Below are 60,948 nucleotides of genomic sequence, written 5' to 3' on the forward strand. Positions count from 1 at the left end.
CGGCGTTGCTTCGTAGCCGCGGCCAAAACCGCTGTCAAAGCTCAATGCTGCGGTGGTCTCAAAGCTGCGGTGGTCTCAAAGCTGCGGTGGTCTCAAAGCTCATGTGTGTTTCATCTCCCGCATCTGACTCCGCAGTCCTTCCCGCATCTCCTTTTATGAGGCGTGTCGCGATCCAACTGCCGGCCTGTTGGAAACGCCCATCGGTGAGCTCGCCTCGGCCTTGATTGGTCGCGAGGGCTCACCGATCCCGCCCCTTGAGAGGAGGCATTGGCAAAGCCACGCCTTGTTCCTGGCGCTTTTCTGACTCCTCCCACCTTCTGCTCCGAGATGACCTCGTGTGCAATGGAGTCTTGGGGTCAAGGTGATGCCAATAATCCCACCCAAAGTTACTGGCACTTTGAAGAGGCCATGGGGGCGTCAGAGGGATCTATCTTATGTCATTTGGTGCAATGCAGGGTCAACTAGTGGGAAACAGAGCCTTAAACTAAATAGAATAAGAAATAACTATTTAGAAGGGTATATGGTGGCCTACGTGTTTGTACATGGACTAGCTACGGTGCACTCATTTCAATTAACAGCCAATTAAAGGGGAAATGTACAAAGGAAATTTTAATACTAAATTTACAAAGTGAAAGTTCTAAAAACCGTAACAATATATATATATACATATATATATATTTATACATATATACATATATATATATATATATATATATATATATATATATATATATATATATATATATATATATATATATATATATTGTTGCGGTTTTTAGAACCTTCACATGTAAATTTAGTAGTAAATTCCCTTATAAATAACCCCTGTGTGCATTTCCCCTTAATTGGCTGTTAATTGAAATAATTGCACCCTAGTTAGTCCACATTGCAACACGTAGCGAATCATAGGCCCTTTTCATAGTTATATCATTATTATGTGTTTCAGGTAAGGCTGTGTTTCCAATAGTGACTCTACGTTGCATCAATCAAATGAGATAGATCCCTTTCAATATCCCCAATGGCCTCCTAAAAGTGCCAGTAATGCGGCGTTCGCCGCCATTGCATGGGGCTGTGTTTACTGGCTGCACATCGCCCCAAACTCAATTGCCCACGAGGCCAGGATTGGAGAAGAAGGGCGTGGCCCCACCTCGTCATCAAAGGTGGAGCAAGAGAGCCCCTGGCGACCAACCAGGAATCGGTGGGCATGGCTTGGTAGGGCGTGGCAAGGAAGATCTGGCAAGTTCGAGAAAGTTCCACGGGGGTGGTTATAAAACCCTTGGCGCGAGGTCCCCCCAGATGATGAGCGAGGAGAGGCGGCAGATGAGCTTCAGAGGCGGATGACCAAGGAGCACCGAAAGACGCATAAGAAGGCAGGAGAGACAAAGCTGTGAAAAGCCCCGAGACGCTGCTTCGAGCAGCCCTGCCGCGTGAGGCTCTGACGCGCTGCTGCGAGCAGCCCGGCCGTGAGAACCGGAGTGTGGGGAGTCGGCGGCCGCTCGCTTCCAGCCCTGCCGTTCTGCACGGACCCTTCTCATCTCTCCAGTCATTCCTGCCTGCAATTCCCTATTCATGTGAGTCTGTTTGTATTGTCCTGTTGGGCATAAGTAAGCCTGTTTAAGCATTGCACTGTGTCTTCTTTTCCTGTATATTACTTTTATTTCTGCTCTTCCTTTGGTTCTTGTATAGTTAATAATAAATACCTGTTCCTCCTTACTTTGGTTTCATTCTCGTCTGATCGCTTTCGTGATTTCTTTCAATTGAGTACCTGTGGCACAATTTTGGCCGAACCGCTTTATAATCGGGTTTAGTCCATTGCTGACGGCTCGGATTCCGGATTGCTAAACCGCTCGGCAAATACCATCTTGTCCGGGATTTGAGCGGGGCCATCCACCTGCTTTGTGGAGAGATTGGCAGAGTTGTCCGGGAATCCCTTGACCAATCACCTTGGCCAATCCTATCCCACGAAGTAGCGGGGTGGGTCCAGGAACGGAGACGGCCAGCTTAACCAGACAAGGGGGATTAACCCCCCCCCCCCTCCCCCCTTGCTAAGGGGAGTGCCGTACTCCGGTTCCGTAACAATTGGTGTCGGGGAGTGGGATTTGGACCCGAACCAAATTTTTTAATCCACCTTGAAATATTTGGTCAAAATTACGAGCGGCCGAAATTTTGTCTAACATCTAAATTAAATCGTGCCATGGATGATCAAGGCGGTCGGATGCCGGTGGGGGTAGAAGAAGAGGGTTTGGAGGTAACCCAGGACCCCAGGGAGAAATTGGGAGAGAGAGAGGAGGAGGGCAATACAAATGCGGTAGCGGAGATCTCAGGCGCACAAGGTGGCGGCGAGAGCCGCGCCCTTTGTACCAACGGTGGCAGACATGCAATCATTTATGGCTGAAATAAGGGCCCTTATGGTCGAGGCGGGGGACAAATCAAGGGCAGAAATGAGGGCCGATAGGGAGCAATTGGGAAATGAATTGAGGAATGATATGGGAAGTAAATTTGGAGGATTGGAAAACAGAATGGGGGAGCGATTGGGAAATCAAATCGGGGGGCTAGAAGCCAAATGTGAGATTAAACAGCAAATTGGGAGGAGTAGGAAACAAGTTAGGAAGCAAATTGGAGGGATTCGGAAGCAGATTAGGGGACAAACTGGGGGGCATAATCGGCCAAGCCAAATAAATTAATGAGGGGTTGGCGAGGGGGCAAGCCGCATATGAGGTAAGGGAAGCCGAGAGGGAGGTTGACCGCAGGTTGAGCGAAGAGGTTGCGGGGGTACGCGATGAGGTAACGCGAATCAAGGAGCGCGGATTGAGCGAGTTGGAGCAAAGCAGAGCCGGGTGGACCGGGATAGAAATCGCGACCCGGGGTGTGGGGAAGCCGGCGACCGCTGAGGTGGAAGAGGGAATTTTAATAAAGCCAGCGGTCGTCGAGGTGAATAAAGAAAAAGGAATAGTTGAAATTGGGATTGGAGAGACGGACTTGGTAGAGCAACAGCGGGAGGAAAAGATGGAAAATGTACAAAGTCAGAATTCACATCCTGATGCCGTACTTGCTAATCCTTATAAAGATTTGCAGGTGCGCGTGGAGAGGAGGATCCCAAAGGTGAGTAAGGTGGTATATGGTGCTAAGAGGTTTTGCAGGAGGATGTTTGGTGCGAAAAGTATTTTCGCACGCTTGGGATCCCAGCGTACCGCGGGCGTTTGTGGGAGGTCCGTTGGGCGCTGTGTGAGAGACAATGGCACGCGTGTGAGGAAAAAGTGTGCGTCGAAGAGTGAGTATGTTACAAAGTGTGGGAGTGATACCGAGTGCGAGCGAGAATGCACGTCGGAGTGTACGTGTGAGGGTGAGAGTGACCTGGAGAGTGAGTTGGTTCTGGAGCGCGTGATTGGGTGTGCGACGACGGACTGCACACCCATGGGTAGGTGTGCGCTGGACAGGGGTGCGAGAGAGCGCACACCCGTGAGTGTTACGGAGTACGTAACGGGGGTGAGTGCACGCAAGGAGTGCGTGGAAGGAAGGTGTGCCGCAGAGAGGTGTGTGATGGAGTGTGCGAACAGCGGGTGTGTGATGACAGAGTGTGCGAATGGTGGAATGGGTGCGCGAGTAGAATGCTTGGGATGTATGAGCGGCGTTGGAGCGCCGGGTTTGGTGAGTGTGAAAGGGGTCGCGTATGCGTGTGAGCATGTGAGCAAGGCATCGGCGTTAAACGGAGCAGCGGTTAGACCGACGTTTAGCCGACGCAAGCACTCAGTGCGCGGTGCGCTTTGTTTGCTGCGAGGACTGGCTGGGACCGTAAGCGCGTCGCTCCTGTTCGGGGCGTCGTGCACGATTCGGGCCGGGCCCCGCACTGAATGGTCGGTGCCGCGTCAGAGCGGCAATTCCGGGGGAGGGGGGCCGGGTCGGACCTTCGCCCCCTGGCGGGGATGGGGTTCCGACCAGGCGAGCTTCGGTCGTCGGGCCGGAGACCGCAAGGCTCCGCGCCGAGATGGTGCGTGGAATCCAGGCCCGAGCATGCCGCCTCCCCAGAATCGTGAATGCCGGACGGACCCAACCATCAGGAGTAGACCAAACCACCAGTATGCATTGCTCAGTTTTTCGAAACCGAGCTGTAAAAAAAATGTAACGACGTACCGAGAGGCTCAAGTTTAATGGACTGTGATGATGATAGTGTTTTGATTCGAAATTGGGAATAGGGAATATGATTGGCAGTAATGATTGGCAAATTTGATTGGCAGAAAAATTGGATTGGCAAAATTCATAATGGGAGATGCCCGATGTGGAGGAATGGCAACTCTGCCATCCCTCACATATCTGGGCACATGAGCTATAGATTATGGGGTTTGGCAGTGGAAGCTCGCCGAGGGAGGGTTTGGATAAATGTATAGGGACTTAGAAATGACCATAGGTGACATGAGAATTAAGTAGCGACATGTACCTGTAGAGGGGACGTAGAATAGATTCGGTGGATTATAACGAGGGAGCGCAATAGTATAAGGGGCGACTGGGAAGCGCGAGTTTCAGAAGGGAGTAGTTAGATCAGACGATGCTGTGTGTGTGTGTGTGTGTGTGTGTGTGTGTGTGTGTGTGTGTGTGTGTGTGTGTGTGTGTGTGTGTGTGTGTGTGTGTGTGTGTGTGTGTGTGTGTGTGTGTAGAAAGAGTATTGACCAGAGTATTGTGAGTGTGGCTGAATGGCATTGTAGTGAATGAAGAAGCCTGGGAGGAAAGGAGGGTGCAAGACTGCAAGAGCCACCAGGTGTGTGTGAGCACAGGTGTGCAAGTGACGAACAGGTGTATGGAGAATGGTTGTGTGAAATAGCTAATATGGAATGGAGTATGGAATGGATGGTGTGGAGTGAGTATGGTGGAAAACGTGGAGTGGAGTGGTTGGTGCGAAGGGAGTGGATGGGGAAGATGGACCCCCATCACGAATACCCGGGGAGGGTAGTTTAAGAGTAGGTAGAGGGTATAGGTAAATTGTGGTGGATATTGGCATCTGTGGTGCGTGTGGTAGAATGGTGTTGGATGGGTGCATTAGTGACGTGGAAATGGCTGGGCGTGTGGCCTGTTAGTGTGTATGGTTAAATGGACACTCCGCCACTGTGAGGATGTCGGCTAGGTGAGGCCGCAGGTGGGCTCTGGGAGCCGGTAGAGTTGTTCAGTGGGGCCCGAGGATCCGGAGGACGGGCCCGGGTAGCCCAGTGCCAGAGAGGGCACCAAGGGGGTAAGTGCCAGGGAGGGCCTTCCCCAGTTAGATAGGTTAGGGAAAGGAGCAGGTAAGCTCGGAGGCAACTGCAGTGGCGGAGGTGTGCAGGTGAGTAGACCTGCTAGGGGAGCCACACGACTCAGCCCCGAAATTGTGCGAAGGCACAGGGAGTTGAATCGGGGGAGTGAGACCCCAAATTGGTGAGCACCACAGTTTGGTCAATGGGAATTGGTTTTTATAACCGCATCGAGTAAGATGGCCAATGGTTTGGCAGGGAAAGACCCCGGGTAGAGTAAAAGTGTTAGTCATTTAGAGGGTAGTTAGGATTGAATTCGCCTCGCACCATCTGCATCCACTCACCTGAGGTGACGACAGTGCTCCACGCCATGCCATGGTATATTTTTGTGCAGATGTTTTTGGGAATGTGAGACGCATCATGACGTGGGTGAGACATTGTGCTGGGTATTCCATCTCTTCCTCCTTAAGAGGGATTGATGATGAATTGGGTGATGACAAATTTGGTTGGTTAGAGGGATTGTGAACCAATTTGGTATTAGGGGAGATATGGGGAGGACGAGACGTAGTGACGAATTTGTAAATTGTTGTGTAAATACGGGGTAAGGGGCGAGGGTAGAGTAGGTGACAGGGGGGGGTGACGTACGTTAGGGACGAGCTTTTTCCGCTCGATCTCCAGGCACACCTCACCTCTGCATTGCCTTTATTGATGTGTACCCTTGCGCCCTTGCCCTCGCTGACTCTGCTTTGTCTTCCTTCCCCACCCCCCACCCCCCCCCCCCCCTCCACTCCCCCCCCCCCCCCACCCCATGGACCGTGCTCTCTGGGCACTGAGGGAGAGCGTGCGGGAGCCGCATTTGTGTGCCCGAGCCGCCGCTACCAGCTGCCTGGATCGATGCACCACTTTATGGACCGCACGTCTTGCGGCCAAGCACCGCACTTATGGACCACGGTTCTGTGGCCGAGCACCACTGATGGACCCCACGTGTTGGGGCCTGGGCCCTCTGCTGGGACCGGCCACGATGGCCCAAGAAAGTTTGCTTGCAGACCACGGTGAGGTGGCCCCTTTTGCCCTACATGTGGACCACCCATAGTTGGCCCCTGTGGGCCATAAATAAAAATGGACACGTTTTGTGCTTTTTATTGTTATTATTGCAAATAGGCAGCAAACCACAAGAACGACAACATCTGGAAGAGACAACGGCCAGCAGAGGGAGCAGCAGAGAAAGAAGACCATCAGTTTGCTTTTACTGTGTGTGCAATGTAGCACTGGATGGTGCTTGACTGGTGCTTGCTTTTTGGTGCTCGCATGCTCGGGGATGCATTGCAATATCAATCCTGCATCCCCGGGCATGTAGAGGTGGTGTATCGATGCAGTGCATGCTTTTTCCTCCCTCCCACAGGGTTCTTTTTCTTTTGTCTCCCAAAACAAATGACAGGTCCTGGGTTGCGTTTTGTAAATAGTCAAAATAATGTCTTGTAAATAATGCTCCCCACCGTACATGTGTAGTTTGAAATTAATTCCGCAATTCGGTTAATTGTGGGTGCGAATCTGTTAGGCAGGATGCAACGTAGCAGGCGGGACATACTTAATTGTGTTTTAAAACTGTCGCACTCAAGGGCAAGGTTAATAGTGGAGGGGTATTACACCTGCGTGTCACACTAAGTTAAAGTTTTGTCAGCCCGAGGCGTGCCGTGTTGCGGTTTTTAGAACCTTCACCTGTAAATTTAGGAGAAAATTCCCTTATAAATAACCCCTGTGTACATTTCCCCTTAATTGGCTGTTAATTGAAATAATTGCACCCTAGTTAGTTCACATTGCAACACGTAGCGAATCATAGGCCCTTTTCGTAGTTATATCATTATTATGTGTTTCAGGTAAGGCTGTGTTTCCAATAGTGACTCTACGTTGCATCAATCAAATGAGATAGATCCCTTTCAATATCCCCAAAGGCCTCCTAAAAGTGCCAGTAATGCGGCGTTCGCTGCCATTGCATGGGGCTGTGTTTACTGGCTCCACATCTCCCCAAACTCCATTGCCCACGAGGCCAGGATCGGAGAAGAAGGGCGTGGCCCCACCTCGTCATCAAAGGTGGAGCAAGAGAGCCCCTGGCGACCAACCAGGAATCGGTGGGCATGGCTTGGTAAGGCGTGGCAAGGAAGATCTGGAAATTTCGAGAAAGTTCCATGGGGGTGCTTATAAAACCCTTGGCGCGAGGCCCTCCCAGATGATGAGCGAGGAGAGGCGGCAGATGAGCTTCAGAGGCGGATGACCAAGGAGCACCGAAAGACGCATAAGAAGGCAGGAGAGACCAAGCTGGGAAAAGCCCCGAGACGCTGCTTCGAGCAGCCCTGCCACGTGAGGCTCTGACGCGCTGCTGCGAGCAGCCCGGCCATGAGAACCCGAGTGCGGGGAGTCGGCGGCCGCTCGCTTCCAGCCCTGCCGTTCTGCATGGACCCTTCTCATCCCTCCAGTCATTCCTGCCTGCAATTCCCTATTCGTGTGAGTCTGTTTGTATTGTGCTGTGGGTATAAGTAAGCCTGTTTAAGCATTGCACTGTGTCTTCTTTTCCTGTATATTACTTTTATTTCTGCTCTTCCTTTGGTTCTTGTATAGTTAATAATAAATACCTGTTCCTCCTTACTTTGGTTTCATTCTCGTCCGATCGTCTTCGTGTGTTCCCTATTGAATATCTGTAGCACGATTTTGGCAGAACCGCTTACAATCGGGTTTAGTCAATTGCTAACGGCTCGGATTCCGGATTGCTAAACCGCTAGGCAAATACCATCTTGTCCGGGATTCGAGCGGTACTTGTCTCCCTGTTTTGCGGAGGGATTGATAAAGGTATTCGGGCTAATACCTGGACCAATAACCCTGATCAATCTCACCCCGCAAAAGAGCGTTACAAGTACCAGAACCGGTCGGACGGCCAGCTTAAAAAGACTAGGGGATTAAACCCTCCTCGGTAAGGGGAGTGCCGTCCCCCGGATCCGTAACAATATATATATATATATATATATATATATATATATATATATATATATATATATATATATATATCTGGGTTCAGATATGGTATCTGTGGGACTTGGTTCAGATATATATATATATATATTGTTGCGGATATGAGGATTGTATTTTTTTGATTGTGTGTATTGTATTGTGGTAAATTGTTGTGTAACATTGGTTGAATATGGCCCCTCCTGCCTCCAGAGTTGTGTAAAGGTAAAAAGGGCGTCCCAGTAGTTATTCCATGAAACACCACATTGCAGGACCCGATAAAACCCTTGTTCAGTAGCTTATATCTTATTATGTGTTTTAGAGTAAGGCCTTGTCTCCATTAGAATAATACTCCATTGCACTGAATCAATTAAGAATAGCTCCCCTTCAATACTTCCATTTCCCAGCCAAACTCTCCATCTGCGGGTAAAGCAGTTCACAAGCGTGGGGTGCACGCCCTCTCATTTCGCTGCTATAGTGAATATGTGCTCCGTGCTCTGTTTGAACAGGAGGGGCGGGGTCGCCCGGGAGAGGCAAGCCCAGGGCGCGCCACGAAGGGCGGGGCTGTTCAGCCCCATGCCCAAATAAGGAAACAAGCCCGTGGCTCGCCACGAGGGGCGTGCCGTCGGCGCCATGCCCAAATAAGGAGACAAGCCCGTGGGATTACCATACAAGGTCACGAAACAGAGCACGGGGGAGGAGGGCGGTACCGAAACCGAAGGGGGCGTGTCAGTCCCGCGCTAGAAAGAAGTGAGAGGAAGGGAATACGAGCTGAGCTGCGTGGAGAGGTACACGACAAAGAAAGGGTCCAAGAGAAAGCAGAGGAACTTTTACGAACGAGTTGCAAAGAGATACGGCAGATGAGTCCAGCCCCGTTTCAACCAGCCGCGTGAAGCCCTGACGGGGCAGCGAGTGACCCTGCCGGCATGCGCTGTAAAGCCGAATACCAGGAGCTGCCGGCGTGCGCTCTAAAGCGGATTACAAGGAGCTGCCGGCTCCCCGCTTCCCGCCCGGAGTGGACCTGCTCGCTGTGCCCTGTGATCCCACCTGCTCATCCTTTCCAGCCATTCCTGCCTGCAAGTTCCCCATTTGCGTACGTGAGTTTGTTTTGTTCGTGCTGTCCTGGGTAGTAACTAAGTCTGTATAAGCTAGTAATTTTCACTGTGTCACCTGCGTTTTCATGTCCGCTGTAAATACCCGTGACTGCTCTTTTTGCTTATGTGTGTGTAAATAATAATAAACCCCGTTACTCTTCTGTACGTCTTCTTCTTCTTCCTCTTTGCATTCGTCGTCTTAGTCTTTTCCACATTGAGTACCTGTGGCGCGATACGGCCAACGTTTGGGTGAATCGGGTTTAGTCCGGGAACAACTGTTCGGCCGCGGTGCCTTCGCTCGGCAAACAACATCCTTTTCCGCGGACCGTAACAATTGGTGTCAGGAGTGGGATTCGGACCTGAAGCGTTTAACGCGCTCAAAATTACAAAGTACCGAAATTGCTTTTGTTTTACAAAACCCGAATTTTGAAATCGCGCCATGGCTGGTCAAGGCGACAGGATGCCGGTGGGAGAGAAAATCGGGGTAGAATCGACCCAGGACCTCGGGGAAATGTATGTGGAGGAAAGGGAGGAGGAGAAAAATGGCAATGTGGTTGCGGAGGTTTCAGACGCGCAAAATGGCGCTCTCGCGCACGAGGTTACGGGCGCGCAAAATGGCGCCTTTGCGCACGCGGTTACAGCGGCACCAGATCTGGCGGCGCCCGTGACCGTAGCAGCACCGGTGAATTGGGACCTCTTTATGATACAAATAAAGGCGCTCATGGTCCAGACAAGTGATGACCTGAGGAATGAATTGGGGAACCGGATGGAGGCTCAGAATGAGCAATTGGGGGTAATGAGGGGCGAAGCGAAGGCTCAGAATGAGCAATTGGGGGTAATGAGGGGCGAAGCGAGGGCTCAGAGTGAGCAATTGGGGGTAATGAGGGACGAAGCGAGGGGTACCGGTGAGGGGTTAGACAACGGGATAAAAGAGGTAAAGAATGGGTTAACGGGGGTGGAAAATAGAATGGCTGCCCAGGAGAATCAGTTAGAGGGGGTGAAAAATGGGTTAGAGGGGCTAGAAAATAGGATGGAAGACAAATTGCGGGCAATAGGGGAGCAATCCGCCCGAGAAATTAAACAAATGGGAGAGCAGATAGAGGAGGTAAAAATCGGGGTAGAAACCAAATTGGATGCTCAGAGGGATGAATTGGGACAGATGAGGGCAGCATCTACAAAAGAGAGGGAGGAGATGAAAGAGGAGATACGACGAGGTGTAAGTGAGGAGGTCTCGGGGGTACGCGAGGAGGTAAAGCGAGGTGAAAAGCGTATGGAGAAAGAAGTGAGGAATAATACGGCGAGGTTACAAGGGGGAATAGAGGGTCTGACGAGGGGAGTAGAACAGCTGACAGTGGGACAAAAGGAACTAGTGGACCAAGTGGAAAAGAACACTGCAATAATCGGGGGGTTAAAAGCGACACAAAAAGACATTAAGAACGAATTAATAGCGACACAGAAGGAATGTCAGATGGTACATGAGGGGTTGACGAAGAAGTTGGAAGAGGTGACAGAAGTAATGGAGACGAAGGACCGAGAGGTGAGGACGCACATAGAAACGGTTAAAGTGGCGTTAGAGGAAGAGATAGAGGGGGCGCACCGGGAGATGAAGGAGGTAAAGGAAAAACTAGAGGAGGTGGAAGAAGGGGTGAGTGAAATTTAAAAGAGACGGACAGAAACTAAGAGAGAAATACAGGAGGAGGTGATGGAATATGTACAAGGTCGGTGCACAACTCATAATGGTGTGCTCACTAACCAAATAAAGAGTTTGCAGGTGGTGAAGGAGGTGCGGAGACGAGGTGCCAAGGTGAGTGGCGATATACGAGGAAAGGTATATGATGTGAGGGGAGCTTCAGTCGGCTTGGGGGTTGCTTTGGACCCGGGTGTTCGTGAGAGGCCGTTGGTGAAGTGTGCGACAGGTACGGTGTGCGAAAGAGGAGGTGTGCGAGAATGTCCGACTCTGGGGTGTGTGAGGAAAAAGTGCGCGCCGAGGAGTGAGTGTGCTGTCGAGAGTGAGTCGGTCGTAGCGCGTGTGCGAGGGAGCACATGGAAGCGCATAGTGAGGAGTGTTACAGAGGATGTAACGTAAGCATGCACGCCTGTGGTGAGTGTTACAGAGGAAGTAACGGGAGAGTGTGCGCAAGAGGGTGCGCGAGAAAGGTGTGTAACGGACAGGTGCATGGGGAAAGAGTGCGCTGTCAAGAGTGAGGGAGAATGCACACCTGTGGTGAGTGTTACAGAGGGTGTAACGGAAGAGTGTGCGCGAGAAAGGTGTGTAACGGACAGGTGCATGAGGAAAGAGTGCGCTGTCGAGAGTAAGGGTGAGTGCGTTGTCAAGAGTGGTGGTGAAAGTAGTGAGAGTGACACGGAGCGTGAGTTGGTTGTGACAGGTGAGAGAGGATGTACACCTGGAATGGAGGGATGCACACCTGGAATGGTAGAACGCGTATGGGAATGCATGCTGGAGTTGGTCGTGAGGCACGTGGTTGGGTGTGCGAGTGAGAGCACACCTGTGATTGTCACAGAGGAGGTGACCGAGGAGGGGGCGTGAAGAGGTGTGTTGGTGAGGTGTGCGAACGACGAGTGTGTGCCAAGGTGTTCGGTGGTCAGGTGTGTTACCAAGTCTGTGAGCGAAAGAACGAGTGCAATAACGAAGTATGCGGGGTGTACGGGCGGCGTTGGAGCATCGAGCTCAGTGAGGGTGAAAGGGGTAGCGTATGCGTGTAAGCATGCAGGTGAGGCATCGACGGTAACCGGGTTAGCGGTTAGAACGACATTTAGCCGAATCGGGCCCTCGGTGCGTGCCGGGTTTCGCGTGCCGCGAGGGCCAGCGGGGATCCGAACCACGGCGGGTTCGAAAGGACCGCCGTACGTGATCCATGCTGGGCCGCGCTTGGAACGGCCGCGTCCATGCTCCGCTAGGCGGAACGGGCAACCCGATAGGAAGGGTCGTCATGGCGACCCCTTTTGTTGAGGCGTTCCGGCAGGTCGAGATCGGGCAATTGGATGGCTCCGTGCCGAGGTGGTGCGTGGGATCTCGGCCCGGGTAAGCGTCCTTCCCAGCACCGAGTGCCGGACGCATCCAGCCGCCGGCACCAAACAACCCGCATTCATTGCTCGGCTTTACGAAGCCGGGCTGTAGAAGTGAATTGGCGCACCGAGAGGCATTAGTGAGAAGACTGATGACGAGAATAGTGTTTTGGCCCCGAAATTAGAAAAACAAAATTTGATGATTGGCAAAGGATTGGCAGAGTGATGATTGGTAATGGTACAGTGATTGGCAGATGATTGGCAAATTTTTGATTTGTGGAAATTTGACGAGCAAAATTTATAGTAAGAGATGCCCCATGTGATGGGATGGCCAATCCACCATCCCTCACAAAGGGGGGCAAGGGAGCACTAGATTTATGGGGTTGATGGCAGTGAAAACTAGCCCGGGAGGGTTTGGATAATTTGTAGGGCCCTAGAGATTGACATTAGGTAACGGTAAGGTTAGTTAGTGACAATGACACCTGTAGTGGGGACGCAGGTAGATTAGAGTGGATGATAATGACGTGGCATGTGCTTAGTTTAAAGGGAAGACGGGGAGCACTAAGTTAGCAGGGCAACAGGTAGTTTAGATGATGCCATGTGAGTGTTGGAGGTGTATTCGGAAGTGTATTGTGAAAAGTGTGTAAGGAACAGGTGTGATTGCACAGGTGTGCAACTGAACAGGTGTGTGGAGCAGTGTTTGAGTGAGTGATAGTGATGAGTTGTGCTGACCAAATGGTCCAGGGAGAAGGAGGGTGCAGGTAGCACCAGGTATGAGTGCACAGGTGTGCACCAACAGGTGTATGGAATAAATGGTTGTGTGGAAGACATGGAGTGTGGAATATATGGAGTATTGGAATGGATGGTCGTGGAGAGAGTAGGATGGAAACTGTGGAGTGGAGTGGATGGTGCGAAGGTGTGAATGGGGGAAGAGTGGACCCCCATCACAAATACCCGGGGAGGGTAGTGTAAGTGTTAGGTAGAGGGTATAGGTAAATTGTGGTTGGATATTGGCATCTGTGGTGCGGGTGAGAGAATGGTATTTGGATGGGTGCATTAGTGTTGTGGAAATGGCTGGGCGTGTAGCCTGTTAGTGTGTGTAGTTGGTTTGGGCACTCCACCACTGTGAGGATGTCGGCCAGGTGAGGCTGCAGGTGGGCTCTGGGAGCCGGTAGTTGTTGTGGATGGGGCCCGAGGATCCGGAGGACGGACCCGGGTAGCCCAGTGCCAGAGGGCACCGAGTGGGGTGACAGAGCCAGGAGGGGCCTTCCCCAGTTAGATAGGTTAGGGTGAGGAGCGAGGTAAGCTCGGGTGGCAACTACAGTGGTGGAGGTGTGCAGGTGGGTAGACCTGCTGGGAGAGCTACACGTCTCAGCCCAGAAATTGTGCAAGGGCACCGGGAGATGAATCGGGGGAGTGAGACCCCAAATTGAGAAGCACCACCGTTTGGTCAATGGGAATTGGTTTTTAGAACCCATAGTGTAAGTTGGCCAATGGATTGGCAGGGAAAGACCCCGGGTAGTGTAAAGTGTGTTAATGTCATTTAGAAAGTAGTTAGGTTGAAAATCTCCTCGCACCATCTACATCCACTCACCTGAGGTGACGTAACTCCGCACCATGCCATGTTTTATTATTTTTGTGATGCCAATGTTTGGATTGAGAGACGCATCATGACGTGGGTGTGACATTGTGCTTTGATGTTCCATCTCTTCCTCCTTATGAGGATTGATGATGAATTGGGTGATGGCAAATTTTGGCTAGAGGGATTGTGGAGACGAATTTGGTATAGGGGAAATATGGGGAAGAAGTGACAGTAGTGACGAATTTGTAAATGTGTAGATTTTGTACATATGGGGTAAGGGCAAGGGTAGTGTAGGTGACACGGGGGGTGACGTACGGTAGGGACGAGCTTTCTCACTTCGCTCTCCGTACGCATTTCGCCCTGAATTGCCTTATTGATGTGTACCCTTGTGACCTTACCCCTCGCTCATCTGTCTTCCCCCTTTTGTCTCCCACATGACCTGTGCGCCATTGGGCGCCGAGGGGAGCGTGCGTGAGTCCTCCATTGTGCGCCCGGAACTCCCAGAACCAGCTGTCTGCATCGATGCACCACATTATGGACCACATGTCTGTGGCTGAGCACCACTTATGGACCCCATGGGTTGGGGCATGGCCCCTCTGCTGGAACCGGCCATGAGGGCCCGAAATCTTGCTGGCGGACCTTGGCCACAGGGCACCGATGCCCCACAGGTGAATCACACTAGTCGGCCCTGTGGGCCATAAATAAAATAAATAAAAGGGACACGTTGGGTGCAAGTTTTAATACAAATAGGCCGCCAGCAAAGGAAAAAGACAACATCTGGAAGAAAATAATAATAACCAGCTGGGGGAGCCAAAGAGCAAGAGATCACCTGCAGGGTTAGGGGTTGTTGATTTATTTTTATTATTTGATTATTCATGAACACTGATGAACTGTGGTGACTGCACCGATTGGTGCTTGAGGGTGTTTTGGTGCATTTTGGGTGCTTTCATGGTGCATTGATGCAGAGCAGACTGTCTCCCCCCCAGAAAGAACGATCACAGGTCCTGCGTTAGTTTTGTAAATAAAAGTAGCGTCAATTATAAATAATGCTCCCCACCGTCAGTGTGTAGTTTGAAGACCATTCCGCAATTCGGTTAGCTGTGGGCGTGAGTCTGTTAGGCAGGGTGCAATGGAGCAGCGGGACATATTTATCTATGTTTTAAAACTGTCGCACTCAGGGTCAGGTTAAAAGTAGAGGGAACTACACCTACGTGTCACACTAAATTAAAGTTATAGGCCCGGGATGTGCCTAGGAGGAGGAGGGTGCAGTGTTGCGGATATGAGGATTGTATTTTTTTGATTGTGTGTATTGTATTGTGGTAAATTGTTGTGTAACATTGGTTGAATATGACCCCTCCTGCCTCCAGAGTTGTGAAAAGGTAAAAAGGGCGTCCCGGTAGTTATTCCATGAAACACCACATTGCAGGACCCGATAAAACCCTTGTTCAGTAGCTTATATCTTATTATGTGTTTTAGAGTAAGGCCTTGTCTTCCATTAGAATAATACTCCATTGCACCGAATAAATTAAGAATAGCTCCCCTTCAATACTTCCATTTCCCAGCCAAACTCTCCATCTGCGGGTAAAGCAGTTCACAAGCGTGGGGTGCACGCCCTCTCATTTCGCTGCTATAGTGAATATGTGCTCCGTGCTCTGTTTGAACAGGAGGGGCGGGGTCGCCCGGGAGAGGCAAGCCCAGGGCGCGCCACGAAGGGCGGGGCTGTTCAGCCCCATGCCCAAATAAGGAAACAAGCCCGTGGCTCGCCACGAGGGGCGTGCCGTCGGCGCCATGCCCAAATAAGGAGACAAGCCCGTGGGATTACCATACAAGGTCACGAAACAGAGCACGGGGGAGGAGGGCGGTACCGAAACCGAAGGGGGCGTGTCAGTCCCGCGCTAGAAAGAAGTGAGAGGAAGGAAATACGAGCTGAGCTGCGTGGAGAGGTACACGACAAAGAAAGGGTCCAAGAGAAAGCAGAGGAACTTTTACGAACGAGTTGCAAAGAGATACGGCAGATGAGTCCAGCCCCGTTTCAACCAGCCGCGTGAAGCCCTGACGGGGCAGCGAGTGACCCTGCCGGCGTGCGCTGTAAAGCCGAATACCAGGAGCTGCCGGCGTGCGCTCTAAAGCGGATTACAAGGAGCTGCCGGCTCCCCGCTTCCCGCCCGGAGTGGACCTGCTCGCTGTGCCCTGTTATCCCACCTGCTCATCCTTTCCAACCATTCCTGCCTGCAAGTTCCCCATTTGCGTACGTGAGTTTGTTTTGTTCGTGCTGTCCTGGGTAGTAACTAAGTCTGTATAAGCTAGTAATTTTCACTGTGTCACCTGCGTTTTCATGTCCGCTGTAAATACCCGTGACTGCTCTTTTTGCTTATGTGTGTGTAAATAATAATAAACCCCGTTACTCTTCTGTACGTCTTCTTCTTCCTCCTCTTTGCATTCGTCGTCTTAGTCTTTTCCACATTGAGTATCTGTGGCGCGATACGGCCAACGTTTGGGTGAATCGGGTTTAGTCGGGGAACAACTGTTCGGCCGTGGTGCCTTCGCTCGGCAAACAACATCCTTATCCGCGGACCGTAACAATATATTGTTACGGGACCGCGGCGAGGATGTTGTTTGCCGAGCGGATGGCCGCCGCACCCGAACAGTTGCCCCGACTAACCCGATTCCTGAACGTTGGCCGAATCGCACCACAGATATTCAATATTGGGAAAAGACAAAGACGAAGGGTGTGAAGAAGAAGAACACCAAAGCAAAAACGTTGGAAATGCCACTATATTTATTCCCACTATTTACACAATCAAAGAAACCAAGGAGAAGGAAGGATAATAAAATAAAAAAAGAAGAAGAAGAAGCGGACACAGTGAAACTTAGCTTATCTATGGCAGTCTTACTTAGAACCTTGGACAGAACAAATGAAAGACGGACTCACACGAATTGGGAATTTGCAGGCAGGAAGGATCGGAATGAGGAATGGCTTGGTGGGGGAGGAAGGTTCAGCGGGGATCGGTCGGGGCGGGAGCGGATAGCCGCTGTCAATACCCGAGCTGGGATCGCCAAACAGCCGCGGTTCCAAACTGTACGGCGAAGCCCCTCCGGTGCACCGTGCGCTCTCCAAAGCTGCTCCTTGGAACTCTCTTGCGCTTGGCACTGCACACTCGGCACTTGCCCTACTTGGCACTTCGCCGCTCTGACTCGCTTGCACTTGATCGTCGCACATATCTCTGCATGTATCTCTTTGGACGTATATCTTAGGACGTATCTCTCTTCCTCTCTTGCTTCGCCCTCGTGCGCACTTCTTGTCCACGGCTTCCGCGCGCGCTCTTTATAACGCCGTGGGCAAATCAAGGCGCCGGCCTCTAGAACACGCCCATCGGTGAGCTCGCCTCGGCCCTGATTGGTCGGCACGGCCCTCTGGCTCCGCCCTTGATGATGATGGGTGGGCACGCCCAGGATTCGGCAGCTCCTCCCCCTTCTCCGAGCCGACCTCGTGGCGAATGGAGTCGCGGAGGGAACAGTTGGCAATTGTTGGAAGGGGAATGTGAAGGGAGTCTACTCTTATTTCACTTGGTGCAATGGAGTATTTAAATTAATGGAAGACACAGCCTTACACTAATACACATAATAAGGATATAACTACCGAACATGGGTTATATGGTGTCCTTCGTGTATGTTTTATGGAATTAACTACGGGAACACCCTTTGACCTTTATACAACAACAAATGCAGGAAGGAGGGTGACATTTTACAACAATTCATTACACAACAATAATAAATAACAACATTCTCATATCCACAACACTGCACCCTCCTCCTCTTAGGCACGTCCCGGGCCTATTACTTTAGCTTTTAGTGTGGCACGTAGGTGTAGTTCCCTCTACATTTAACCTGACCCTGAGTGCGACAGTTTTAAAACATAAATAAATATGTCCCGCTGCTCCATTGCACCCTGCCTAACAGATTCACGCCCACAGCTAACCGAATTGCGGATTGGTCTTCAAACTATACATTTACGGTGGGGCGCATTATTTACAATGGCTCTGCTTTTATTTACAATACTAACCCAGGACCTGTGATCGTTCTTTTGGGGGGGAGGGGGGGAGACAGTCTGCCCTGCATCGATGCACCATGAAAGCACCCACAACGCACCAATCGGTGCACAGTCACCACAGTTCAATAAAAAAATAAAACCAACAAACCCTGCTGGTGGTCTCTTGCTCTTCAGCTCCCTCTGCTGGCTATTGCTATCTTCCTGATGTTGTCATCTTCTTTGCTGGCGGCCTATTTGCAATAATAAAATGCACCCAACGTGTCCATTTTTATTTATTTATGGCCCACAGGGCCGACTAGTGTGGTTCACCTGTGGGGCATAGGTGCCCTGTGACCAAGGTCCGCCAGCAAGATCTCGGGCCTTCATGGCCGGTTCCAGCAGAGGGGCCATGCCCCAACCCATGGGGTCCATAAGTGGTGCTCAGCCACAGACATGTGGTCCATAATGTGGTGCATCGATGCAGACAGCTGGTTCTGGGAGTTCCCGGCGCACAATGGCGGACTCCCGCACGCTCCCCTCGGCGCCCAGTGGCGCACAGTCCTCATGTGGGAGACAAAAGGGGGAAAAGACAGATGAGCGAGGGGTAAGGTCACAAGGGTACACATCAATAAGGCAATGCAAGGCAAAGTGCGTACGGAGAGCGAAGTGAGAAAGCTCGTCCCTACCGTACGTCACCCCCCCTGTCACCTACTCTACCCTTGCCCTTACCCCATATTTACAAAATCTACACCTTTACAAATTCGTCACTACTGTCACGTCTCCCCATATCTCTTCTATACCAAATTCGTCACCACAATCCCTCTAACCAAAATTTGCCATCACCCAATTCATCATCAATCCTCATAAGGAGGGAGAGATGGAACAACAAGCACAATGTCACACCCACGTCATGATGCGTCTCACATTCCAAACATCTGCACAATAAAAATAATAAAACATGGCATGGTGTGGAGTTACGTCACCTCAGGTGAGTGGATGTAGATGGTGCGAGGAGACTTCAATCCTAACTATCCTCTGAATGACTTTAACACACTTTGCACTACCCGGGGTCTTTCCCTGCCAAACCATTGGCAATCTTACTCTATGTGGTTTTAAAAACCAAATTCCCATTGACCAGACTGTGGTGCTTCTCAATTTGGGGTCTCACTCCCCCGATTCAACTCCCGGTGCCCTTGCACAATTTCTGGACTGGGTCGTGTAGCTCTCCCAGCAGGTCTACCCACCTGCACACCTTCACCACTGCAGTTGCCTCCGAGCTTACCTGCTCCTTACCCTAACCTCATCTACCTGGGGAAGGCCCTCTGGCGCTCTCCCCACTCGGTGCCCTCTGGCACTGGACTACCCGGGTCCGTCCTCCGGATCCTCGGGCCCCATCCACAACTCTACCGGCTCCCAGAGCCCACCTGCGGCCTCACCTGGCCGACATCCTCACAGTGGTGGAGTGCCCAACCAACTATACACACTAACAGGCTACACGCCCAGCCATTTCCACAACACTAATGCACCCATCCAAACACCATTCTTTCACCTCGCACCACAGATGCCAATATCCAACCACAATTTACCTGTACCCTCTACCTAACACTTAAACTACCCTCCCCGGGTATTCGTGATGGGGGTCCACTCCTCCCCCATTCACACCTCCGCACCATCCACTCCACTCCACAGTTTCCATCATACTCACTCCACGACCATCCATTCCCATACCCCATATATTCCATAATCCATATATTCCACACACCTGTTCTTCATTCACCTGTTGTTGCACACCTGTGCAATCACACCTGGTGCCACCTGCACCCTCCTTCCTTCCTGGACCATTTGGGTCAGCACAACACACATCAATATCACTCACTCACACACTGCTCCATACACCTGTTCAGTTGCACACCTGTGCAATCACACTACAACTCACAATCATTTACTCATACCCTGCTCAATACACTTGAATACACCTCCAACACTCACACGGCATCATCTGAACTACCTGGTGCCCTGCTAACTTAGTGCTCCCCGTCTTCCCTTTAAACTAAGCACATACCACGTCATTATCATCCAAACTAATCTAACTGCGTCCCCACTACAGGTATCATTGTCACTACCTAATCTTACCGTTACCTAAGGTCATCTTCTCTAGATCCCTACACACAATATCCTAACCCTCCCGGGCTAGTTTTCACTGCCAAACCCCATAAGTCTATTGCTCCTTTGCCCCCGTTGTGAGAGATGGCAAAGTTGCCATCCCACCACATCGGGCATCTTCTACTACCAATTTTGCGCACCAAATTCCAGCTAATTAAAAATTTGCCAATCACTACCAATCATCTGCCAATCATCACTCTGCCAATCCTTTGCCAATCATCAAATTTTTGCTTTTTAATTTCGGGTCCAAAACACTATCCCCGTCATCACAGTCTACTCACTAGTGCCTCTCGGTGCGCCAATTCATTTCTAAAGCTCGGCTTCGTAAAGCCGAGCAATGAATGCGGGTTGCTTGGTGCCGGCGGCTGGATGCGTCCGGCACTCGGTGCAGGGAGGGACGCTTACCCGGGCCGAGATCCCACGCACCACCTCGGCACGGAGCCGTCCAATGGCCCGATCTCGCCCTGCCGGAACGCCTCAACAAAAAGGGGTCGCCATGACGACCCTTCCTACCGGACCGCCCGTTCCGTCTAGCAGAGCACGGACGCGGCCGTTCAGAGCGAGGCCCGGCGTGGATCCCGCATGGCGGTTCTTTCGAAACCGCCACGGATCCCCGCGGCACGCAAAGCTGCCCGGCGCGCACCGAGGGCCTGCTTCGGCTATAAGTCGCTCTAACCGCTAACCCGGTTAGCGTCGATCCTCCACTCGCATGCTTACACCCCACAGCCCGTTCCTTGCTCATACATCCAGCCGTTCCCATGCTCCTAGTCATTGCACCTTCTCTTACACACCCAGGTACACTCATTCCACTCACAGACTTGGTCACACACCTGACCACTGCACACCTTTGCACACACTCGTCGTTCGCACACCTGACCAACACACCTCTTCGCGCCCCCTCCTCGGTCACCTCCTCTGTGACAACCACAGGCGTGCTCTCACTTGCACACCCAACCACGTGCCTCACTACCAACTCCAGCGTGCATTCCCATACGCGCTCTACCATTCCAGGTGTGCATCCTTCCATTCCAGGTGTACATCCTCTCTCACCTGCCACAACCAACTCACGCTCCGTGTCACTCTTACTACTCTCACCTCCACACTCGGTTGCGCACTCACCCTCACTCTCGCCAGCGCACTCTTTCCTCATGCACCCGTCCGTTACACACCTTTCTCGCGCACACTCTCCCGTTACACCCTCCGTAACACTCACCACAGGTGTGCACTCTTTCGTTACATCCTCTGTAACACTCCCCACTACGCGCTTCCATGTGCTCCCTCGCACACGCGCTACGACCAACTCACTCTCGACAGCACACTCACTCCTCGGCGCGTACTTTTTCCTCACACACCCCAGAGTCGGACATTCTCGCACACCTCCTCTCTCGTACTCCGTACCTGTCACACACTTCATCAGCGGCCTCTCACGAACACCCGGGTCCACACCAACCCCCAAGCCGACTGAAGCTTCCCTCACACCATATACATTGCCGATTATATCGCCACTCACCTTGGCACCTCGTCGTCGCACCTCCTTCGCCACCTGCAAACTTTTTATTTGGTCAGCAAGTACATCATTATGAGTTGAGCACAGACCTTGTACATAATCCATCACCTCCTCCTTTATCTCTTTTTTAGTTTCCCTCCGTCTCTTCTTAATTTCACTCACCCCCTCTTCCACCTCCTCTAATTTTTCCTTTACCTCCTTCATTTCCCAGTGCGCCTCCTCAATTTCGTCCTCTAACGCTACCTTGACCATTTCTATGTGCGTCCTCACCTCCCGGTCCTTTGTCTCCATTGCCTCCGTCACCTCGTCCAACCTCGTTGTCAGTCCCTTACGTACCATCTGACATTCCCTCTTCGTCGCTATGAGTTCATTCTTGATGTCTTTTTGTGTCGCTTTTAACCCCCCGATTATTGCAGTGTTCTTTTCCACTTGGTCCATGAGTTCCTTTTGTCCCACTGTCAGCTGTTCTACTCCCCTCGTCAGACCCTCTATGCCCCCCTGTAACCTAGCCGTATTATTCCTCACCTCTTTCTCCATACGCTTCTCACCTCGCTTTACCTCCTCGCGTACCCCCGAGACCTCCTCGCTTACACCTCGTCGTATTTCCTCCTTCATTTCTCCCATCTCTTTGGTGGATGCCACCCTCATTTGTTCTAATTCATCCCTCTGAGCATCCAATTTACCTTCGAACCCGACTTTCACCTCCTCTATCTGGTTCCCCATCCGTTTGATTTCCCGGGCGGATTGCTCCCCTACTTCCCTTAATTTGTCGTCCATTGTGTTTTCTAACCCCCTTAACCCATTTTTCACCCCCTCTATCTGATTCTCCTGGGCAGCCATTCTATTTTCCACCCCCGTTAACCCATTCTTTACCTCTTTTATCCCGTTGTCTAACCCCTCAAATTTATTTCCCATATTGTTTAACCCGTCTCTTAATTGCTCACTAGTACTCCTCACTTCGTCCCTCATTGCCCCAATTTGGTCTCCCAGCCCCCTGTTCTCTTCCATGAGGGCCCGCATTTGCAGCATGAATAGGCCCCAGTCCATTTGCGGCGCTGCTACGGCCACGGGCGCCGCTAAATTTGGTGCCGCTACACCCACGTGCGCGAGGGCGCCATTTTGTGCACCTGACACCTCCTCAACCACCTCCTCATTGCTCTCCTCCATTTCCTCCCTGTGGTCCTGGGTTACCCCTAACCCCTCTTCTAGTTCCCCCACCGGCATCCCTTCGCCTTGACTAGCCATGGCGCGATTTCAAATTTCGGATTTGTTTTCTAAAACAAAACAAAACGATTTCGGCCGCTCGTAATTTTGAGCGCGTTAAGCGCGCTTCGGGTCCAATCCCGCTCCTGACACCAATTGTTACGGGACCGCGGCGAGGATGTTGTTTGCCGAGCGGATGGCCGCCGCGCCCGAACAGTTACCCCGACTAACCCGATTCCTGAACGTTGGCCGAATCGCGCCGCAGATATTCAATATTGGGAAAAGACAAAGACGAAGGGTGTGAAGAAGAAGAACACCAAAGCAAAAAGGTTGGAAATGCTACTATATTTATTCCTACTATTTACACAATCAAAGAAACCAAGGAGTAGGAAGGATAATAAAATAAAAACAGAAGAAGAAGAAGCGGACACAGTGAAACTTAGCTTATCTATGGCAGTCTTACTTAGAACCCTGGACAGAACAAACGAAAGACGGACTCACACGAATTGGGAATTTGCAGGCAGGAAGAATCGGAAGGAGGAATGGCTTGGCGGGGGAGGAAGGTTCAGCGGGGATCGGTCGGGCCGGCAGCGGATAGCCGCCGTCAATACCCGAGCTGGGATCGCCAAACAGCCGCGGTTCCAAACTGCACGGCGAAGCCCCTCCGGTGCACCGTGCGCTCTCCAAAGCTGCTCCTTAGAACTCTCTTGCGCTTGGCACTGCACACTCGGCACTTGCCCTACTTGGCACTTCGCCGCTCTGACTCGCTTGCACTTGATCGTCGCACGTATCTTTGCATGTATCTCTTTGGACGTATATCTTAGGACGTATCTCTCTTCCTCTCTTGCTTCGCCCTCGTGCGCACTTCTTGTCCACGGCTTCCGCGCGCGCTCTTTATAACGCCGCGGGCAAATCAAGCCGCCGGCCTCTAGAACACGCCCATCGGTGAGCTCGCCTCGGCCCTGATTGGTCGGCACGGCCCTCTGGCTCCGCTCTTGATGACGATGGGCGGGCACGCCCAGGATTCGGCAGCTCCTTCCCCTTCTTCTCCGAGCCGACCTCGTGGCGAATGGAGTCGCGGAGGGAACAGTTGGCAATTGTTGGAAGGGGAATGTGAAGGGAATCTACTCTTATTTCACTTGGTGCAATGGAGTATTTAAATTAATGGAAGACACAGCCTTACACTAATCTATCTATAATTCCAGTAATCTCTGTGTGTGTGTGTGTCTGTCTGTCTGTATGTATGTATGTATGCGACCGCTGTTTCTCGACAACTACCGGTCCGATATACTTGAAACTTGCCAGGTATATTGCTGGGGACCCGAGGATGTGCCTTTTCAAGGTTTGAAATTAATCGGACAAGTGGTTCCCAAGGTATGGTCACCGTACACGCAAGCCGTTCGCTTTGGCTTTGCGAATGGACCAAACCATTTCATGTAAATAGAGGGGGCGGGGGTTCTGTGGTCGTTGCGAATGGACCAAACCATTTCATGTAAATAGAGGGGGGGGTTCTGTGGTCGTTACTGCCACGTGGTTTCAAAGTTTTTTTTTTTGTTGTTGTTGTTTGCACGCATGTTTTTTTGCACGCACGTACGGGCAAGCACGTACGGGCGTGCCCCTACGTGCGGGCACGCCCTAGTACACATAATAAGGATATAACTACCGAACCGGGATATATGGTGTCCTTCGTGTATGTTTTATGGAATTAACTACGGGAACGCCCTTTGACCTTTATACAACAACAAATGCAGGAAGGAGGGTGACATTTTACAACAATTCATTACACAACAATAATAAATAACAACATTCTCATATCCACAACACTATATTCACCATCGTGATTCACCAAGTGATTCTTCACCATCGGAAGATAAGGCCAAAACGAAACAGCAGGATATTTCAAAAAGTTATGGATGGATTTGGACGAAACTTGATGAAGAGGTTACGTATGTGGCAAGGAAGAATTCATTCAATTTTAGTGAAGATTCGAATCCGGAACCAGATGAGAGAATTTTTAAGTGATTCTTCACCATTGAGAGATCTGGCGAAAAGCGATATATAACATGATATTTTAAAAAGTTATGGAAGAGTTATGACTAAACTCGGTGGATGAGTTGATCAGGTGACAAGAACAAGCGATTAGATTTTGTTTCAGGTCCGAATCCAGATCCGGCCTATCAGTCAGTGGGATAGAAAACATAAACTGTTCAGCCTGATTCCTTATCATATACAGTACATTGAAGCACGCGGTGCTACGCGCGCGACTTGCTACCAAGGAGGAAGCGGACAACGCGGTAAGTTTAATGTTCTTTATTCAAAGAGGTCACTGTATCACTGGCCTGCTCCGGGCTGCGCGCCCGGTGTATATCCTGAGGCCACGCATACCCCTCAGGCGTGGCCGCCGCCCACTTGGTGCGCGGAATGATGTCACCACGCCAGTGGGCTTTCGTGTCCGCCACACGCGCCCCCCCAGAATTCCTGCGCACCTGGAGGGCCAGTTTGCGGGGCAAACGGATGACCTGGCCGAAGCGCCCTCTGGCGACCGGCGGCGTCCGGGGTGCAGGGATGCCAGGTGGGATGCCCCCGGCTGTACCCGGGATAGGTGCCGGACCGGGGGGCGGCGTACCTGCAGTGCTGGGCGGCGCCGGGGGTCTGCCCGCAGGGGGGTGGCCCCGACGCGGGGGCCGAGCCACCGGCGGTGGGTGGTCCACGTCGAGGTGGGCCGGCTTGAGGCGGTCTATGGAGACCCGGTCAGGAGTGCCGCCGATGTCCAGGGTGAAATGTTTCACCCCGGTCTCCAGCACGCGGAAAGGCCCGTCGTACGGGGGCCGCAGTGGTGTCCGGTGGGCGTCGTGCCGGACGAAGACGTACTCCGTGGTGTGAAGCTCCGGGGCGACGTGTGTAGGAGGGTGCCCGTGGTGCGCCATCGGCACCGGGGCGAACCTCCGGGCGGTCTCCTGCAGCGCAGAACGCTCCTGCGCCACGGACCAAGGTGCCGTGGGGTCGGGGAGGAACTCGCCCGGCACCCGCAGCGGTTGTCCAAAGACCAACTCCGCCGCGGATGCGCGCAGGTCCTCCTTGGGTGCCGTCCGGAGGCCCAGCAGGACCCAGGGGAGCCTGTCGACCTAGCCGCCGTCGCGGAGGGTGGCCCGGAGCGCGGCCTTCAACGAGTGGTGGAACCGCTCGCACAGGCCGTTCGCCTGGGGGTGGTAAGCCGTGGTTCGGTGCAGCTGGACCCCGAGCCCCTGCGCGACCGCGGCCCAGAGCTCCGAGGTGAACTGGGGGCCGCGGTCGGACGAGATGTCCGAGGGGGCGCCGAACCGGGCGACCCAGGTGGCGATGAACGCCTGCGCCGACGTCTGCCGCCGTCGTCGCTGCCAAAGGCACGGCCTCCAGCCACCGGGTGGTGCGGGCCACCATGGTAAGGACATGGGTGAAACCCCGCGAGGCGGGCAGAGGTCCCACCAGGTCCACATGCACGTGGTCGAACCTACGTGCCGGCACCGTAAACGGGGCCAATGGGGCCTGGGTATGCCGGTGCACCTTCGCGCGCTGGCACGCGAGGCACGTCCTGGTCCAGCCGCGGACGGCCTTCCGGAGGCCATGCCAGACAAACTTGTCGGCGACCAACCTCTGTGAGGCCTTCGTGCCTGGGTGGGACAGGCCATGGATGGCGTCAAAAACCTGGCGCTGCCAGCCTGCGGGCACGATGGGGCGAGGCCGCCTGAGCGAGACCTCGCAAACGAGGGCCGTGCCCACGCCATCGAAGGGCACCTCGGTGACGCGGAGGCCCGTGACTGCGGTCCGCAAGGCCTGGACCCCGGGGTCGGCGGCCTGGTCCGCCGCCATCCGGGCATAGTCGATGCCAAGGTGGACTGCGTGGGCGACGGCCCGGGAAAGGCAGTTGGCCACCGGGTTGTCCTTTCCCGCGACGTGTCGGATGTCCGTCGTGTACTCGGACACGGCCGCGAGGTGACGCTGTTGCCGGGCCGACCACGGCTCGGCGACCTTGCCCATCGCGAAAACCAGCGGCTTGTGGTCGACGAAGGCCGTGAACGCACGGCCCTCGAGCAGATGGCGGAAGTGCCTGACCGCCAGGTGAAGCCCAAGCAACTCGCGGTCGAAGGTACTGTAACGGCGTTCGGGCGGGCGAAGCTGCCAGCTGAAGAATGCCAGTGGTTGCCAAGCACCACGCACCCATTGCTCGTGCACCGCGCCCACCGCGTAGTCCGAGGCGTCGGTGGTAAGGGCGATCGGTACATCGGGCGCCGGGTGCGCGAGCATGGTGGCGTTGGCCAAGGCGAGCTTCGCGCCCGAGAACGCCGCGTCCATCTGCTCGGTCCAGGTAACGTCACCTTTGCCCGCCTTCCCTCGAAGGGCCTCGTGTAAGGGGCGCAGGAGCTGGGCGATACGGGGCACGAACCGATGGTAAAAGTTTACCATGCCCAGGAACTCCTGGAGCCCCTTGATCGTCCGGGGGCGCGGAAACCCCTTCACCGCCTCCACCTTGGCCGGTAGGGGGACGGCCCCGTGCCTGGTGATGCGGTGCCCCAAAACTCGATTTCAGCGACACCGAAGCAGCACTTGGTGGGGTTCACGATCAGGCCGTGCTGGCCCAGACGTTCGAAGAGCGTGCGGAGGTGATGAAGGTGCTCTTCGTGGGACGTGCTGGCGACGAGGATGTCGTCCAGGTAGACGTACAAAAAATCCAAGCCGCGCAAGACGCTGTCCATGAGGCGCTGGAATGCCTGCGCCGCATTTTTCAAACCGAAGGGCATCCGAAGAAATTCGAAAAGCCCGAATGGCGTGATGACAGCCGTCTTTGGGATGTCCTCCGGCCTGACAGGGACCTGATGGTAGCCGCGTACGAGGTCCACCTTTGAAAAGAAGGACATCCCCGCCAACCGGGCGGAGAAGTCCTGGATGTGGGGGACGGGGTAGCGGTCGGGGGCTGGTGGTGTCGTTGAGGCGCCGGTAGTCCCCGCACAGTCGCCATCCCCCGCCGGGCTTGGGCACGATGTGGAGCGGGGACGCCCACGCGCTATCGGAGCGCCGCACAATGCCGAGCCGCTCCAGCGTAGCGAACGCCGCTTTAGCTATGACGAGCTTCGTCGGCTCGAGGCGGCGTGCCCGGGCGTAGACCGGTGGCCCGGCGGTGGGGATGTGATGTTCCACCCCGTGCCTGACGGTCCCCGCCGAGAAGGTGGGCCGTGTGAGGGCCGGGAAACCCACGAGGAGGCGGGCGAATTCGTCCGCTGCCGGAAGCGTACAGATGAACCTGGCCGGAACGGAACCGCTCAGCAAGCCGCTCGGTGAGCCGCTCTGTGAGCTGCTCAACGAGGCGGGCAGCGCGCACGCGAGCGAGCTGAAGGTCTCAGCCTGGACAAGCCTTCTGCGCTTTACATCGACCAGTAATCCATTAGCACATAAGAAGTCCGCGCCGAGTAGTGCCATGGGCACGTCGGCCGTAACGAACGACCAACGGAAAACCTGCCCTCCGAACCGCAGAGAGAGACAGCGTTTTCCGTACGTGCGTATAGACGTACCATTGGCCGCAAGCAGCGCGGGACCTCGGCCCGCGGTGTGCTTGTCGGACGTACCAGCAGGAACGACACTCACCTGCGCCCCCGTGTCGCACAGGTAACGGCGCCCGGACAAGGTGTCTGTTATGTACAGAAGGCTGTTTGAATTGCCGACGCTCACCGTTGCCACCGAGCGCCGGCTCGCCCGTTTCCCGACCTGCCGAATGAGCACGGCGGGCGACACTGCCGAGCCTCGTGGCCGAACTTGGCGTGGAAGAAACACCAGGCGGGCAGCTGCGGAGTCGGAGGCCGCGGTTTTCTTGGCGGTGGTGGTGGTGGGCAGGGCGTGGCGGCCGACACGAGGTGCGGTGCATCGGGGGGAGCCTCGGGAGCGGCAACCGCGCCAAGACTCGCCTGCGTGTCCAAAGCCGTGTAGTATATGTCGGCCTCGGCAGCGAGCGCACGGGGTTCCGTTAACGTGGAACCAGCCAAAGCGAGGCGGACTCGTGCTGGCAGCTGGCGTCGAAATAACGCCAGGAATAGAGCGTTTGGGGTTTCGTCGCCCATGAGCGCCAGCATATGGTCCATACGGACCGACGGTCGCGTGTCCCCGATCTCGGGTAGGTCCAAGAGGCGATCGGCCCGTGCGTCCACCGTAAGGCCGAACGTGGCGAGGAGGAGGCGCTTGACCGCCTCGTACTTGCCGTCGGGAGGTGAGTCCCTTAGGACCGATACGACACGGGCGGCCGTGCCGGGCCCGAGGGCGGCGACCACGTGGCAGTACATGGTCTCGTCCACCGTGATGCCTCGAAGTCGGAACTGGGCTTCCGCCTGCAGGAACCAAACTTCGGCTTGTGACTCCCAGAATTCGGGGAGCTTGATGGAGACCGCGTTGGTAGCCATTGTTGCGGCGGTTTCGGGTGGTCAGCGACGGCTGACTCGAATGTCGGAGGTCACCAATGAAGCACGCGGTGCTACGCGCGCGATTTGCTACCAAGGAGGAAGCGGACAACGCTGTAAGTTTAATGTTCTTTATTCAAAGAGGTCACTGTAGTACTGGCCTGCTCCGGGCTGCGAGCCCGGTGTATATCCTGAGGCCACGCCTACCCCTAGGGCGTGGCCCCCGCCCACTTGGTGCGCGGAATGATGTCACCACGCCAGTGGGCTTTCGTGTCCGCCACAACATATAATAATATACATCAATCACCTTCACCACCCCTCACCCCTCCCCCCCCTCCCTTATTTCCTTCCCCCCCCCTCCCTTATTTCCTTTCCCCCCCCCTCCCTTATTTCCTTTCCCCCCCCCTCTCTTATTTCCTTTCCCCCCCCCCTCCCTTATTTCCTTTCCCCCCCCTCCCTTATTTCCTTTCCCCCCCCCCTCCCTTATTTCCCTCCAACCTTCTCTTACTCAAATCTTATTAATCTTCTCTCCCCACCTTTTCCACAGTTGCCAACTAACATATCTCCCACTCTGCCATCATTCGCTCTCTTATTTGCCCCATCGCGTCGAATTCCCCTCACAAGAGCCCTCACGCGAGTACGTAATACATAGATAGAGCGTTACAATTTTGAATTTGGCTCCTCGAGTTGTCGCTATAGCAACTGCGGCGACATCACGTGCGTGTCTCGCCAGCCAATGAGCTTGCACGAGACGCCGAGCATTTCCGATTCAGCTTACGGCCGCTTTTACTGTCCGCCATCTTATCGGGACAAGTCTCGGACGCTTTGCGGATTTGTCCGCTTTTGCCGTTTTCAAAGAAAACCTCACCACATCACTGCCGTTTTAACATCGCTTTCTGCTCGTCGAGCGCGTGGAGGTGGGTCGTGCCCGGTCGATGAGGTCTTGAGCGCCGTTTCCGTTCTCGTGATTGTGTTTACGATCGTTGCCGACGATGGGGGGGTCGACCTCCCTTATCGGAATGAAGTCTGACGTGATGTGTCCGTCGCGATCTCGATATTGTGATGATTTTGAAGCGATAACGTCACTCCACGAGCATGGAGAGAGCACGAGTCGTGATGAGGACGTGGGCTCTGCGCTTGTGCTGTCGGACCAGAGTAATCGTTTTGTTGCGAAAAAGACGCAAAAGCGACATTTCGACAAATATCAAAGTTGGAATGGCTTCGACTTCGACTCTTAGATTAGAGCGAAGACGGTTAGACGGTTTTATACCAGTTAAGCCAAATGCAATGAGTCGTTTTCTCCATATTGTGTGTGATTTAAGCGATTCTGATGGACAAGTGATGGTCTTTATGACTTTAGCATGCACTGTGCGTCCGAAAATAGATTTATATGCTGTACTGTACACAGGGTGTCCGTAAATGGATTTATATGCTGTACTGTACACAGGGTGTCCGTAAATGGATTTATATGCTGTACTGTACACAGGGTGTCCGTAAATGGATTTATATGCTGTACTGTACACAGAGTGTCCGTAAATGGATTTATATGCTGTACTGTACACAGAGTGTCCGTAAATGGATTTATATACTGTGCTTTTCCTCAGGGTGTCCATAAATGGATTTATCTGCTGTACTGTACACAGGGTGTCCGTTAATGGATTTATATGCTGTACTGTACACAGGGTGTCCGAAAATGGATTTATATGCTGTACTGTACACAGGGTGTCCGTTAATGGATTTATATGCTGTACTGTACACAGGGTGTCCGTAAATGGATTTATATGCTGTACTGTACACAGGGTGTCCGTAAATGGATTTATATACTGTGCTGTACACAGGGTGTCCGTAAATGGATTTATATACTGTGCTATACACAGGGTGTCCGTTAATGGATTTATATACTGTGCTATACACAGAGTGTCCGTAAATGGATTTATCTGCTGTACTGTACACAGGGTGTCCGTAAATGGATTTATATGCTGTACTGTACACAGGGTGTCCGTAAATGGATTTATATACTGTGCTGTACACAGGGTGTCCGTAAGTGGATTTATATACTGTGCTCTACACAGGGTGTCCGTAAATGGATTTATATGCTGTACTGTACACAGGGTGTCCGTAAATGGATTTATATGCTGTACTGTACACAGGGTGTCCGTAAATGGATTTATATACTGTGCTATACACAGGGTGTCCGTTAATGGATTTATATGCTGTACTGTACACAGGGTGTCCGTAAATGGATTTATATGCTGTACTGTACACAGGGTGTCCGTAAATGGATTTATATACTGTGCTGTACACAGGGTGTCCGTAAATGGATTTATATACTGTGCTGTACACAGGGTGTCCGTAAATGGATTTATATACTGTGCTGTACACAGGGTGTCCGTAAATGGATTTATATACTGTGCTGTACACAGGGTGTCCGTAAATGGATTTATATACTGTGCTGTACACAGGGTGTCCGTAAATGGATTTATATACTGTGCTGTACACAGTGTGTCCGTAAATGGATTTATATGCTGTACGAGGTCCGTAAGTGGATTTATATACTGTGCTGTACACAGGGTGTCCGTAAATGGATTTATATACTGTGCTGTACACAGGGTGTCCGTAAATGGATTTATATGCTGTACGAGGTCCGTAAATAGATTTATATACTGTGTTGTACACAGGGTGTCCGTAAATGGATTTATATACTGTGCTGTACACAGGGTGTCCGTAAGTGGATTTATATACTGTGCTGTACACAGGGTGTCCGTAAATGGATTTATATGCTGTACTGTACACAGGGTGTCCGTAAGTGGATTTATATACTGTGCTGTACACAGGGTGTCCGTAAATGGATTTATATGCTGTGCTATACACAGGGTGTCCGTACGTGGATTTATATACTGTGCTGTACACAGGGTGTCCGTAAATGGATTTATATGCTGTGCTGTACACAGGGTGTCCGTAAATGGATTTATATGCTGTGCTGTACACAGGGTGTCCGTAAATCACTAAATGGATTTATATGCTGTACTGTACACAGGGTGTCCGTAAATGGATTTATATGCTGTACTGTACACAGGGTGTCCGTAAATGGATTTATATGCTGTGCTATACACAGGGTGTCCGTACATGGATTTATATGCTGTGCTGTACACAGGGTGTCCGTAAATGGATTTATATGCTGTACTGTACACAGGGTGTCCGTAAGTGGATTTATATACTGTGCTCTACACAGGGTGTCCGTAAATGGATTTATATGCTGTACTGTACACAGGGTGTCCGTAAATGGATTTATATGCTGTACTGTACACAGGGTGTCCGTAAATGGATTTATATGCTGTACTGTACAGTGTACACAGGGTGTCCGTAAATGGATTTATATGCTGTACTGTACACAGGGTGTCCGTAAATTGATTTATATACTGTGCTGTACACAGGGTGTCTGTAAATGGATTTATTACTGTACTGTACACAGGGTGTCTGTAAATGGATTTATATACTGTGCTGTACACAGGGTGTCCGTAAATGGATTTATATGCTGTACTGTACACAGGGTGTCCGTAAATGGATTTATATACTGTGCTGTACACAGGGTGTCCGTAAATGGATTTATATACTGTGCTGTACACAGGGTGTCCGTAAATGGATTTATATGCTGTACTGTACACAGGGTGTCCGTAAATGGATTTATATGCTGTACTGTACACGGGGTGTCCGTAAATGGATTTATAATTATATACTGTGTTGTACACAGGGTGTCTGTAAATGGATTTATATGCTGTGTTGTACACAGGGTGTCCGTAAATGGATTTATATACTGTGCTGTACACATGGTGTCCGTAAATGGATTTATATACTGTGCTGTACACAGGGTGTCCGTAAATGGATTTATATACTGTGCTATACACAGGGTGTCCGTAAATGGATTTATATGCTGTGCTATACACAGGGTGTCCGTAAATGGATTTATATGCTGTGCTATACACAGGGTGTCCGTAAATGGATTTATATGCTGTGCTATACACAGGGTGTCCGTAAATGGATTTATATGCTGTGCTATACACAGGGTGTCAGTAAATGGATTTATATGCTGTGCTATACACAGGGTGTCAGTAAATGGATTTATATGCTGTGCTATACACAGGGTATCCGTAAATGGATTTATATACTGTGCTGGAGTCCGACGAATTACCCAAATATAAGTGAATTTACACAAATGAAAGCACAATGTACCCAAATGTAAGTTGTACTATGTAAAGGAAGGTTATTTTATGCAGTAAAACGTTACGGTGTGCTTCTTCACGTCAAAGAAAACGAACCCTAACTCTAACAACCCGAACCCTAACAACCCTAACTCTAATCCTAATTCTGTTCGCATTCGTTTTCTTGTTACACCGTGACAACTTGACAACCGTTTGAGATATTGAGCTGAAACTTGGGATTCCTTTGTTTGGCATTAAGAGGTGTCTTTAGAAAAATTTCCAGGTAAATAGAGGTGTTGTATGGGAGGTACTTGCATATTGTGTGAATTGACATGGAATGACTATTATTTCTTTACTTCCGGTAGGTGTGCGAACCATCGTCTGAAGCTACACGCTACCAGGGTGTACAACAAAAATGCACATTTCTCAAAATTGTGTGAATATAAATATTTTTAAACCTCCCCATGGACTGTCTGGACCCAAGCGCTCTTAAATGAGGTATCATTGAGCGTTATACTTGCTGCGGTTATAACGATTACTCAGTTCAGACACAATCGGGCAACTTGTATTTATATATACAGTCACGTGAAAAAGTAAGTACACCCCATGTAAAGTTTTGACTTTTTCAACATATTTCAACATACAGCTATTTGATCTTCATTTCAACAATATTGATAGATAAAGGTGATATAATGTAACAAATATCATGAAACATTTACATTTTGTAGTCCATTGTATAATTTAAATAAACATGAATGCAAATTTCGCATGTGGAAAAAGTAAGTACACCCCTACATTTGTCACTACTTCAAATACCTAAAATTAGAATCGGGTCCACCAGCTCAGGTGCAAATAATTAGAACATCGTTAGAGAGGATCTTGGAGGAACCTGTCTTATTTAAACCTCAGACATTTAGTTTGGTTTGCTCTTTGTTGTTGAAGTGTGCGGCGTCACCATGCCTAGATCAAAAGAGCTCTCTGAGGCCTTCAGAAAGAAGGTTATAGATGCCTACGAGTCTGGGAAGGGATTTAAAAAGATATCCAAACAATTTGAAATCAATCATTCGGGAAGATCATCGACAAGTGGAGAAGATTCCAAACAACTGCCAACTTGTTCAGGCCAGGCCGCCCCAGCAAGTTCAGCCTGAGAGCAGACCGCAAGATGCTGAAATAAGTCTCTAAGAACCCCAGAATGTCATCACAGGACCTACAGGTAGCTCTTGCCACTGTTGATGTCAAAGTGCACGAGTCTACCATTAGAAAGAGGCTGCACAAATTTGATCTACATGGGAGGTGTGCCAGGAGGAAACCTTAGCTGTCCTGAAAGAACATCAGGGCAAGACTAAAGTTTGCCAATGAACACCTCGGCAAAGACCAGCATTTCTGGAACAATGCACTCTGGACAGATGAGTCAAAGGTAGAGCTATTTGGCCACAGTACCAGAAGACATGTTTGGTGAAAACCAAAGACAGCATTTGACCACAAGAACCTGATACCAACTGTAAAGCATGGTGGTGGAAATATTATGGTTTGGGGCAGCTTTGCTGCATCAGGGCCTGGGCAGCTCACCTTCATAGAATCCACTATGAATTCTTCATTGTACCAGAGGGTGCTTGAGGATAATGTGAGGCCATCTGTCAGAAAGTTGAAGCTCAACCAAAGGCGGACCTTGCAACATGACAATGACCCTAAACATACCAGTAAATCCACCACGGATGGCTGAAAAGAAAGAAATGGAGGGTTCTGGAATGGCCAAGTCAAAGCCCGGATCTAAATCCCATCGAGATGTTGTGGGGGGATTTGAAACGAGCTGTGCATGCAAGAAACCCCTCAAAATCGCACAGCTGAAAGAATTCTGCATGGAGGAGTGGGCAAAAATTTCTCCCAGTCGGTGTCAGAGATTGGTAGACAGTTATAAGAAACGCCTACTTGAGGTTGTTTCTGCCAAAGGGGGCAATACCACCTATTAGAGCCAAGGGTGTACTTACTTTTTCCACATGCGAAATTTGCATTTATGTTTATTTAAATTATACAATGGACTACAAAATGTAAATGTTTCATGATATTTGTTATATTATATCACCTTTATCCATCAATATTATTGAAATGAAGATCAAATAGCTGTATGTTGAAATATGTTGAAAAAGTCAAAACTTTACATGGGGTGTACTTACTTTTTCACGTGACTGTAGAAGTAATAGAAGATAGATAGATTACATACTCGACCCTATTCATCACAGATCATTCGTTTATTGTTTTTCTTTGTAGTTCCTTGGTTTGGTTCCTGCTTGTTTGGGAACCATGGATCAAGGGTACGAACACCGGCTCTTACGACAGATAAACCTGCAGAACCTAAGCGAAAGTCCTCCTGCTTCGGTATGTTCGACCTGCTCTACTTCCATCGCCATTTATCTTTGTGTTATCACCTTTCTCTCTTTCCAAGTACACATGGCTGTCTCTGTACACCCCCACGTCTTGTCTGTGCACATCATTAATTATTTTACTTGAAAGAGCCTTTTGTTTGGTGATTTAAACTTTGTGGATTTTCGGAAAGCTTGAACTGTATTTATATATTTATATATTTTACTTTTATTTTACGTCCCATCTCCCTAACCTCCAAGCCTCCAGCCTTGCAGAGACCTTCAACCCCAGGGATGTCCCCATTTAAGTCACCAAGTAAGCTGGGGGATCGTTTCATTCCAACTCGTGCTGGAGCTAACTGGGGAGTCAGCTTCCATTTGTCTACGGTAATCCCCACCTTGCTGTGATACCTTTCTTCTTTCTACAAGAGCTCCGTGTGGTTGTTCTTGTTGGGATCGGATTTTGAAATGTGCACCCATTGATCAGACAGCTGTCAGATCCCACTTACTTTTTTTTGCTTAACTCCACTCATCTTGTCTTTCGCACATAGACGGAATAATGTGGCCACCATCTTGGTTTTCTGGTGAGCCAAAGCACTGAACTAAAAATACATAGAATGCTCATTGCCATTCGCAACACAGACCGCAGTGTAGCTACCGAGTGCCATCTTGGTTAGCACTCTATGTTGGGTGAAGGCGATTTCCATCATTTGTTTGCTTGTAATATAGAATGAGAAACGATTGCGTTTTTTCAGGTTTTGTGTTTATTTTTATTTTATTTTTTTTTGTATACTGAATCGAGGCTCGTGAAAGAGCTGACATTTATTTCACAAACAAATCAACCAGACAAACAAAATATATAAAAAGAGGCAGCGGAAGACAAGAGAAGGGGAAGCACACAAACACTTGAGGGCACACAACATTTAAGAGCAGGGAGATGTGTGGGAGGGAGAGGGCTTGGGGGGAGGGGGGTGGCAGAAGTATCAAACACAAGGACACCAAGGACTTCCAGGACAGAAGTTGGTATTTCAAAAAAGTGGAATTTGGGTGAAATTAGCGGGCATAGAAAAGATCAATGTTTTGGATGGGGGAAGATAAGAGATGGTGGTGGACAGCTGTTTTAAAGACCTGGAGGGTGGAGTGGGATTGAAGAGAGTGAGGGAGTTTGTTCCAGAGGCAGGAGAAAAGAGGAATGAAGGAGTGAAGGTGAGCAGAGAGTCTTGATTTTGGCAGTTTAACCATAAGAGGGTTGCAGGCAGATCTTGTGCGACCTGTAGGAATATTTGCTGGACAGAGCCCAGAGAGAGCTGGGGGGGCAAGGCCAGAGAGGAGTCGGTAGAAGACGGAAAGACCACCAACCTGCCTGCGGTGAGTGAGTGAGAGGCCCTTGGAGTTAGCTTCATCGTGAGAGATTCCAATGATTCTGAATGCTTTGGTTTCAACAGCGTGAAGACGGGCTAGGTGTGAGGCAGGTGCACCAGCCCAGAGGGGAGAGCAGTATTCCATTGAGCTGCGGATGAAAGCCTTGTATATGGTGAGGAGCTCAGGTGTGCCAAGGAAGGACTTCGCACGACGGAGGATGCCCAGTCGGCGACTGGCTTTGGAGGCCAGATTTGAAATGTGGTTTTCCCAGGAAAGATCATGGCAGATAGTGAGACCCAAAAGCTTGAGTGACAGAACTTCTTGGAGAGGACTATTCAGAAAGTGGATGGGAGGGTTGTCCAGTCGGTCTTTTCGGAGAGACATCATAAGAGTGTGAGATTTGTCAGGATTGAAAGACATGTTCCACTTGTATGCCCAGTCTGTGATTTTGTCCAGGTCTGCAGAGAGTGAGGAGGCTGCAGACTGCCGATCTGAGGGATGAAGAATGGAGCGACAGAGAGTAGAGTCATCAGCAAAGAGATAGAGAGGATTTTCAAGAGAGTCAGAGAGATCATTGATGAAGACCAGAAAAAGCACAGGGCCCAGAACACTGCCTTGGGGAACTCCAGCCTGAACAGGAAGAGGAGATGAGAGAAACCCATTCAGGGCCACACGTTGACTACGACTAGAGATCAAGTCCGCCAGCCATGCATGGAGATTTCCATGGATACCAAAAGAGGAGAGTTTGGTGAGCAGAGCGGGGTGCCAGACCGTATCGAAGGCACGTGATATGTCAAGGGAGACAGCTCTAATTTCCTGTTTGGCATTGAGGACCTCCATCCATTGTTGAGAAAGCAGAAGCAGCATGTCCAGAGTAGAGTGACCAGGTCTGAAACCAAATTGATGATCAGAGATCAAGCCATTGGAGAAGAGGAAAGATTTAATATCTGAAGCAATGATGGATTCCATGACTTTGCTGATAATTGGGAGAAGGCTGATTGGTCTGTAGTTGCTGGGATCTGTTTTTGCACCTTTTTTGTGCAAAGCGGTGATGTTGGCAGATTTCCAAGCAGATGGAAGATGACCTTGAGCAAAAGAGAGGGTGAAGAGAACAGAGAGAGGGAGTGAAAGAGCGGAAGAACAGGATTTTAGGACCCATGGGCTGATGCCGTCAGGTCCAGTTGCAGAATCAGAGTCGAGGGTTGACAGAAACTTTTCCACCTTGTCAGGAGGAAAGGACACAGAGTCCAGGAGCAGCTGGGTACGGTGGGTACAGAGAGGGATGGGTTTGGGACACAAGATTTAGAGGCAAACACAGAGTTGAGGCATTCAGCTTTTTCACGTGCGGAATCAGCCGTGTGGCCGTTTGAGGTGAGGGAAGGGATGGAGGGGGTGAACACCAGAAACAGATTTGACCAGACGCCACCAGGATTTGGAAGAGGGAGACAGATAAGAGAGTTCTGTCCTGAGAACGGAGAGATATTGTTTCCTGGCTCTCCTGAGGGTGGACACACACTTGTTTCGGGCTTTGTGAAAGGAAATGAGATTTCCTTCCGTTGGATTTGCTTTCCAGGAGACGAAAGCAAGTTGTTTCTGGGCAATAGCCTCACCACAAGATTCCGTGTACCATGGACGGGAGGAAGGGTATGACAACTGAAGACGAGATGGGATAAATCTGTGCATGAGAGAGAGCAATTTACTTTGGAAGAATTCCCAGGATGAGTTGATGTCAGAGGCGGTAGAGATGGGAGACCAGTCCAGATGATTGATGGCTGCTTGAAGACCGTGCCAGTTGGCCTGAGTGAAATGCCAGACTCGTCGACGCTGAGGAGGCTCTCTGAGAATGGTCAGAGAGATGTCCACTTTAACAAGCACATGATCAGATGAGCCGATTGGAGCAGAAGAAGAGCAGCAGACATTTTCAGGGAATTTGTCATAACCAAGTCCAGAAGAGAAGATGCTCCGTTGACTGAGATCCGGGTCGGGAAATTGACAGATTGTGTCAGTCCCAGTGAGTCACAGAAATCCTTTGCTGAAGAGCCATGGCTGGTGAGAGAGGAACCCACACCATGCCAACTGGCATGGTGACAATTGAAATCACCACATATGAGGAAGAGAGAGTTGGGATGGGTAGATAGAAGTTGGTCCATATTATCAGACAGCGAGATGTAGATGGAGTCATCACTGTTTGGTGGACGGTACAACACACATATGAACAAAAGGTGGGAGCGAAGGGGAAGCCGTAGCCAAAGGTATTCCTGGGGGTGAGGTGGAGAGAGGGCAGTTCAGGGCAAGTGAGGAAGAGTTTTTTTATAAAGATAGCAACTCCCCCTCCAGGACGAGGCTCAGGTCTATCATACCGGAGGAGGGAGTAACCTGGGAGAGATACCAAGGAATCAGAGACATCATGAAGGAGGAAAGTTTCTGTTAAGCAGATCATGTCTGGTTTATCAGAAGCAACCTGTATGGAGAGATCAGTCAAGTTTGAGCGAAGGCCCCGGATGTTTGAGGTCCATACTGTTAAAGAAGAGGAAGGGGGAGCATCGTACACAGAACGGGGGGGGGGGAGCGGTCGGGTAAGATGTGGAAGAGGAGGAAGAGGTAGGGAGAGCTGTTGAAGGTGTGTCAGAGATTTCAGAATAGCTTGGAGAAAGGGAAGAATGGGGCGGACAAAAGGTTTGATGGTGATTGGGTGAGGCGCAGTGAGGTGTTATTTGAGGAGGGGGAAGAGTGAGGCAGAAGGTTGAGGGAGATGAAGGTGAAAGTTGGAAGGGGGAAGAAGCGGGGAGGACGCTTTGAGGAGGAGGGGTGAGAGGGGAGTCGAGGAGGGGAGGAGTGAGGGAGGGTCTCGGACGGGAGGGGTGTGGGGGGAGTTTAGGAGGGAAGGGGCAAGGGGGGGAGATCTGAAAGGGATGGGTGATGGGGAAGATTTGGAGGGGAGGGGCAAGGGGGAAGATTTGAAAGGGATGGGTGATGGGGAAGATTTGGAGGGGAGGAGCAAGGGGGAATATTTGAAAGAGATGGGTGATGGGGAAGATTTGGAGGGGAGGGGCAAGGGGTTGGATTTGGAGGGGAGGGGTGATGGGGAAGTTTTTGAGGGAAGGGGTGATGGGGAAGTTTTGGAGGGAAGGGGTGATGGGGAAGATTTGGTGGGGAGGGGTGAGATTGGATTTTAGAAAGTGTACGATTAATGGGAAACGAACATTTATTGCAAAATGAGTTTCTTGAGACCTTCGAATCAAAAATACGTTTGAGGACGCTGAAGGATGGGTGGAGTTCTGGAGAGTTTAGGGAATGTATGAAAGAGGCACTGTAACTGTAAGAGATGGAATTTTTTTTTGGAATGAATACATTTGGTGAGCAAGTCGAAAGCATCCTTTTATAGAAGAAGAAGAAAAAGGTGTTATAGTATATGACAGAATACAGTTCTTCAGGGGACAGTTGAAACATTTTTTAACGACGTGAACACGTGATCACGAACAACGTGGTCGAAGCACCAACGAACAAATAAGAACGGACAACGGATAAGAACAGAGAAGGGTTTTTTTTTTGTTTTTGTTTTTTTGAGTTGAGATGGAGACAGAGACAGAGACAGAGACAGAGACAGAGACAGAGACAGAGACAGAGACAGAGACAGAGACAGAGACAGAGACCGAACGTGAAAAAAAATAGAGACCGAAAGTAATTGCGAGCGCAATCGAAGAACCGCTGAGACAGAAACAAAGCCTCAAGCCAAGGTCAGACACGGTAGCCCACTAGTACTACACTAGGCATCAGTACTACACTGACACGATAGCGTCAGTACTACACTGACACACTGTACTTCACGTCGGTACTACACTGACACACTGTACTAGTACTACAGACACGGTAGCCTACTAGTACTACACTAGGCGTCAGAATACGCGACACAAACTAACCGACGATTCTGTACACAGGTATGAAAAACCAACACCAAGAATACTGTTAGACACACCAATAGTTACGCACACCGAAAGAAAGATACAGTTTCGACAAAAACACAATTGTAAAGTTACTTAACTTCGAAAGCGTGCGCGCATGGACAGCTTTGAAGAGACGTGACGTGACGTGACGAGAAGAGACGTGAAGAGACTTTGAAGAGATTTAAAACGTTAGACAAGTGGTCGATGTTCGGGGAAGTTGGGGGGAGAAGAGAAAATCTAAGAAATAAGCAATACAGCGAAGGAAAGAACTTAAATTCACAGAAGACCTATGGGGGTAGGGAAGCCGAGAGAAACCAGGCCGCGCACGCGGTGAGACAGAAAACGATTAAATTATACAAAAGCTTGCAAGAATTGCAAATCAACACCAACTTGAAAACACCCTGCAACACATGCACAATAAAAAACGAGTAGAAATTGACGAAAACACGAATAGAAAAAATACTATAACTTTTGCTGCTGTGCAGAGCTCCAAGACGTTTCCTTGCTCCAGGGACCGGAAACGGAAGTCGAGTGTGATTGTTTTTCAGTAACTATAACACTTTCCTCTATCCTTTCCTTTTCACAATAAAGTTTGAGAACAAATATCCTTCATTTGGGAGTGTGAAGAACTCAGGCCAATGTAATAAAACTCATGAAGATCATATGGGGGGTGGTGGGGGTGCATCTTGAAGGCTTGGAGGGAAGAATGGGCAATGGGCATCACTTGTAATATATCGCTTGTAATATTTTGTCCACACTTCCTTCCTCCCCTCCAATCTCCCATCCATTATAGGAAGAAAATGGGAAATCTCCGAGTCAAAATCGCAAAGCCAAGGAATCGGGTGCAGAAAGCGGGAAAGGTCAGGATGTGCTTCTTGATCGGACTGACGGTGCTAGCTTTTTGATCACAAAGAAGTCAATGTTATCATTTTGATAGCAATGTTTGGAACATGTGCCATTTCAAAGTATAGTTCCCATGGTTAAATATTGTACCTTTGACTTGTCTTTTGAGTTATCATGTACTTTTCTTCAATAAATGTGCAAGCTCTTCAATGATCCTCATAAAGGTGAGAAGTTATGCAGGTGTTTATAAAGTTGTTTCATTGATGGGCTGTTTTTGGTGAGAAAGTGGCATTTTATGGAGTAATGTGAACTTTTTGCATTTTTTAATATCATTTATTTATTTTAATAAATATATTTTTTGAGCAGACAGTTTGGCATATGCAGCGCTGCTCAGAAATGAGCTGCTGGGAGCTGGAATAGAAAAGGTTTCTGACCCTCAGGGAGAAGAGAGACGGTTGGAGGGAGCTTCTCCTGCTCGGCGAAACCTCTTCCAGGTTTGTCCATTGCCTTTCCTCCTCTGAGCTTGCCTTGCCTTTTTAGCTGTTTCCCTTACTTTTCTAACTATGTTCTTTATGTGTATGAAGTACACTGTGCGGGCGAAGCGGTGCAGCCCAGATGATGAGGACGTTTCTCCATTTTCCTTGTCGCCAGTCAGCAACAAAAGGTGCTTGCTCTTGTTAATTTTTTACTTTGTTAAGTGGAACTTTGTTGGTGACTGAGAATTATTGTGATGTCTTTTTATTTTTCTTTTTTTTTTCTTTACGAGGTCAAGGCTCCTGGAAGGCCCAGGTGACAGAGTGGCAAAAGTTGGATACAAGCAAGGGAATGATAGAATAGGAAAAGAAAGGGGGAAGGAAATGCTGTAACCTGTAGATAAACAACACAACAACAACAACAGGCATTTTAAGGCCATTTTCCCTGCAAGAGCGGGGGTTAGCCTTGCGGTCCCCATGACAATGTTCTCCATTTTGCCCTATTTTCTGCATCTCCCCTTGTTAACCCCCTTGCCCGCATTTCTTCTTCGTCCATCTTTAGTCGTAATTGTCATGGTTCTCTTTTTGAGGCAATGTTTTTATGGCCGGATGCCCTTCCTGACGGAAACCCTTTTAGTCGCCTCTTACAACACGCAGGGATACGGTGTACCTATTCTAAACCGGGGTACACACCGGGTTGCAACCTGTAGATAGGTGGGTTGGATTAGCAAGGGTTAATGTGGGTAATAAAGATTGTGTGTATGCATGAAGGATGACATACAATGGTGATACACCACCTGATTGAAGCCCTGGAGGGAAGAGTATGGTGGATAGAACGGCTTCTGGAAGGCAGCTTCACAGATTGGAGAAGAGCAGAACAAAAGAGTTGAGGTGTGCTGTGTAAGCCTGGATTTAGGGAATTTGACCAGGAGGGAGTTGCTGGAAGAGCATGGAGTGTGTTCATTTTTCGATCCTTCTGAACCACCGGATGAGACTGAGTTGTTGGGGAGGGTCAGTGTGGGAGGGAGGGACATTAATCACAAAAAAACAAACCGACACATAAAACATGATAAAGGGAGCAGGAGACAAGATGGGGAGAGAGAGGGAAGCACACAAGTACAACAGTAGAGAACAGGGACATCGGGAGAACTGTGGGAGGGAGAGGGCTTGGGGGTAGGAGGCATGGGAAGGGGGGAGGGGTGGGATGGGAGAGGTATAAAACACATGTACACTGACTGCTAGGACTTCCAGGAAAGAAGTCGGTATTTCAAAAAAGTGGATCTGGGGTGAATTAGCGGGGGTAGAAAAGATCAAGGTTTTGGATGGGGGAAGATGAGAGATGGTGGTGAAAAGCTGTTTTAAAGACCTGGAGGGAGGAGTGGGATTGAAGAGAGTGAGGGAGTTTTTTCCAGAGGCAGGAGAAAAGAGGAATGAAAGAGTGGAGGTGAATAGAGAGCCTTGATTTTGGCAGTTTCACCATGAGAGAGTTTCAGGCAGATCTTATGCGACCTGTAGGAATATTTGGGGGACAGAGCACAGACAATAAGGCCAAGATAGGAAGGCTAAGATAATAGAGGGTGCTAAACCGGAGGAGTGGCAGTAAAAAAACGGAGTGGTGTGGCATCATCCTTGCGAGATTGCAATAAACAATATATATTCCACAGAATCCATGAGACAGATGTGATGGTGGATGCCAGCCCAAAGGGGAGAACAGTGCTCCATTGAGCTATGGACAAAGGCCATGTAGACTGAGTAGGTCAGATTTCTGTTTTTCTAAGGAAAGACTTGGAATGACGAGGAAGCCCAGGATGTGACTGGCCTTTGAGGGCAGCTTTGCTATATGGTTGATCCAGGAGAGGTCATGGGTGATGATGATGTCTCGAAGTTCAAGATGGAATGAATCGCTAATCTGGCTCATTAATGCGAGTGTCAATTTGCAGGCAGGTACAACAATAGATGGCATCAACAGACCGTTGATCGAGTTGTGTTAATTGCCAAGGAAAGCAAGGAGAAGCTGACATTTTGGGTGTTAACCCTTCTCATAGCAAAAGACGATTTGAGAACATGGAAAATTATCCCATTTGGGCTTGCCGCCAAAGCAGTGTCGAGGCTGGACAGAACTTTCTCTACCTTACCGGGTGAGAAGGACACAAAGTGTATTATTTAGTAGGTACCTTTGGGTAAGATTGGTACAGATGTGGGGATGGGTTGGTTATGAGATTTGGAGGCAAACACAGAGTTAAATGTTCTGCCTCATCTTGAGCAGAGATGCCATTTGAGGCGAGGGTGCGGAGCGGTTGGAGAGGGAGCATACACCAGAGCCATGAAAATGGTCAGGTTGACATGAAAGTTGCCCAACCTGGACATTTTCGATAATAACCGTTTTTTAGCCCTAAATGCTTTATATGATTGTCCTGTATCTACAGAAAAAGTTCTCATAAATTCACACATGGGGAACCCTGTTTTTTGTTTGGTCAAAGTATATAACCTGTTACAAAACTGTAAATAGTGCATTTTCCAGGTTTAGATGACGATGATAATTATCTGTTTCGCTTGAAACAAACCACCCCATTCCAACCTGTCATTGAATGATGTTGTGATTCAAAATTGTAATCTCGTTAAATTACTTATCATACCAATTATTCATCCCATGTACAGAAGTGAGGACAAGCCATGTTGGAGGGGATTACAGATTATGTCAGCTCTACAGAGTTGTAGAAAGCTTTAGCTGCAATGCCATTGCTGGTTGTTGTTGAACTGACACCCAGCCTGCTAGTATGGTGGCAGTTGAAAGATATATACAGTACATCATTGTTCCTGAACCTAAAATGACTGTTGTGTGATTTTGTAGTCAGAAGCTTCTGCGTTCCCCACGCAAGCCTACACGAAAGATCTCTAAGATCCCGTTCAAGGTGCTGGATGCACCAGAGCTTCAGGATGATTTCTACCTCAACTTGGTTGATTGGTCCTCACTTAATGTCCTAAGTGTGGGCCTTGGCACCTGTGTCTACCTGTGGAGTGCCTGCACCAGCCAGGTAAACAAACCTTTGAAGTAGGATGCTTGAGTGGGCACAACTTAACTAACCACACTGCCTAACCTCTACTCCTTGTCTATCTAGGTCACCCGGCTGTGCGACCTCTCTGTCGACGGCGATTCTGTGACATCTGTGAGCTGGTCAGAACGCGGTGGTCATGTTGCTGTGGGAACGCACAAGGGTCTCGTGCAGATCTGGGATGCAGTTGCTGGGAAGAAGGTCAACACTTTGGAGGGACACACTGCCCGTGTCGGTATGGTCTCTATACGACATTTAAGAGTACCTTGCCTTCCTTGGTGAACTTTGGGAACTGCAGCGGGAAACTAGAATGACACTTGGAAGAGAGCATACCTCCGCCTGGTGCACAGTTTACGTTTTGTATCCCACTGATAGGCAGGATCTGGATCCGGACCTGAACCAAAATATAATCGGCTTGTTCTTGTCACCTACCCAACTCATCTACCTAGTTTTGTCACATGTCATCCACAACTTATTGAAATATCATGTTATGTCGTTTTTAGCAACTTCTCTCAATGGTGAAGAATCACTTTTTTCAAATTAAAAATTCTCACAAGTCAGGAGACGACGATGGTTCATGAGCGAGCAGTATTCTTCGGTTCGATTTCGAAAATTCGGTTCGATTCTGACAACTTTGAAAATTTGACCTTTGTGACCTTGAAATGTCAAAACGAAGGTTACTGACCTTGAAATGAGATAGAAAATAATGTATAATCAGTTATGAGGTTAGTTAGCTACACAATACCGAAAATTCGGTTCCATTCCGACAACTTTGAAAATTTGACCTTCAAAGGTCGAATATTCTGAAATTTGTTGGAAAACTTGTATTTCATGATGTATGTGATAATATAAGATCATGTATGACATTTCACTCAATCAGGAAGCGAACAATGTAATAAAACCATCAAGTCGAATTTTCTAAATTTCGTGACCTTGGGGTGAAAATGAAAAATCGAGCTCCGTGGGGCTAGACACATGACATTGGCCTAACCAAATACCGAAACCCCTGTCAGATTCCACCAACTCCCTCGGAGAAGATGTAGCTTGAACTCGATTACCCCCTAAAAAGACATCTTTTTCGGGCGTCGCTCCGCCCACAATGGGCGCAATACGCCCACTCTAGGCAGGACACAACTAGATCATGATATCAACCTCCCACCCAAGTTTCATCAAGATCGGATGATATCATAGGGTAGTTATGCTGCGGACAGACACACACACAGACAGACACACACCCATGACGAATATAGTGGTCACTCTGTTTGATAACTCGTGAACCAATATCTGGATTCCGATCTTCACCAAAATCTCATCAATTCGTCCTTTTCAAGTTTTCCAGCTTGAAAGGGAATCAATATGTTAATGACAGTCCCTTTCATCTTCATTTACCTTCCCATAGGGGCTCTTGCATGGAATGCAGACCAACTATCTTCAGGCTCACGTGATCGTCTTATCCTTCAGCGGGATCTTCGCTCGCCATCAGTGCTGCCCGAGCGGAGGCTGCAAGGTCATCGGCAGGAGGTGTGTGGTTTGAAGTGGTCACCGGATCACCAGCATTTGGCATCAGGAGGCAATGACAATAAGGTGAGAGTATTATGGTCATTTTCTCTGAATTGTGCTGCTATTCCCTAGCAATTTTGTGATTACTTGTATTCCCTGCCCAGTTCCTGTAACTCATGTGTTTTGTTTATTGTCCCCCGTCGCACCGTGGAGCGAAAGGGGGACTATGGTTTTCCCGTACGTGCGTGCGTAAGCGAAGGACCGAATTATAATTTGGTGTGTGGGTGCAACCCACGTCAAAATCCAAGATGGCCGCCGCCATGTATGTCTGATGCCATGTATGTCTGAACCTTGTGAGCGGAATATCTTGAAAAATAAGCGAAGTATCAACTTCTAATCTGGTGTGTGGGTGTATCTAGGTATAAGGAAGAAAGCTATTGAAAATTGGGTCGCCACGTCAAAATCCAAGATAGCCGCCACTATATATATTGTTACGGAACCCAACGTCGGCCTATGGTTCCCCTTTGAGGGGGGATTAGTCCCCTCGCTTGTCACTGACCGACGTGGTCCCTGAAGCTGCACCACGACCTCCGGCAAGGCCGGTGAGCAGCTTCGTTCGTGACCGCGGATAAGATGTTAATTTGCTGAGCGGATGGCAGCCGCGGCCCGAACCGTTAACAATTACTAACCCGATTCTGAACGTTGGCCAAATCGTGCCACAGGTATTCAATTTGGAAAAGACAAAGACGATGGATGTGAAGAAGAAGAAGACAAGAGGTAGGAAATACGAATATGATTTATTATTACTATTTACAATCAAAAGAAACCAAGGAGAAGGAAGGATAATAAAATAAAGGCAGAAAGAGGGATGGACCAGAAGGACACAGTGAAACTTAGCTTACCATTGCTGTCTTACTTAACCCAGGACAGAACAAACAAAGACGGACTCACACGAATGGGGAATGGAGGCAGGAACGATTGGCTGGAATGGTTTGGGACGGCAGAGAAGGGGAGGAAGGAACGGAGCTGGCTGGAGCTTGATCCCGCACGGGACGTCGGGCTGGACCTCGACGGCCACCGATGCCACCGCAATCTGGCTCCCGCGGGGTAACGGGTCGAAGCTGCCTGGTGGAGCCCACGCTGCCTGGTGGAGTCAACGCTGCTTGTGGAGCCAAAGCTGCTGGTGGAGCCAAAACTACGGGTGGAGCCAAAACTGCTTCTCTGGCTCACCTCAGGACGCGTCTCCCTTCTCTTTCCGAGGGCTCGTCTCGACTCATCTGCCGTCTCTAGCGCAACTCTCGGTGGGGGCTGATGCAACGGGTTTTATAACCCCGCCCTCTTGAGCCATACCCACTCATTCTTGGTTGGTCGTAGGGGCTTCTTGGCTCCACCTCTTGATGATGGTGTGCGGGCCACGCCCATCTTCTCCGAGTTGGAGCACATGGGCAATGGCGGCGAATGCAGTTGGCAATAGAGGCTTTGGGAATGGGGCTTTGGGAATGAAAATGAAAGGGGATCTATCTATTTGAATTCGGTGCAATGGAGTATTAATTAATGGAAGACAAAGCCTTAACCTAATACACAGAATAAGGAAATAACTACCAACAAGCAGGAAATCTATGATTGGCTAACGTGATTGTATATGACCTAATTAAGGGACGCCCTTTTGACCTTTATACACAACTGGAGGAAGGAGGGTGATATTTTACAATGTACTACACAATAAAAAAAACACAATTCTCATATCCACAACAATAATATGTCTGAAACTTGTGAGCGAAATATCTTGAAAAAATAAGCGAAGTACCAACTTCTAATCTGGTGTGTGGGTGTATCTCGGCATAAGGAAGAATGCTATTGAAAATTGGGTCGCCACGTCAAAATCCAAGATGGCCGCCACCATATATATGTCTGAACCTTGTGAGCGAAATATCTTGGAAAAATAAACGAACTACTAACTTCTAATCTGGTGTGTGGGTGTATCTACGCATAAGAGAGAACGCTATTGAAAATTGGGTCGCCACGTCAAAATCCAAGATGGCTGCCTTGCGTCTTCCACTTTGTCAACTCATCACTTCACCGACGGGGGACCTAGGCGTAACGCTTGTTATTTGAAAAATCGAAGATTACAAGTACAGTATATTGGTTGGTCCTGTGCGGTATTCTGTCTGCCTGTCTGTCTGTTTGTGTGTCTTTGTTTGTTTGTCTGTCTGTTTGTGTGTCTTTGTTTGTCTGTCAATCACCTGCAGGTCACAATTTTATACCGATCTTCACAAAACTTCACCAGATGGTAGAGTTGGTCATAAGGAAGAAGCTTTTTGATTTTGAGGTCAAAGGTAAAGGTCACCTTGAGGTCAGATTTCTAAAATTGTCATTTTGCATCCGAATGACTTGAAAATTGAACAGCATTTGCATATTGTCACTAAATTTGAAACCAACTTTTTGAGGTCAAAGGTCAACTCAAGGTCAAACTTCTAGAATCATCAATTTTCATCCAATTGACTTGAAAATTGAACAGCATTTGCATATTGAGTTACTCAATTGAGAAACCAACTATTTTTAAGGTCAAGTAACTCGGTCAAGTCTAGGTCAAACTTCTAAAATCATCAATTTTCATCTGACAAATAGTCATTCATCCGATTAACTTGAAAATTAAACAGCAATTACATAGTGCATCATTGAATTGGGAAACCAACAATTTTTAGGATCAAAAGGTCAAATGTTAAGTCTTGGTCAAACTTCTAATATCAATTTTCATCTGAAAAATCATCAGTTTTAATCCGATTGACCAGAATTTCGATGAAGATCGTCAATTTTAATGTTAATGAAATGGACAATTTGATGTATGCAAGGCAACATTTTTTGGGGAGAAGGGTGGATTTTGCAAGTATGACGTCTTGTTTGTGACGTGCTCTGCATGACGTCTTGTTTGTTTATCTGTGGTCTATACTCCATACTATCAAAGTAAATTTGTATATTGTACACCACTCCTTTCCTCTGCCATCTCCAGGCGCTGCATGACATTGTAGAAGTATAAAAACTTCTAGGTAAGCGAGTTATCGTGGGCATTCCAATTGAAACCTGTCCCTTGTCCTCTTAATTGAGAAAATGCATTATAATGACAACAAACTCCGATGTATTTCAGTTCTTTATGAATCTTAACAATACTACACTATACTTTATATGAATCTTGTAGGAAAAGGATTCATTATATTATTAAGGATGCGTGTAGATATATACTGGCCGAAAGCACCCGGCGTTGCCCGGGTTCTTTTTGAATGAATTTACTACTATAATTCAGCTTTTACTCGTGGCCGGAGAAGATTGACTTCTATAATTCAGCTCGGCTTTTAATTGCGAAATGGGCCAAGGCCGGCCGAGGCAGCCTCAACCGGCCTCACCACCTAGCCTATAACCTTCCCGGGGCCCTTCCCGACATTTTTAGTTCTTTTTGAATGAATTTACTACTATAATTCAGCTTTTACTCGCGGCCTTCGAAGATTGACTACTATAATTCAGCAGAGCTTTTAATTGCAAAATGGGCCCAGCCCGACCGCAGCGGCCTCTACCGGCCTCGCCACCTAGCCTATAACCTTCCCAGGGCCCGTCCTGACATTTTTTGTTTTGGAGGTTTCCTCCTATCTTTCACCGTTCAGGAGATTAGCGCGTGCAGACAAACAAACAAACAAACAAACAAAAACTTTCTTTTATATATATATTGATTACATTTAAAGGAATTTAAGAGTATAACTCAGACTCCGGTTGACTCAAAAGTGCCTTTGTGATGGAAAGATATACATTCATTTGCAGTTTTGTGTAAATACTAATTGCGAATAAGGTTTGTGAAAGCTTTGTTGTACAAAGATAATTATCTTCTGGTTCAAGTGACCCACTGAGAAGATAACGGTTTAATCAGGGAATCCTCATCCCCCGATCTCCCCCCTCCCCACTCCCTACTTCCTTATCAGCAATTCCTCGAACCTCAATCTACCCCTCCCTAATCCCTTATCAGAATCCCTCTCCCCTGATCTCCTCCCTCCTACTCCCTCCCACTGTGAGAACCCAATCAAATCTATAAATACTATAAAATGAAGTAAATGCAACTGAATGAAGAAGAATACTCGTGTCGACCCGGGGTCCTTGTGCTGTGTGAGTTGGTTATACCATGTATTTCTGTTGTAACGGAATGAGTATTTTTGCCAGTGTTATTAAATTTTACAAGTATTCAATGAGTGGACATGATTTCGTTTATGTACACAAATTGATCCACGACAACGTCATTGCCGGGCACCGAAGGGGGCTCGGCAACGTGCACTGAAAGGGAGTACTCAATTTTCACTCCGGTTGTTTGTTGTACACCGCTCCTTTCCTATGCCATCTCCAGATGCTGCATAACGTCATTGCCGGGCACCGAAGGGGGCTTGGCAATGACGCACGCTGAAAGGGAGTACTCAATTTTCACTCCGGTTGTTTTCTTTCTTGTTGTGCACCGCTCCTTTCCTATGCCATCTCCAGGCGCTGCATAACGTCATTGCCGGGCACCAAAGGGGGTCAGCAATGACGCGTGCTGAAAGGGAGTACTCAGTTTTCACTCTGGTTGTTTGTTTGTTTGCTTTCTTGTTTTCTTGTTTGTATGTCCGAGTGATATTTCAGCCATCATTTGAGCAAGGAAGCTGAAATTTGGGCACCATAGTGAGTAAATACTTTGTCAAAAACGGTATTTTTTTGTTTTTTGATTAATCAATTAATTGGTTAGTTATTTAATTATTAGCGATTAATTAAGTTCTTATACATTTCCTTTCTCTTCTGGCCATTATCTCGGGCACCTTTTGAGTCGGGAATCTGATATTTGGACATGCCACTGACCAAGTGATTTGGCTGGAAAGGCTGTTTTTGATTTATTAATTAATCAATTAATTATTTAATTATTTGATGAATGACTAAAAAAAACAACAACATTTAACTACAGATTCGGATGAAATGGTGGTGGTTTATGTGTACTATTAGCCAATTGATTATTTATTTATTTTTAATGATTATTATTTATTTATTTTCATTATTAATCATTTATTTATTTTCTTTATCATCTGGCCAATATCTCAGGCACCTTTTGAGCTAGGAAGCTGATATTTGGACATGACAATGATTTAATTAAATTTCTAAAAGTTACATCTTCGGATAAAGCACTAGTGGTTTAGTTATGCTATTAGGCAATTGATTAAGAAAATATTTTATGACTATCTTTTATTGATTTTAATTATGCAATTAATCAATCAAATATTGTGCACCACTCCCTCCAAATACAGTCTCTTTGAGCTGCACGGTGGTATTGCCGGGTGCCAGAGGCGCTGCAGCAATGCCGCGCCGTACGATATTTAATTATTTGGGCAATATCTCAGGCACCTTTTGAGCTCGGAAGCTGATATTTGGACATGACAATGACCAAGTGATTTGGCTATAAAGTCTATTTTTGATTTATTGATTCATCAATTAATTGATTAATTATTTAATTATTCGATTAATGACGACTAATTTTTTTTAAGTCACAGATTAGGATGAAACGGTGGTGGTTTAGGTATTCTTTTATTTAATTATTTTATGATTATTATTTATTTATTTTCATTATTAATAATTTATTTTCTTTCTCTTCTGGGCATTATCTCGGGCACCTTTTGAGGTAGGAAGCTGATATTTGGACACAAGTGTGACCTAGTAATGTGGCCAAGTGAAAGCCCGCTTGGAGTTTGCAAAAAAGCACCAAAAGGACTCTCAAACTGTGAGAAACAAGATTCTGTGGGCTTTCATGTGTCTTTCATTGAGGAGAGGCTTCCGTCAGGCCACTCTGCCATAAAGCCCAGATTGGTGGAGTGTTGCAGTGATGGTTGTCCTTCTGGAAGTTTCACCCATCTCCACACAGGATATCTGGAGCTCGACCAGAATGACCATCGGGTTCTTGGTCACCTCTAATACGAAGGCCCTTCTCCCCCGATTGCTCAGTTTGGCTGGGCGGCCAGCACTAGGAAGAGTCCTGGTTGTTCCAATCTTCTTCCATTTAAGAATTATGGAGGCCACTGTGCTCTTGGGAACCTTCAATGCAGCAGAAATTTTTTTGTAGGCTCTCCGTAGATCTGTGCCTCGACACAATCCTGTCTCTGAGCTCTGCAGGCAGTTCCTTCGACGTCATGGCTTGGTTTTTGCTCTGATATGCATTGTCAGCTGTGACACCTCATAAAGACAGGTGTGTGCCTTTCCAAATCATGCCCAATCAATTGAATTTACCACAGGTGGACTCCAATCAAGGTGTAGAAACATCTCAAAGATGAACAAGAGAAATGGGAGGCACCTGAGCTAAATTTCAAGTGTCATAGCAAAGGGTCTGAATACTTATGTCAATGTGATCTTTCAGGTTTTTCTTTTTAATAAATTTGCAAAACTTTCTAAAATCCTGTTTTCTCTTTGTCAGTATGGGGTATTGAGTGTAGGTTGATGAGGGAAAAATATGAATTTAAACGATTTCAGCATCAGGCTGCAACATAACAAAATGTGTAAAAGTGAAGGGGTCTGAATACTTTCTGAATGCACTGTGTATATATATATATATATATATATATATATATATATATATATATATATATACATATATATATATATACACACACACACACACACACACACACGCACACGCACACACAGTGCATTCAGAAAGCCTGGTGTTGGGCTAGCGGCTAGGGTGCCAGCTTAGGATCCTAGGATCCTGGGTTCGAATCCCGGTCGATCGCTGAATTAACACCAGGGGGGTTGACTCAGCCTGTCATCCTTCCGAGGTCGGCAAATTGAGTACCAGTTCACCGGTAATTCCCTGTTTGTCGTAAAAAGGCGACAAAAAGGGTTGGCGTCAGGAAGGGCATCCGGCCGTAAAACATTGCTTCAAAAAGGGGACCAAAAAAAAACAACAACAACCACGGTCCCCGAAAAAGGCCAACCCCTGCTTGCGGGGAAAAATGGCCTCTAAAGGTGGTTTATTCAGAAAGTATGTATGTATGTATGTATATATATATATATATATATATATATATATATATATATATATATATATATATATATATATATATATATATATATATATATATATATATATATATATATATATATATATATAAATTGTTACAGACGTGGCTTAGATGTTAGTTTACCGAGCGGTTTTGGTATGACCACGTCTGCACAAGTTACCGATTATACTCGACGTTGACGAAGCCGCGCCACGCTGGCTCAATAAGAAAAAGAAGACACCCGGCTGGGTTATAAAATGACGACACCAGGGATACGGTTCTCAAGACCTCCGGAGGAGATTATATTCGTTACGGAAAAGGTTAGATTACAGGGGCTAGAGGTACAACATAGAAAGACAAGCACTTAGACACAATCTTATATTATTCCCCAACAGACGACAGGCAAACGGGACAACGGCTGACTCACACGGGGGTTGATGGAAAGGACAGGCGGGTAGCGATGGCTCAAGGTGCACTCTTGGCTCAAGGACAGGGTCGACCCGGTCCGGTCCAGAGATGCGGAAGGTTGCACAGCGCTCGAGGTGGTAACGTTCTTTCACAGGCGGGTTCTCTTCCTCTCAGCGGTCGTAGGCAACGTTCTTTCTCCAGCTGGGGGCGCATCTGACGTCACGTCCGCTACGTGGCCGCGTATATCCGGCGGGGAGTGACACGCCCTCGGCTCGTTAGCTCCGCCTCGTGGAATCGGCACGTTGCTTCTCATTGGGTGCGTGCGGGGGGGTTTACCAGGCTCCGCCCTTGACGAGGAGCTGACAGCCAGCCCCTCCGTGGTAACCCCGTGGAGCGCGTGGTCAATGGCGTTAATCGAGCCGGTGTGAGGACGCATCCTCCCCCGCTCCGCCGCCATCTCCTCCGTTGCTGCAGCCATAGTTGGTTGGGGAAGAAGATGGAAGGAGGTATGGGAAAGGTCCTAAACTCACTACTGATGCCATATAATCACATTCTGGTGCAACGAAGAGTCATAATCAATGGAGACGAGGCCTTAACTGACATAGAATAAGAATAACTAGGAAGATGTCCGAAAGTTGTCTACGTGTGGTGCGGTGGACCTGGGCACGACATTTAATGGGGGAATAAGGGGAAGGTCGGCTCTACTGATTGTTATTTACATGCAATGGGACTAGGGAATGGGGGATTGGGGAAAGTTGGGGAGTATTGGAGAAAATAGGGGAATATTTACAAGCGGATATGGAGGCCAAATTCCATATTCGCAACAATATATATATATATATATATATATATATATATATATATATATATATATATATATATATATATATATATATATATATATATATATATATATATATATATATATATATATACAGTGGAACCTTGACTTACGAGTGCCCCAACTTACGAGTTTTTCGAGATACGAGCCGTCGCTCCGGCGGTTTATTGCTTTGAGATGCGAGCCGAGATCCGAGTTACGAGCTTTCGCCACCCGGTCACGTGGTTATCTTGCCGTGCACGTACAGTACGTATCTCTGTCGTATAGCGCTGCATATTTTTTTTTCGCATTTTGGTTATTTCGAGTTCACGCCGCCAGGTGGGTTCTGGTCACGTGGTTATCTTGCCGTGCACGTACAGTACGTATCTCTGTCGTATAGCGCTGCATTTTTTTCTTCGCATTTTGGTTATTTCGAGTTCACGCCGCCAGGTGGGTTCTGGTCACGTGGTTATCTTGCCGTGCACGTACAGTACGTATCTCTGTCGTATAGCGCTGCATTTTTTTTTCGCATTTTGGTTATTTCGAGTTCACGCCGCCAGGTGGGTTCTGGTCACGTGGTTATCTTGCCGTGCAAGTACAGTACGTATCTCTGTCGTACAGCGCTGCATTTTTTTTTTCGCATTTTGGTTATTTCGGAAAATTTCTTAGTTTTAACCATGGGGCCTAAGAAAGTGAGTGGCAAGTGCAGTGCTGAGAAGAAGAAGAGGATGATGTGCTTGGATATAAAACACGCAATCGTCGAAAAACATGAGCGAGGTGTCGAGGAGGACGTATATAACGGCAGAGGAGAAGAGCATGCCAGGCCACAACTTGTTCAGAATGCCGGCGATAGCTCGCCTTCTCTTTGTGGAAAACACGGTGAGATCCTTAACATCCAACAACTAATGGGACGCAAACGGGGCGCCCAGTTTAGCGGTACACACATTGATGAATCACCCTGCCTGTGATTCACCCATGACAGGTTATAGCTGGGTCGGGATTCAAACCCAGGCTGGACAGTTTAGACTTTAGAGTCAAGTGTGCGTACCTCCAGTCCAGGCCATCCTGCCAACTTGTATGCTGCATACAGGTGAAATATAAAGCGCGAGATATTTTTATATATACTGTATATTTTAAAAAAAATTGGTGTGGTTTTTGGCGGGCTGGAACGGATTAATAGCATTTCAATGCATTTCAATGGGGAAATTTGATTTGAGATACGAGCAATTTGAGTTACGAGCTCGGTCACGGAACGAATTAAACTCGTAAGTCAAGGTTCCACTGTATATATATATATATATATATATATATATATATATATATATATATATATATATATATATATATATATATATATATATATATATATATATATATATATATATATATGCTTCAAAAACTGAAAAACAACAACCAAATCCATTCGTATTTTGTTCATTTTCTCCACTGATATTCCTTTCTTGTAGTTGTTCGTGTGGAGTGGTGCTGGCGCTTCACCTGTGCAAAGTTACACCGAGCATCTGGCTGCAGTAAAAGCCATTGCATGGTCTCCACATCAACACGGCTTATTGGCATCTGGCGGTGGAACAGCCGATCGTTGCATCCGATTCTGGAATACCCTTACTGGGCAACCTCTTCAGGCTGTGGACACTGGCTCGCAGGTCTGCAACTTGGCCTGGTCCAAACATGCTTCAGAGCTGGTAAGGAGCTAGGGCTTTGGTTCTGGCCTTCTAAACATTTGGTTGCAATTGGTAAAAACGAAGTCTTCTTTTGTTAGGGCATCTCATCTCGATTCTCGAAGAGATGAACTTATAAAATGAGTCACGATGTCAGGATGTCTGTCCGTCCGTCCGTCAGTTACTTTTTGCTAATTTTGATACTCCTCCCTTATCACCCGGCTGATTGTTCTGAAACTTGACATATGAATACAAGACAGTAACCCGCACAAACACTCAGGCTTAAATTTTTCGATTTCGGATCATGGGAATCGGAAGGATCGTGGGCTACCGGGGGCTACCAAATTTCGGATTGTGGGTGACCAGGATGGTGGGGAGGGAGCAGGAAGGGGCAGGTTACCCCCCAAAACTTTGGATCCCTACTCGTCCCTTATTTACCAACCGATTGTTCTGAAACCTGATACAGCCCTTCTACTCGATGGTCCTCAGGATTGCTCGGTGTTAGATTTTTCGATTTTGGATCATTGGGGGTTGGAGGGGGGGAGGTTCCAGGGGAGTTACCCCCTGAAAGTTCAGATCCCTACGCGTCCCTTATTAACAACCGATTCCTCTGAAACCCGATACAGCCATTCTACTCGATGGTCCGCAGGATCGATCGCTCAGTCTTATATTTTTCAATTTCGGTCGATGGGAGCTCCCAGTGGGGGTTACCTCTTGAAACTTCAGATCCACATTTGTCCCTTATTTACTAGCCGATTGCTCTGAAATCTGATGAAGCCCTTTTACTAGACTAGATGATCCGCAAGATCACTTGGTCTTAGATTTTTCGAATTTGGATTGTGGGGCTCCCAGGGGATCAGGGAGGTACCCCAAAATCAGCAAAGTTCTGAACTACAACCTTAAGAGATGACCGTCAGCCCACTTGGGGTTCTTTTTTCTTTTTTCTTGGCGTAGCTCATAGGGCAAAGCCGTCTAGAACAGTGTATGTATGTATGTATGTATGTATGTATGTATGTATGTATCTATGTCCCCTCAAACGTACACCAATCAGATCTGAGGATCTGGTCACATGACAGGGGTGATGTGATGTCATTACGGCTGTACGACGGCTGAATCCACACACCGCCATTTTTATTATACATTTCGGACATTTCGGAGGCCGGACATTTCGTTGAACCTGTCATGTATCACAATCTGCATGCTCTACTTTGACGCTTTTCATTTAGTGTGAAACTCAAACAAACCGATTGTTAAAATGATCATCAAACATCGAAATCATAGGCGTTATAGGGTCTTCGAACGACATGGTATGTATAGGCCTTATGCTTCATGCCTAACCTTTAGGCTGCTTCGGACAAATTCACCCAGGTTTATTAATACAGTAGTATTGCTTTCGTAATAATAATAATAATGATCTAGTAAATATAATCATAACACTGTAAGCCCTTTGTCGTGATTGCAAGGTTAGTGGATTGAAGCGGTCTATGGTTGGTTCATTGTTGACATGAAACATATAGAATAAACCAGTGTCTCAATGCAATCTCTTCACTTCCATGGTGATAGACAGCTTAGAGACTTATGGTACTTCAAAATCATTTAATACTTACATTATTTGCTAACTGGTATCTCCACCCAGGCCATACTATCCTCTTAAACTAAAGTATCAAACAAGCCTGGCTACGCTGCTGTTAGAGTTTGTCTTGTTTACATTTACTGACTTGTGTTTTGTAAAACTAACTGCAAGTTGCATTTAACAGGTCTGTTTTTATTTTCCTTTTTTGTAATGTCAATTTTTTTAAAGTTATAAAATGCCTGACATCACATCGTTTCAATTACAAACAAACTTGCCCTCATTTAATTCTTTCCACTCTCCCTTAAAGGTCAGTACACATGGATACTCACAGAATCAGATCCTGCTATGGAAGTACCCCTCGCTCACGCAGGTGGCCAAACTCACCGGCCACTCCTACCGTGTTCTCTACCTCGTAAGCACTTCCACATTACCCACCTTTGGAATCGATTAATTGATTATTGTCTTTTTTCATGGTTGTATTTCCTTTTCGGTACATTGAAGTTTTTTGGCTTGTATGGCAATTGATCTACTGGTGTAGTAAACTCATACTCTCGATCTCATTTGCTTATCATTAAGTAGCCCCAGCTACTAAGATACACAGACCATGTCACCAACTGATTCTCCAACATCCCCATTCTCCCTGTCTCTAGGCTGTTTCCCCTGATGGTGAGGCTATAGTGACTGGAGCGGGAGATGAAACCCTTAGGTTTTGGAATGTCTTCAGTAAGGCCCGATCTCCCAAAGTGAGCTTCTTGATGAGTTGGTCTAATTATGCTGCTTGACTTGCCTGTATAACCTGGCACTGATTTGAATATTTTTCCCTTCACTAGGAATCCAATTCCTGCCTCAACCTCTTCACCCGGATACGCTGACCCACATGTGCTCTTTCCTGCGTGTGCGGTTTCCAGACTCCTCCTCATCTGGATTCATCCATCAACCTCTTAAAGAACTTCTGTCCTATTCGCACATGTATTGCTCCCATTTCTGCCTAACTCTGTAAATGTCCCTCTTGCGAATGTAAAGATTTATTCGTATGTTAAGTCCTTTGTTTGCGAAGTTACTTTGTGATTATTTTATTTTGTCCTTATGCGGTCGAATATGGGAGTCTATTTGTCAAATAGACCCAGACTTTGTGTATAGATAAGATGCGAGTGATATAATTGTGTATGTGAGAAAGTAGCATTTTTCTGGTCCTTCAGTTGTTGAGTTAAGATTATCACTGCGTTTCAACCACCTTTTTTATACAGCACACCTATTTTTAAGTTCAGATCATCTCCGCATTTCAACTACCTTTTTATAAGACTTTTTTCAAATGCGTTGAACCTTTTTGATTACCAACACGGCACAACTGCTGTGCTTGTTCTGCATGGTTCTTGCAGCACTGGTTTTGAGCAATTATAGCGATTGCTGATCCTTTGACATCATGCTGGTTTTTCCTTCCTATTTGCAGTCATCTTCACAAAGTGATAAAGATCCTGGTTGTTGTTATTCCAAATTTCCTATGCGTGCTTTGTGGTTCAGCACATATTCAGTATTTTGGTTAGACTGTTTTTCACACACTCTCATTAAAACTATTGTTGGACAGTTTCTTTTTCTTTGGTTGTTATTACCTCCGCCACCAAAGGTGGATGGAGGTTGTTTTCACCCCTGTTTGTTTGTTTGTTTGTTTGTTTGTTTGTGAACAAAATATCTCAAAATGTTGTGGACAGATTCAGACGAAATTTGGCAGAGATGTGGCGTATGTCACAAGGGCGAAATTATTAGATTTTGGTGAGGATTCGGATCCAGCTACTAGAATTTTTAAGTGATTCTTCACCATTGGGAGATGGGGCCAAAAACTATACATTGCGGGATATCTCAAAAAGTTATGGATGGATTTGGACGAAACTTGGACAGGTTGTGTGTGTGACAAGGAAGAATCGATTCGATTTTGGTGAAGATCTGAATAAGGATTCGGATATGAGAATTATTTAATTTTTAAAGTGATTCTTCACCATTGAGTGATATGGCCAAACAGGTGGAGGGAGGTATGCCCTCTACTGAGTGCCGTTCTAGTTTTATTTTAAATTGATCGCTAAGTGCATGACGATGTAAGCATTTGGCAACCACTAACGATTAATACTCCCATTCTAAGTTGTAACCAGTTGTAACTGGCTTCACTAGTCCCTAACGGATGGCAGAGGCTATTCCAATCGGTCCATGTAGATCTACTTTAATATAGATGCTTCATTCTCAGATCTACTGTGCTCTATATACCCCAAATGCTTTGCATTATTAAATGCTCAGTCATCCTCACCCTGCCTGTTCCCATAGGGATGGAGGGTATTGTAATCGGCCTGTGCGCCAGTGTATTCAGATCTACTTTAATAATGATCCTTCAGTACCAGATCTACTGTAATATATGTACACTGGTGAGGCTTTGCATTGGATGCTCAGTCCTG

General features: G+C 48.3%; 1 protein-coding gene across 3 annotated transcripts; it reads left to right on the plus strand.

Annotated features, from left to right (window-relative positions):
• Positions 1-29,993: 29,993 nt before the first annotated feature.
• FZR1 (fizzy and cell division cycle 20 related 1) lies at positions 29,994-60,094 on the plus strand. 3 transcript variants are annotated; one of them, XM_068107838.2, is made up of 14 exons: positions 30,004-30,164; positions 33,812-33,944; positions 35,715-35,822; positions 36,068-36,193; positions 41,906-41,972; positions 42,322-42,449; positions 42,540-42,619; positions 45,280-45,463; positions 45,548-45,716; positions 46,881-47,065; positions 56,725-56,958; positions 58,815-58,919; positions 59,158-59,250; positions 59,338-60,094. In XM_068107838.2, the coding sequence occupies exons 3-14, from the start codon at positions 35,748-35,750 to the stop codon at positions 59,377-59,379; spliced, it is 1,488 nt and encodes a 495-aa protein (XP_067963939.1). In that variant the 5' UTR covers positions 30,004-30,164; positions 33,812-33,944; positions 35,715-35,747; the 3' UTR covers positions 59,380-60,094. The 3 variants fall into 3 exon arrangements, with proteins under 3 accessions (XP_067963937.1, XP_067963939.1, XP_078627329.1); XM_068107836.2 differs by lacking the exon at positions 33,812-33,944 and having other exon boundaries at positions 29,994-30,164; XM_078771203.1 differs by lacking the exon at positions 33,812-33,944 and having other exon boundaries at positions 30,014-30,164; positions 42,396-42,449.
• Positions 60,095-60,948: the final 854 nt, after the last annotated feature.

The sequence above is a fragment of the Myxine glutinosa genome, chromosome 2 (assembly GCF_964187855.1).
Source record: "Myxine glutinosa chromosome 2, kmMyxGlut1.1, whole genome shotgun sequence".
In the NCBI taxonomy this organism is placed as follows: domain Eukaryota; kingdom Metazoa; phylum Chordata; class Myxini; order Myxiniformes; family Myxinidae; genus Myxine; species Myxine glutinosa.

Coding starts and splice junctions, on each gene's coding strand:
- FZR1 (XM_068107836.2), top strand. CDS start 35,748: ATGGATCAAGGGTACGAACACCGGCTCTTACGACAGATAAACCTGCAG. Junction 35,823..36,067: donor GCGAAAGTCCTCCTGCTTCG/GTATGTTCGACC, acceptor CTAACCTCCAAG/CCTCCAGCCTTGCAGAGACC. Junction 59,251..59,337: donor GTAAGGCCCGATCTCCCAAA/GTGAGCTTCTTG, acceptor TCCCTTCACTAG/GAATCCAATTCCTGCCTCAA.